Source organism: Mobula birostris, chromosome 3 (genome assembly GCF_030028105.1).
Source record: "Mobula birostris isolate sMobBir1 chromosome 3, sMobBir1.hap1, whole genome shotgun sequence".
NCBI classification, from domain to species: Eukaryota; Metazoa; Chordata; class Chondrichthyes; order Myliobatiformes; family Myliobatidae; genus Mobula; species Mobula birostris.
The window spans coordinates 116,864,218-116,936,306 of NC_092372.1; the positions used below are offsets into that span (position 1 = coordinate 116,864,218).

At 43.7% G+C, this 72,089-nt stretch overlaps 4 non-coding genes across 4 annotated transcripts; 1 reads left to right on the forward strand and 3 right to left on the reverse strand.

Moving 5' to 3' along the window:
• Window positions 1–5,995: 5,995 nt before the first annotated feature.
• trnah-gug (transfer RNA histidin (anticodon GUG)) lies at window positions 5,996–6,067 on the reverse strand. Its single transcript has one exon. It is a non-coding gene; the product is annotated as a tRNA-His (tRNA).
• A 17,084-nt stretch (window positions 6,068–23,151) lies between these two features.
• Window positions 23,152–23,223, reverse strand: trnah-gug (transfer RNA histidin (anticodon GUG)). Its single transcript has one exon. It is a non-coding gene; the product is annotated as a tRNA-His (tRNA).
• Window positions 23,224–26,487: 3,264 nt separating this feature from the next.
• trnah-gug (transfer RNA histidin (anticodon GUG)) lies at window positions 26,488–26,559 on the reverse strand. Its single transcript has one exon. It is a non-coding gene; the product is annotated as a tRNA-His (tRNA).
• A 16,247-nt stretch (window positions 26,560–42,806) lies between these two features.
• trnah-gug (transfer RNA histidin (anticodon GUG)) lies at window positions 42,807–42,878 on the forward strand. Its single transcript has one exon. It is a non-coding gene; the product is annotated as a tRNA-His (tRNA).
• Window positions 42,879–72,089: the final 29,211 nt, after the last annotated feature.

Sequence of the window (72,089 nt, forward strand, 5' to 3'; positions counted from 1 at the left end):
AGTGGGCAAATTCATGGCAGATGCAATTTAATGTGGATAAATGTGAGGTTATCCACTTTGGTGGCAAAAACAGGAAAACAGACTATTATCCGAATGGTGGCCGATTGGGAAAAGGGGAGGTGCAACGAGACCTGGGTGTCATTATACACCAGTCATTGAAAGTGGGCATGTAGATACAGCAGGCTCTGAAAAAGGCGAATGGTATGCTGGCATTTGTAGCAAGAGGATTCGAGTACAGGAGCAGGGAGGTACTACTGCAGTTGTACAAGGCCTTGGTGAGACCATACCTGGAGTATTGTGTACAGGCTTGGTCACCCAATCTGAGGAAAGACATCCTTGCCATAGAGGGAGTACAAAGAAGGTTCACCAGATTGATTCCTGGGATGGCAGGACTTTCATATGATGAAAGACTGGATGAACTAGGCTTATACTCGTTGGAATTTAGAAGATTGAGGGGGGATCTGATTGAAACGTATAAAATCCTAAAGGGATTGGACAGGCTAGATGCAGGAAGATTGTTCCCGATGTTGGGGAAGTCCAGAACGAGGGATCACAGTTTGAGGATAAAGGGGAAGCCTTTTAGGACCGAGATTAGGAAAAACTTCTTCACACAGAGAGTGGTGCATCTGTGGAATTCTCTGCCACAGGAAACAGTTGAGGCCAGCTCATTGGCTATATTTAAGAGGGAGTTAGATATGGCCCTTGTGGCTAAAGGGATCGGGGGTATGGAGGGAAGGCTGGTGCAGGGTTCTGAGTTAGATGATCAGCCATGATCATACTGAATGGCGGTGCAGGCTCGAAGGGCCGAATGGCCTGCCCCTGCACCTATTTTCTATGTTTCTATGTTACACAAATTAGAGAAATCAATAAGTAAAAAAATCACCAAATATATGCTGAATGAGAAGAGGAAAGTGAAAGACTTTGGAACGTGAATCGGGTATACATTATAATTTCTGTCACTGGGATCATTCCACAACACTATACAGTAGCATGAAATAATTAGGGCTATACCGCAATATCTAGGTAAATCTTCAGAATGCCACAATAGTAAACGCTACTAGAAATATCTGAAACTTCCTAGCAATTGAGAAATAAACATGCTTGTTTATGCCCGCATCTCGGGTTCTGCCAGCTTGAACTGAAGTATAAAGAAATAACAACAAGAAGAGGTAAAACAGAGATAATGAACTTTTGACTAATACCTGGTCAAGCAAGGTGAGCCACAAACTGGATTAGGGAGGCATGGGAATACACACACACACACACTTGAGGAAATGCAAATACATGCAGTTACAATGGATATGCTAAAAGTGAAATTCAGAAACACATGAAGCTGGGAAAGTACCAGCATTGATAATACTAATCTGTACCCTTTAATACCTGTCAACATTTTTTAATCCTAAAAAAGAAGTTGCCTGAATTTTTGACAGTAGATAACACAAGTCTCTTACCTAAAGGAGAAATCACAAATGAACCATTAAAACATTGTCCTATTATTTGTTCACAAGCAACATATAAATTTATAACCATCTGCACCTCGCAAATCATAACTACTCATTTAGATAAGCACAGCATGCTCACAGAAGAACAGAAGAACGGAAGGGTGGTGGATGGGTATGAAATGACGTAAAGCACAAGTGGCAATAGATTCTGTAATTCCGGAGGAAAAGAAGACACCTTTCATGTTGTCAAATTGACCACCAAAAATCACTTGTTTCTGTCCCACACTCATGGTTAATTGAAGTTGTTAATATATAACACTACGCCCAAGACAGGTGAAAGTTCTACAACATTTGATGAAGCATTAACGTACCATAATTACCCTATCTATTAACCACCTAAATGAGAAAAAAACAGTTATCAAAATAAATCTCGGCATTTTCCAGGGCGACACTTTGAGCCCTCTACAGTTCTGTCTGTCTTTAAATGCGCTCTCTAACTCATTGAATCGGGCGGAAAGTGAGCATTTTATCGGAAGCAACAAAATGACTTACACCTTGACACACATTCTATACATAGACACTTTGAAAATTTACCCTCTTCCACCAATTAATCCAAATAGTAGAACTGGTTTCTGAAGATATAAACATGAATTTTGATCTAGGTTACTGCAAAACATTAAATATACAGAAAGGTGCAGTAGAGCTATTAGAATATAAAACAGAGCAGCGGGACATAATACGACCGGTGGATAAATATGAAACATAAGCATCTGGGATATCATCAAGTAAACAAAGCACATCATTGTGAGATAAAGGAAAAACTAGCGACAGAATTTTATTCGGGGCAAAAATAACAAAGACAATCAAAAGTTTTGTACGCCCATATTAAGGTATTCTTTTGGCATAATATATTGCTCCGAAACCATCACAACATATTGAGCTGGAAATTTTACAAAGAAAAGTAAGAACTGAAATGATAATTTTTCGACAGCACTATGTACACTTGGATGCATTTAGATTAACAGCACCTAGGTCGGAAGAAGGAAGAGACAGTAAAAATTTACGCATAGTCAGATAAAACTTCTACGGGCATACATTCATCAACGAAAACAGGATTCAGCGCTCCACGCGCGCATGTGCAATTCAGATAAAGAGGTACACATCACTAAACTTAAATTAAAGCACAGCCCAGAAAAACTAAGGTATTTTTGCTGTTGAAGAAAAAGTTAACCAATGTAAGAGCATGACTCTCAATGGAAGACGTCTGCACTATCTGAGCTGACTAGATGTCGGCAAGGAATTGTCAAAAGCTTGGCTCAGAGTTGGAGACCTTCTTCCTACAAGCAGAAGTATTCTTTGTGACAATATAGAAACAGGTGGTTTATCACAAAAAATCAATAATGCATAACGAAACGATTAAAAATTTCCACATTGTAAATGCAAAAAAAAAAATGTCCAGAGGAACCAGAAACAATCGAACACATTACAATATCCTGCAGCAGCTTAACCTAATTTGATTACTTGCGCAGACACGGTCAAGTGGCAAATATCATTCCTCAATATCTTACTTTAAAATTACGAACTCATAAAAGATATCATACCTTACTATAAATGCACGCCTGACCAAGTTATAGAGTCCTAGTCCTACGCCTTCAACTATGATAATCACACTCTCCATTAACAATCAAAAAAGAATAACCACCATTATTAAAAAAAAAACGATGCAATTTCCAGGGCGACTCTTGAAGCCCAGTACCGTTTTGACTAGATTTAAATCCGCAACTTTACTGAATCATTCGAAAATAAGATATCAAATCAGCGACAATCAAACAAATTATACCTTCACTCAACTTCTATGCATGACCAATTTGAAATTGTACCCTGCTTCATCAGTAAAGCTGAAGCGATTAATTCAAATACAACTATTTTCTGGAGATATCAACAGGATCTTTGCACTCAATTATTGCAGGATATTAAACCTAAAGAAAGACTCAATAAAACTAGCAGGACATAATACAGATCAGCGAGATACAATACAATTGATGAATGAATATGAACATATCTGGGATATTAAGAAGCAAAGGAAATTGATTACAATGCGATAAAGGGAAAACAATCGGTAGAATTTACTTCAAGGCATCGGAAAGTCTGCCAAATAGAGTTCAATAATAAAAATAAAACAAAGACAATAAACGTTTTTGCTATACCAATATTAACGCCTTTTGGGCATCATTTATTGCTTTGAAGCTAACATAAGATATTGATCTGGATAATTTGCAAAGAAATATAAGAACTGAAATGACAGATTCAGTTAGATTAACAGTACCTAGGCCTGAAGGAGGAAGAGGGATAACAAGACACGGAAAATTTACACAACAGTGTGATAAAACTTGAAAGGGTATATTTTCATCAACGAACACAAGATTTAGCACTCTACGCGAGCATATGCAATTCTGATAAGAAGTACAGACCAATTAACTTAAAAGAAGCACTGCCCAGAAAAATGAAGCAATTATCATTACAGAAGGTAAGGTTAACCAATCAAAGAGAATAACCCTTAATGGCAGATATTCCTACCACGTTAGTAGGCTAGATTTCGACAAGGAAGCGTCGAATGCCCGTCTTAGAGTTGGAGAATTAAAGCAGAAACAGAAGGATTGCTTGTGACAATTCAGGATTAAAATACAATATTTAAGATATATAATTAAAAACAAACCAACAAATTCAAGGTGATAAATGCAGAAAATGGAACGAGAAACAAGAAACCAACTCACATATTAGAGGATCCTGCACAGGTTTTGCTCAATCTGATTGCTTAGACAAGCAGAACCAAATGGCAAAAATTATTCACCAAGATCTTGGTTAAAAATGCAAACTCATAAAATGCACAATACCTTACTCTAGATACAAACTTCTTCCAGTTTTAGAGTCAGAGTACAACAAATTAAACTATGTCCGATCAATCATTACAGGTAGGATAATCAATAACTATGCAGATGTAATAGTACAAGATAATCAAGCAAGGAAAATTTTCTGAATAGATATAGTCATTTTAAGAGCACATTACATACAGAAAACAATAAGTAAAGCATAACAACAATACACTGTATTGAAGAAGGAAATTGAAAGACCTTGAAACATGAACAGGATGATAAACACATGCAACAAGCCTTAAGGACATGAGATGAATTGTTCTTAAAGTGACTCATAAGCTGTGGGAATAGTCCAGTGTTGGGGCGACTGAACGCAAGTGTCCGATGATGTAGGGGGTATGACAATTCCTAAACTTGGTGGGGTGGATGCTGAGACTCCTGGACTCTCTTCATGAAAGCAGCAGTGAGAACGGAGCATAGCCTGTGTGGTGGATCCTTGATGATGAGATGCTCTTCTCCCGCGATATCTCTCCGTGTGGATGTGCTCAATTGTGGGAAGTTCTTTACCTGTGATGGACTGCGGTGTATCCGTTACTTTTTGCAGGACTCTCCGTTCAGTGGCATTGGTGTTTCCATACCAGATCGTGATACACCAGTCAATAAATTCTCCACTACACATCTATAGAAGTTTATCAAAGTTTTGGATAACATGCTCAATCTCGGAAAATTTTAAAGCAGAGGCGGTGCCGTGCTTTTATTGAAAGGCCCTTACGTGTTGGTATCAGGACAGAGCATCTGAAATGGTAATACTGAGGAATTGCTTTGATCCCCTGATCAGGACTGGGTCATCGACTGCCCCTCCTCCTGAAGTCAATAAGGAGTAACTCCTGAAGTCTTTAGCCTTGCCGATATTTAGTGAGAGTTTTGTTCTTGTGGCACCGTTCAGCTAGATTTGCAATCTCCCACCAACAGGCTGGTATAACACCACTTTTTATTCGGTTAACGGCAGCAGTGGTTTCAACAAACTAGTTATTAGTGTATATCCTTTAACTCCAAACTGCAATTATAAATGTAATTATTTTACTGGTTCGGCCCCGATCTTTGATCTTACACAGCTCTTTGTCATCCACACCGATGCTCTATTGGCCCCGACAAATCTGAGCTGATTTTCCGTCCGCAAGTCTGATCACTTCACATCGGTAATGGATTACGATTTGGAAGAGAATGAATAAAGCTTTATCAGTCAGTGACGCCTGGTCCCCCATATAGCATTAAGCAAGCGTGTCAGCGAAGTAGCGTGTCCTCAGCCAGTGTTGCAGTAGCACTGATGCGTTCAATGAGAGGAGTCAATGGCAGTCGACTCATAGCCGCACTAGGTGCAGGAAATGGCAGCTCACCTCCGGCAATGCCAAGACCAAAGAGTGGAGATTCTCCGCTGTTGCTGAGGCAATGCGACTCTTTCTCCCTTTGTATTCTGCGATATCGGGTGTTGAGCACTGCCCGTTTATTCTGCCAGCTTGCTAATTTATCGAGAACTTTCGGGTCCAAATGAACCGACTGGTTCCACGGGCATTTGGGCGAGTAGCAACGTGTTCAAGAGAGAGCTACTGTTGACAGAGCAGATATAACATTGTGGGGGAGGCGAAAGAAGGAAATTCAATAAAAGAAGACCGCTAAATCTGCCGTGACTCGGATTCGAACCGAGGTTGCTGCGGCCACAACGCAAAGTACTAACCACTATACGATCACGGCTACACACTTCAGCTGTGCGGTTTCTGCTGTCAAAACCTCTGATACCGGTGTGACTCAATCAATGGCCGTCAATGCCTCACGGTGTTTCCGCAGAGATTCATGCATAAAGTCCTACAAATACTCAGCTGAGCAATTGCTGCTACGACAGGAGAAGCAGATTCTAAGCCTCGTGCAAGAAGCACATTTTCAGAACTGAAAGGGTGACAAAACAATTTTGTGTACCTGTTGAAGTTGGGGGGACGGGGGGTAGTGAGATGTCTCTGGCTGGGAAAAACCAGGATGACCAACTTGAAAAACAGCAGCTGCTGGACCACCTCAGAGGGCCTGTGCAGACAATGACTGCAGAGACTAAAATTTTGATCACCATCTTCTAGTTGCAGCATTATCAAACTGGATAGGAGTACTTGGAATGCGAGTTTAACATTGGTCACCCTTCTATCAGGAATATAAAACCATAAAACTATGTATAGGAGCAGATTTAGGCTGATCCAATTTTGTTGTCAGCCCGAATCTCCTGCTTTCCCCATATTCTTACCTGACCTAGCCAATCAAGAATCTATCAACCTCTGCCTTAGATATACATAAGGACTTCATCTCCACAGCTGTCTGTGGCAAAGAATTCCACAGATTCAGCACTCTCTGGCTAAAGAAATTCCTCCTCATTTCCGTTCTAAAAGGACGCCTCTCTATTTTCACGCCGTGCCCTCTGGTCTTAGGGTCCAGTGCTTTATTAACTCTCAACAATACAACTTTGCTTTATATTGTAGTCCTCCAAAAATGAGTGCTAACATTGCATTTGCCTTCCTCACCGCAGGCTCAACCTGTAAATTAACGTTTACGGAATCCTACACAGGGACTCCCAAATCCCTTTGCGCCTCGAACGTTTGCATTTTCTGTCCATTTAGAAAATAGCCAACCCTATCGTTTCTTCTAATACAGCGTATGACCAGACACTTTCCGACTCTGTTTTCCATCTGCCACTTATTTGACCATTCATTTAATCTGTGTAAGCCCCCCTGTAGACTTCCTATTTCCTCAAGCTTCAGATTCTGCTCCAACTCCTTAATGTGGATTGTAAGAAGCTGCAGCTGGATGCACTTCTCACAGTGGTAGTCATCAGGGCACTGGAGGTCTCCCTGCCTTCCCACAATCCAGCAGAGGAGCATTCAACTGACATCTCAACGTCATACCTGAGCAGATATAAAAACAAGAACGAAAAAAACAACAAACAACACAAACAACAGGATTTCTGCAGATGCTGGAAATTCAAGCAACCAGTCCTGACGAAGGGTCTCGCCCTAAAACGTCGACTGTACCTCTTCCTAGAGATGCTGCCTGGCCTGCTGCATTCATGAAAAGAAACAACAACTTGTCCTTGAGTTTTTCTGTCCTTCGGTTTTTCTGTCAAAAGCCTCTTTGCACGGAAGCCTCGAAAAGCTAAAGCCTCAAAATCACCAGACAGTGGTCAGTATATTGAACCACTATACTGAAAGCAGATATGATCAGAAAGTGTATTAAGAATTTCGACAAACATGTGGACATCGGGGAGTACAGTGAGAAATATATTTCATATATAGGTCATCCGGAGTTGGGTAAGGTCACAATCAGATGCGCCGTTATCTTAATAAGTGGAAAATCAGAGTGCACCGGCCACTTTATTCTCAAACTGCCTATTAAACTGATTTTTCAATCTGTGGAAAAGATTGCACAATCCGTCTTCAAACTGGAAAGACAGGCGCCGCGTGGCAGCACTGGCACTTGGGATTGTCTTGCTGGGGGAGAAAAGGCTGATATTCAACTATCACAGCGCATGAGGTGGAGCGTTGTGTCTGCTCGTGTTTGATTCAATATCCTGTACTGGAAGAAGTGCCGCTTCCATTTTACATCCTTCTGTGCCGATTCCATTTCTTGCAGCTCATCAATTAATTCGCTGAATTACTCATATCTGTGACAGATTACACTTCACTTCACTGACGTAATCGGTGAGTAAATATTTTAATTCTTTAGTTTTAGCTGTTCCCATTGGGAATCGTTAAATAGCTTAAAGGCCCGGGGCTGGTCTGCCTCAACATTTTATTCCGCGAAAACACCTGTAGCACATGGAGACACAGAGCGGGGCAGAGGAAATGCTGGATAAGTACTACAGAGTGGAGAAAATATTTTACGTGATTTTTGCCGCCATTGGAGTTCTTGGTGAGTGAGCAGAGCAATTCTGGCTTCGTGCCTCGGTTTGTTAACCGGTATGGACTCTTTAGGATCATGTTGCAAGATTCCAAATTGATCATAGTTGTACAAATTTAGAACCGGCATTGATCCTGGTAACTTAACATTCTGATATTGCTCAGTTTCCGAAAATCGAAACTAAAGTTATGTTTTCCCTCTGTCGCAAGGGATGCTTTGCATTTTGTTTTTGACTTTATTGGCACCTTGCCCAGAGTTGTACTCGGGCTTGGTCCAGGCAGCTCTCCGGTACGCTGTGAATGTGGGGGGGGGGGGGGCGGGATTTAAATTGTGACGTTAACTGTTTCTCAGTTATTGATCTAAGAGAACACTTGGACCTGTTTCCATGTATCACTGTCGGGTCAGGCTGGATTCCGTCACCCTCGGATTCCTCCGCTCCGTTCGTCAATAATTGGGCACAAACATATGAACCAGCAATCCGTTGCCGTGTGTTATTATCAAACTGAACTCACAGAGGACTTAATCTATTAAACAATGCACTCTATGTTGTCCCTGCTTATTCATGAACACTGCTCGGCACCATCAGATGGTGAGTTTCCAGTTCTTGCTTAAACACGGCAAGTCACAGCACATCCGTGACGCTGGCTCCGTCGGAGAGAAGAAGCAGGATCATTATTGAAGGGGCTCTCTGTGGTAGCGGACGGCGGCTGGTTTCCACTTGCCGTTTACTCTCCATTATTTTATCTCTTCTCCCCATAAGTCGACTGGCTGGAGACAGATGGACCTCTCTATCTGCGCTTGTTACTTCGAACAGTCTTGATGTTCGCTGAGTCCGTCCTGAAACACAAGAAATATGTTCAGTAATGTTCCATGTTCGTTCTCTGCTCTCTCTTCAGTGAATTTATTGGCGATTGTGATCCTGTCCCAAGGAAGGTGCGGCCTCTCCAACTGCACCGCACGCTACCTAGTAGCCATGGCAGCGGCGGGTCTGCTGGTCATTGTCACGGAGGGAATTTTGTTTCAGATCTGTTATTATTTTCCAATCAGTTTCCTAGACATCACCCCTGTTTGCAGCTTCATTTTGGTGCTGAGGTTCACCGCCACCGACTGTTCTGTATGGTTCACAGTCGCTTTCACCTTTGATCGCTTTGTCGCCATTTGCGGCCGGAAGCTGAAAACAAAATATTGCACCGGGAAAACTGCGGCTGTGGTTCTAACAGCAACCGGCATTCTGTTTTTCCTAAAAAAAAAGTTCCACGGTACTTCACGCGGGAACCAAGAGAAATCATTGACAAGATGCCGTTTTTCTGCCTACTGATGCACAGTTATTTCACTGACCCTGGTTGGGTGGGATATGACTGGTCTGATGCCATTTTAACTCCGCTGCTCCCTTTCGCTGTGATTCTGCTGCTCATCGCTCTGACAGTCAAGCACATTTTAGTGGCCAATATAGTCCGGAAGGGTTTGTTGGGTCCGAGAAAAGGGGAGAACCAATGTGACTCGGAAATGAAGAACAGGAAGAAGTCCGTCATTTTACTTTTCACCATCTCAGGCAGTTTCATCCTCCTGTGGCTGACGTTGGTTTTAGAATTCGTCTATTATCAGGTCACGGGAACAGGAGCCGGTCGGAATGTTTCAGAAATCATCTTCAGTGATGTCGGGTACTTGCTCAGAAATTTCAGCTGCTGCACCAATACGTTTATTTACGCGGTTACTCAATCCAAGTTCCGGGAGGAGGTGAGGAGCGCGGTGAAATACGCGGTCATCTCAGTGCTTCCATTTATTAGTAATTCCGCGCCCTAAGTACAACCCAGAGGCAGCCGGGGTCTCTCCTCACATTTATCGCCTGAGCAAGGTTTTATTCCCGGCCAATTTGTCCCATCAAGTGTCCGTCCTGGGACAGTAGACGCATCACAGAGACTCCTGTCATATTCTCCCAAAAGCTCCATCTCCCTCTGATGGAGTGCAGGGATAGGTAAATAGGGGTATATGCTAAGAGCAATGATTAACTTATGATCAATCACCTTGTGTGCGCCTTAGCTCAATGTTTTGAACAGTCAAAAAGAAACTTTACCCAGCAACCGGTGACGTACTAGTCATTATTCTCTGAAGATAGGCAGAAGTTCAATAAGGAACTATCTGATCTTGCAGAAGCATCTCAAGGTATAGCTAAATATGGGAAGAATAGAGTCAGAGCTAGAATGTTCTGGAAAAAGGGGAAGAGTCCGAATGAGGAATTGATGGGCTAGCTTTGGCTTAAAATAATTATAACTAACTAACCAAAGATTATTTTACATCTAATTGTATCTTAGCACGTGATTGAAATGATTCTAATATTATCTAAACTTGGAATCGTAAGATTTCCTGCTACCTGATCAATGTTATAAGTTGTGGAGAATTGTGTAATTCAGGGGCAGTGTCTGGACTGGCTCTTGTGGGAGATCAGTCTGTACCTTCCCCCATAGCATGCTATGAGTAAAGAATAAAGGTTTGAAAAGAATTACGTGTGTTAGCGTATTTGTGGTACTGTTGTTTTTGCATCGGTCTGTCCAGTACGACAATTTGGCGAGGCATCCAAGAGTCCAAGACGAGGGTCTCGTGAGGCGGTGACATCGGTCGATTCGGTGGCGGTGACCTGAGACAGGTGGGCCCGCAAGGTAAGATTTACCTTGACCTCTGTCATTACTTGCCCACCTTGATGATCCCCTCGTCTGGCATATATCCTCTATGGACTCCTTTCGAAACCTGAGTTGAGGATCGTCCGAGTACCACAGGCTAAAAGAGGAGTTAGAGTCCCCGACGAAGTATAAGGTAAGGTAAGGGGTTACAGTCCCCGACGAAGTATTGGGAGTATTAAAGCCTGCCAGTGCTAACAAATTGGGCAGCAGATCATTGGTAGTGATCTATTACATTTTCTTTGAGTGTGATACAGTAAATCGGACAGCTGGTTAGCGGTAGTAGCCTATTACATTTTGGAACTGGTAAATTGATTAGTACAGGGCAGAGCAGACGTTTGGCCAAACACAGGGGAAGTGGCTCTTCTCTGCAATCTATCCGGATGCTGTAAATACGTTTTGGGGGTATGCTTGTGAACAATTTTCCTGTCTCAACACTCTGCCTTAGACCGGTTGTTAAGAGGGGAAATCCCCCCACGCGAAGGTCAGGACCCGGAGGTGGGAGTGAGAAAAGGAGGCGGCTGACTCATCCGATTAGGGAGCATGGGGCAAACATTAGATAAGTCAGTAAATAACGCGCCATTGTTTAAACTTTGTAAGGATGACCAAGAGCGAGAGAGGATGATTACCGAAGGTTATCAGCATGGAAAATAAGAAATTGGGGAGTGAAATTTGGCCTCTGGGTGGGACCTGGAATTTAGATAAATGACTAAAGGCAGAATAAGCAATTTGGAAGCGTAACACCGAAAAAAAATGGAAGGATTTAATGTCCAATTGAAGAAAAACGGCAGAAGAATTAAAATAACAGATCTAAGCAAAGTAGTTGGGAACATAACGCACGTCGCAGCGGGATTAGTGTATGTGACAATGAAGGAAATTCGAAACCCTGAGAGATATTAAAAGGACTGTGTGAGCAACACGATAAGAATAAGGAAAAACAGGATAGGGAAAAAAAGAGATAGGTGGTCTAAGGATAGGCGGAAGGATGATGATGAAGCCGGCAAAAGTAAAACTGAGGCACCTCTTGATCTGTTTGGACTGCCCATACTCTTTAATAAAAATGAGACTGAGGAGGAGGAGGAGGCATGGCACATTCCCGTTGCCCGCATTCGAACCCAACCCACGGTGCTGCCACCCCCATATAACGTTACTGCTGCCCAACCCCAGGCACCTCCGAATGCACCGTCCCCAAGCCGAATAGCCTCCTGAACCAGGGGACAACTTCGGCGACGGGGCAGTAATAGGCGGCAGACTAGTAGACGACGAAACCTTTTGGTGGGAGTTTGCGCCCTGAGACGGATAGGCCAGGCGGCTACTGTGCAGAATTATACTCCTCGGAAGCCCTAAGAAATGTGTATGATCATGAATCAGGCCCGAACAGATGATCCCGAGCGATTATTTGATTACAGTATATGATTGGTACAATCCAAATTTTTCAGGTGACTCCCCAGGATCTGTTTAGCTTGTGCTGCGTGGCTCTTGAGACCTGTGAACAGGAGAAATGGAAAGAAGCTACAGAGGATCATGCCAATTAGGAGTCCTTTTCCACCGCAACCCCGCCCGCAGAACAAGTGAATAAAATAAAGAAAGCTCTAAAGAAGGCTTTGTAGCGCCCCGTAGACATCGCTAAGGTCCTCTAAGGTCTCCCACAGACGGGATTTTTGGGAACGCTCCTGCTCCCTTTATGCAACCTACGCTGGTGATGCCGCTTATAATGCCGGCAATAATGTCGCCCCAGTTTAATTCGACGATATTGCAGTGTCTCCCCGAGGAAGTGTTCAAGGCTATTAGAACTGATATGGACTGGCCCGATAGGAACAAGCAGGCTATGAATAGGGCAGTTGAGCATTTTTGGAGTCACGGCAGGGATTCCAAGCCAACCAGAGTAAAGCATGAAATAGTGCAGCCTATACATCTGGTCGTCCCTAATCCCACTACGATTTTAAGCAACATTCCAGCGTACTCCCAAGTTTTTACTATAGTAGATTTGCAGCATGCGTTTTTTGCAATACCCCTTGCTCCTGAGTCACAGTAACTTTTTGCATTTACCTTTCAAGATCAGCATTACACTTGGACTAGGATACCCCAAGAATTTGTGCACTGCCCCACCATTTTCTCGTAGATATTACAGAGGCAGTTTAGAGATTTACAATTTCCCGGGGGCTCTATGGTAATAGAGTAGGTAGATGACCTCCTACTGGCAAACCCGTCATAAATCTCAAACGTGCAGGACACCAATAAGCTTCTGAATGCTCTGCATTCATGGAGATACGTGATCCCGCCCCCCAAAAGTAAAGTGAGCCCAAAGGCAAGTGAGATTTCTGGGAACCATTTTGAGTGCATGCGAAAGGCTGCTCACCCCAGAAAGGGTAACCATGATCCTTGAGACCCCACTGCCAACTACGCCGAAGGTCATGCATGCTTTCCTTGGTCTGGTAAACTTTGCAGACAGTGGATTCCCAATATTGCTCTGTATACATAACGTTTGAGTCCTCTTGTCACATGGGGTGCTGGAAACGGACCCAAGTGCAAGACACAGACACTGAAGTACAAGGAACAGGACTTGACAAGAGAAGGGACGTGAAGGGTTCAGCCAAGGAGCAGGGACAAGAACGCAGAGTTGGGCTAGGGAAAGCGGGACTAGGACTATGAACCATGGACTAGGAGAGAAGGCTTGGACTCTGAGCTCGAGACTGGCCAAGGACCCAGAACCTGGGTCTTGCCTCGTGCTCGGACCCCGGAACCAGGCAAGGACATGACATAGCTTCAGGTCAGGACGTGGCTGGGTTCTAAAGGCCTGAGCTTGGATACAAGGCAAGGCTCGGATTCCGAGCCCGAGACTGGTCAAGGACGCAGAAACTGGGTTTTGCCTCAGTTCGGACGCCAGAACCAGGCAAGGACATGACATGGCTTGAGGCTGGAGTCTTGGGTCTTGAGCTTGGCTTGGGATCCTCGAGACTTGTGGTCTTGGGTCTTGAGCTTGGCTTGGGATACTCAAGGCTTGGGTTCTTGGAGCTTAGCTTGGGATCGTCGAGCCTTGGGTTCTTGGAGCTTGCCTTGGGATCCTCGAGGCTTGGGGTCTTGGGTCTTGAGCTTGGCTTGGGATCCTCGAGGCTTGTGGTCTTGGGTACTGAGCATGGCTTGGGATCCTCAAGGCTTGAGGTCTTGGGTCTTGAGCTTGGCTTGGGGTCTTGGGTCTTGAGCATGGCTGGGGATGCTCGAGGCTTGTGGTCTTGGGTCTTGGGTTTGGCTTGGAATCCTCGAGGTTTGGGGTCTTGGGTCTTGAGCTTGGCTTAGGATTCTTGAGGCTTGTGTTCTTGGGTCGAGCTTGGCTGCAGGCGGGGGTCTTGGGTCTTCAGCTTGACTAGGGATCCTCGAGACGTGTTCTTGAAGCTTGGCTTAGGATTCTCGAGGCTTGGGTTCTTGGAGCTTGGCTTGGGATCCTCAAGGCTTGGGGTCTTGGGTCTTGAGCTTGGCTGGTCCTCGAGGCTTGGGGTCTTGGGTCTTGAGCTTGGCTGGGGATCCTCGAGGCTTGGGGTCTTGAGTCTTGAGTTTGGCTTGGGATCCTCGAGGCTTGGATTCTTGAAGTTTAGCTAGGGATCCTCGAGGCTTGGGTTCTTGGGGCTTGGCTTGGGATCCTCGAGTCCTGGTTTCTTGGAGCTTGGCTTGGGATCCTCGAGGCCTGGGTTCTTGGAGCTTGGCTGGGAAATGGTCGAGGCTCGGGCTCTTGAAGCTTGGCTACGGGATCTTTGTCTTGAAATGCGGAAGCTAATAACTCAGAGACTGGAGCTGAGAGACAGACTGGGAACTGACCATCAACATAGAGATGGGACTTATCCTTCGAGAAGCCAGGACTCATCTTTAACACAACACTAAGATGAGCCAGGACAGAACGTAGACGTAGAGCCGGGACTTATCCTAAGACAAGCTGGGACGCAACTTCATCTCTACACCAAGGTGAGACAGGACCATCTGTTTGGTAACGGCAGGACGGCCAGACTTACCCAACAGAGGCAAAAACAAGACAAGACATGTTCCCCCGCAGGGCAACGGCAAGATGGCCTGACTTATCCCACGGTTACCGCAGTTACCGTGTATTCGTCCCATACCATTGTAGCCCTGCTGACCACCCACCAAACCTAACACCTTACTCAGGCCAGAATAAGCCGTTACGAAATAGCATTACTTAATAATCCATTCCTCACCTTTGCCTACTGTGATACCGTCAACTCTGCTACATTTCCTGCTACATTTTCAGAGACGGCACCTGTTGAGTTGACTGAGCCTCCTCATGACAGTCTGCTACGGAACCATTTCCTCACCTCCTACGGAACCCCCATCCAGAATGCCATGTATGTAAGGTACGTCCTTCAGGCCATACTCCTCCCCGAAAAATTAGCCATTATTAAATGTTCGGCTCATCTAGAAGACGAATCTGCAGTGACTGAAGGCAATAACAGAGCCGATTTGGCTGCCAAGCAGGCTGCGCAGGAGGCAACTGCTATAGTTTTATCCTGCAGAGCGATTGGCCTTCACCCTGACTAAAACACCACGAGCGCCGGGCACTCCAGATAGGGCTACAGTTCAAAAACTACAGGGTGACGCCCCTAATTCAGAAAAACAACTTTGGAAGACACACGGATGTGCGCATTTTGTGTCTACAGGCCTCTGGCGTACCACAGTTGGCCAAGTTTGTAATACTGATGCATTGCTGCCTATGTGGCTCGATTGGTAGCATACGGACACCCACCTTGGCAAGGGGGAAATGAATAACACTTTGCTCCGTGCATGGTGAACCCCAGGCTGGAGGAAGGTGCTGCAGCAAAAATACAAGCCTGTTTGCTTTGCCAAAAGACAAACGCGGGAAAGGGAGTAAAGGGTGCCGCAGGGAAAACCCCCTTGCCAAGTGGCCCTTTTGAATGTATTCAGCTTGATATTATCGATCTACCGAGTGTGCACTGTTATAAGCATTGTTTAGTGATTGTAGATGTGTTCAGTAAATGGATTGAAGCCTTTACGACCACTAATAATAAAGCTTCTACGGTGGTAAGGTTGTTGCTTACAGAATTATACCGAGATTCGGAGTACCCAGACAAATAAGTTCGGATAGTGGCCCTCACTTTGTAGGAAATATAAATAAAGAGCTATGTGAGGTGCTGCGTATCGAACAGCGGTTTCATTGCGCTTACCACCCGAATGCTGCAGGAATTGTGAAGCGGGCCAACGGCACCCTGAAAAACAAGCTGTCTAAGATAATGTCTGAAACCGGACTGAGTTGGCTGAAGGTCCTTCCACTGGCTTTATACCATATGAGAATTACCTCACATTCCACAACAGGGGTATGTGCAGCTGAAATTGCTTATGGGCGTCCTGGGAAGACCCCATTGGACGCTAACATGCAACCTCCAACCCAAATTGATCTAAATGTCATGGGGGACGAATTGCAGAAGCGCTTTCGCCAACTAACATCCTCTCTAAAGTTTCTTCACTCCCAGGTACAGAATACCCTTAAGGAGCCTGGAGCTCAGGGAACGGAATGGCCGGAGTTGAAAATTGGAGATTCGGTGAACCCCGGTGGAAAGGGCCATTCTAGATATAACTGCAAACCCAAATGGCCGTTAAGTTTCGAGGGCACAGCCGCTGGATACACCTAAGTGATTGCAAACGATGGGCTCCGCAGGTGGACTAAAGGCTATTATTGGACTTTTCACTGTTACAACTACCTCCACGGTATTAAGCCTGGAGGACAATTTATTTTGTAAGAATCATATGCGTCTACATGGTAACCGTACTGCATTTTATCCTTTGGTACAATCTGTAGAAGCAGTGTTTGTTGCTAACCCATCAGGGCTAAATTGGGCCGAACATGACTTAATAGTGGAGGAGAAATCAGGGGCAGAGTGTAAGGGGATAAGGGGAAAATATCTGAAGAGAGTGGGTGGTGAGACTACTGGCGAGGGCATCGGGGATTATCCCTTCTGTTTTGCAGGAGAAAGGGGAGGGGTGCGTCCTTGCCAGGGTTCTCCCTGAGATAACTTGTTGAAGAAACATTGTCCGGACCAGGGAATATTCTCTTGCAAATGGATCCACGAACAATGCTTGCCCCTCTTTAAGGGAATTCAGCATGTATGTGGATATTGCAATGGGACTCATGTGTCGGCAGGTTCAGGGACTTTTGAATACTCCTCCCTATTTCCACAGTAGCACTTGCAGTATGATAAAATAGTGAGTTACAAAAATACCTGTTACCGGGCCAAGGGAGGGTATGTGTTACTGTTCAACGTACCTATACTACAGCTACCACCACTGTGCCTAACCTCCTTGCAGTAGGAACGATTGAACCACTTTCTGTTCCCTGCCCTCAGGTTGCCCACGTTCGACGGCGACTGACAACTCGAGCCGTGAGAAAGGAATTCTGTGCTGACTGGAGGAATCCTGGTACTCTGGGCTCTTCTCTGGGCTAGAGTTTCTGAGCACTGTCTCCCTAGGGGGTTCAGCAGGAACCATAGCTGCGAAAAACCGCAACTACCTCATTTGTGGGCTGGCGGCATTGGAAAACAGTACGATGGAAGGTCTGGAGGCTGTTAACAGAGAATTAGTGGAGTTGCGACTCTACGCACAGCAGACCAGGTATGCTGTGGATTATCAGTTGGCCCAACAGGGAGGGGTATGCTCCATAGTCGGAGACAAATGTATCACCCATGTTCCTGACGAATCATGCAACGCGACCCATGCCATTCATTCTATTAAGAAACAATTGGATGATTTCAGGCTAGGTTCGGGGAAGGGGGATGGCTGGTTAGGATGGTTGCAGGGAGGATCATGGGGGTCTTATTTACTGCTTCGTCTGACATAAGTGCCAGTAGGATATTATCTTGAAAAGGGAGTATTAACAAGGAAGTGGAATTTACCTACAATTCTTGCCAGTGAGGAATGGGAGGTTAAACACCAGGTAGTAGTTCCTAAAGTTTATCGAAACGGGATTTTAACTATGGCTCATAGTATTCCTTTGCGTGGTCATCTAAGTGTAAAGAAAACTATGAACAATGTTTTTAAACATTTTTTAAAACTATGAACAATGTTTTTAAACATTTTTACAGGCTTAGTTTAAGAAAAAATGTTGCTACATTTTGCAGAACGTGCCATACGTGTCAAATTGTGAATAAAGCTAACCAAATTACTCCAGTGGCCCCATTACAACCAATTCCAGCATTTGGTGAGCCGTTTTCAAAGATCATTGCAGACTGTGTAGGCTCATTGCCAAAAACTAAAACTGGACATCAACATTTGTTGACCATTATGTGTACAGCATCTAGGTTTCCAGAGGCAGTACCTCTCAGGAATATAACAGCCAACAGTGTGACAAAGGCTCTTAACAAATTCTTTACTTATTTTGGGTTGCCTAAGGAAATACAATCGGATCAAGGTAGTAATTTTACGTGTGGATTGTTTCAGCAGACAGTTTATAAACTGGGAGCAAAACAGATTATTTCATCTGCATATTATCCAGAATCACAAGGAGTCTTGGAGAGATTCCATTCTGCCCTCAAAGCTATGATTAGGATGTATTGTGTGGAAAATGAAAAGGACTGGGATGAAGGAGTACATTCACTACTTTTTGCAGTAAGGGAGGCAGTACAGGATTCATTAAGATTAAGTTCTTTTGAATTTCAGTTTGGGCAGAGAGTTCGAGGACGTTTGGCCTTGTTGAAAGAACAGTGGGCTAATACAGAGGTACACACTAATTTGTTGGATTATGTTTTGAAATTTAAAGAAACATTACATAAAGTCTCGTTGCTTGGCCAAGGAAAATTTAAAATTGGTTCAGAAGAAGATGAAAACTTGTTATGATAAGGAAGCTAGAATGAAACCATTTAAGCCTGGAAATAAGGTGTTGGTACTTTACCCGGTGCAGACGAACCCACTACAAGCTTAATTTCATGGTCCTTATGAGATTTAATCTAAAGTAAATGATGCAGATTACGTGATTAAAAAAAACCCAGATCGAAGAAGGCCAACATAGCTGTGTCATATAAATATGATAAAACCGCATTATGAGAAGAGGCTGCTACTATGACTGTTGTGGTCAATAAGGAGTCTGATCTTTGTGGTGTACATACATCCATGAGTCCGATCTTTATAAAAACTTCATGGAGGATTCATCTGGAACTCGTTTTAAAACCAACGTTATTTCTGACAGGTTACCGAACTCAACAATTCTGAAAAATATTGATGGGAAATTAACTCATTTACAGCCAGAGCAGAGAGAACAGATGAAACGGTTAATTTTTAAATATAGGGATTTGTTTCCAGACCTTCCTAGAAGAACCATCGTGGCTTCACATGATGTAGATGTTGGAGATACAAGACCCATAAAACAATATCCATATGGGATGAATAGGGAAAATGTGAACTTGCTGAACAAGAAATTAAGTATATGTTAGAGAATAATATTATTAGACCTTCTAGTTCGAATTGGAGTTCAGCGTGCATTATGGTGCCTAAGCCAGACAATAGTATTAGGTATTATACAGATTACAGGAAGGTGAATTCTATGACAAAAATTGATGTATATCCAATTCCTAGGGTAGATGATTGTGTGAATAAAGTTGGACAAGCAAAGTTCCTTACAGGAATTGATTTGTTAAAGAAGTATTGGTATGTTCCATTGACGAAGAGAAGTAGAGAGATTTTTGCATTTGTAACCCCACCTTGGTGATATGAATATAATGCTCTTCCATTTGCGATGAATAATGCACCAGGTACTTTCCAAAGGATGATTAATAGTGTGATTCATGGGTTAAAAGATACAGATGCCTATATTGATGGTTTAGTTACAGGAAATAATACGTGGAAAGCATATATTGACCGCGGTGCAGAAAGTACTTGAGAGACTTCCAAAAGCAAACTTAACTAGTAACTTAGCTAAAAGTGAATTTCGTCATGCCACGGTAACCTACCTTGGTTATGTTGTGGGTCAAGGAAAATTAGCTCCTGTTCAAGCAAAAGTTCAGGCAATTTTAGAAGTACCCATTCCAACTGGTAGGAAAATTCTCAGAAGATACTTGGGCATGGTAGGATATTACAGAAAATTTTGTAAGAATTTTGCCATCATCGCTCTTCCATTAACTAATCTCTTGAAGAAAAATGAAAAGTTTGTTTGGACAGAGTCTTGTCAGGAAGCATTTGATAAATTGAAAACTATGCTGCTTAGTCAACCTGTGCTCAAATCTCCTGACTTTGAAAATCCATTTTCACTCGTTGTAGATGCTAGTGATGAAGCTGCAGGAGCAGTGTTACTTCAAAGGGATGAGGGTGATGAAATTGATCGTATGGTAGCTTACTTTTCTAAGAAATTTAATAGCCATCAAAGAAATTATTCAATAATAGAAAATGAATTATTATCTCTCGTTTTGGCTTTACAGCATTTTGATGTATATATTGATACTACTCAGAAACCAGTCATAGTTTAGACCGATCATAATCCGTTTGTGCTTTTGAGTAAGATGAAATGGACAAATAGAAGATTACTAAATTGGAGTTTAATGTTACAGGAGTATAATATTTTGATCGCTTAAATTAAAGGGAAAGATAATGTGATCGTTGATTGTCTATCTAGATGATAAATGTGTAATGTATTTTTTATGGAGTGATATTTTAACATTTCTAACACACCTTCTGTGTATTAGTTTGTATGGTGCTGTATGATGATACTGTGTATATTGTGTATGTCGTAAATTTTATACATTTGCATTTTTTGGTATATATTTAATTGTTCACATTTTGTTCCTAAAAAGACGAGATTTTTTTCTGGAGAGAAGTGCTACATACCTCATGGATATCTTGTGACTGTCTTATGAGGATGATGCAACGGTCTTTTGGAGGTCACCTGATGTAATTTTCCCGCCAATGTGAGGTCACGTGATGACATGTTGTCATCAGGTATATAAGAGTAGACCCCGGTGACGCAATTAGTTTTCCAGTTAGAACGTCAGCCAGATACTCATCTCCGCCGCGTATTTGCCTTATTTTGATTTCGATTTAGATTATGAGAACACTCGGTCCTCTTTTATTGTCATTTAGAAATGCATAGATGCATTAAGAAAAGATACAATATTTCTCCAGATCGATATCACAGAAAAACCGAGCAAAGCAAAGACTAACACTGACAGAACCACATAATTATAACTTATAGTTACAGCAGAAGAAAGCAATACCATAATTTGGTGAAGAACAAACCATGGGCAGGGTAAAAACAAGTCTCAAAGTCCCCGAGTCGATCGACATCCGAGTCCCCGATAGCAGGCGGCAAAACGGAGAAATTCCCTGCCATAAATCTCCACGCGCCGTCAACTTGCCGATAACTTGGAAGCACCCGATACAGCTGACACTGAGTCCATCCATCTGAAAACTTCGAGCTTCCGACCAGCACCTCCGATACAGCCTCCCGAGAGCCATCCTCCGCCGAGCGCTTTCGACCTTGCCCCGGCCGCTGAAATAAGCAAAGCCGAAGATTCGGGATTTTCTGCTCCGGAGATTCTGGTTACCACACAGTAGCAGCGGCAGCGAAGCGGGCATTTCAGAATTTTTTCCAGATGTTCCTCAGTACTCTCCCGTCTGTCTCCATCAAATCAGAATTGTGCACGGTACCCTACTTGACAGATTACGGATATCATTCACCAGAGAGGCCGCGGGCACTGCTGTCGCGCCGCCATCTTCGCCTCTCTGGAGTTTTACGTTCTATTGTAAGGTACAAATGCGTTGGGCCGGCAGTTTAACCAATAGTTGCCAGATTTGTTGATGTACCGTTTTCAATAGTACTGGAGAGTGAAGATAGGAACCTGAAGGAGTCGTTCGACGGTTGAAAGGGTTGACCATTATTGAATTCCTTCATGAAAGAGTGATCTGCATGAGATAGCCTCTGCTAAAAGCAGCAGAAAAGGCTGTGCAGTATCTAATATCCAGAGGGAAAGGTCAATGCCTTTAAACCGTTTTATTTCCGTCGTCGTGAATCCTGCGGAGAAGGCAGGTCCTGGCTGGGATTGGCCATGACGTCGTGTCTTTGAGGAATTCTTTACTTCAGGAAAGTTTCTCCTAATTGACTGTATAAATCTCTTGGACTTTCAAATTTACCATTCTGAGAACTGTTTTTGAATTTACCGCTTTAAGAACTGTTCCCGCATATCTCGCTTTAAGAACTAGAACTGAGTGGCGGTTTGTAAAATGGCCGCATAGCAGTTTACTTCAGGTTAAGATTTTTGTTTGTTTATTTTTTATATATTGAGCAGAGTTTAATAAATGTTTAATTATTTATTTGTTTATAAAACCTGACTCAATTCTATATTTATTGTTGCCGATCACGTGACAAGAGGAATTTAAAGATAGTGACCATTTCCACCTTTGATACTCGGATAAGGACAGGTTCTTAGACCGTTTCTCCTGGCTGAAGTAAATAATAATCTCGCAATTCTTGCCGACATTGAGTAAGATTTGGCACCAGTCAGCCAGATTTTCCATTACCATCTTTGATTCGGCTAACGATAGTGTGTCCTCAGCAAACTTAAACATGACGGACTATGGACAACTTCACTTAAAAAAGGATGAGACATATGGATAAATAAATATCATTTCATTTCCTTTCTTCCGAAGTACAAATATAAATGCAGTAACTTTCGTGGATCGGCCCCGTACGTTGATCATGCACGCCTCTTTGACCTGCAATTTGAGACTATTTGGGCCCAGCCCAATTTGAGTTTGGTTTCAGTCTCAAGTCTGAGCATTTTAATTCAGTGATAGCGAGAAAGGAAATGAGTTATACTTTCGAAGAGTATCAAAATGTCTTTATCAGTCAGTGTTAACTCATCCGCTCCCCCTCCCCCCAATAAAACAATCAATAAGTTGGCGAACAAGCGCGTCCTGCATCAATGCCGCATCAGAACGGTGCCGTTTAATAAAACAAGTCAGCGGCAGGCGACTCAAAGACACAGCGGCTGGGGGAAATGGCATCTCTCCTCTGCCTGAGCTTGCAGATCTATCGAGACGTTTCAGCTGAAAATTCACTAAATAGTTTCAGGTGTAATCGTACGAGCGGCAATGTGTCCAGGGAAAAACGCCGGGTAATAGAGAAGACACAACTTCCTGACGGAAGCGACGGACGGAAATTTTGCAAAAAGAAGAGCGCTGGAAATTTGCAGGCGCTGCAGAAACCTAAATGTATAAACGTCCGCCTGCCGTGACTCGGAATCGAACCGAGGTTACTGCGGCCACAACGCAGAGTACTAACCACTATACGATCACGGCCACACACATCAGCGGTGCCGAATCTGCTGTCTTAACCTTTGATACCGGTGTGACTCCGTCAATGGCTGTTACTGCTTTTGCAGCTTTTCCACCGAGCACAAGCATACAGTACTGGAAATATTCAGCAGAAGCGACAGGAGAAACCGAGCAACGCACCTAAACTGCTGGAGGAACTCAGTACGCCAGGCAGAATCTATGGAAAAGAGTAAATAGTCGACGTTTCGGCTAGAGACCCTTCATCAGGCCCGAAATGTCCACTGTCTACCCATTCTTATGTGTTCCTGGTCATCTCGCTTTAGAGGATAAACAAATGCTGACGTGTGTACTGCGCAAGCTCCACCCAAAAAAGGTTGTCACCTCAGGTGGTAATGTGCCCCGTTTCCAGCCATATGACCGTTTTCCCTAGGTCCTGTTTCATCTTCTCCGTTTGTGTATTGGTTTGCTTAAGCAGCAGGTACGACAGAGTGTCACGGGCCCCAATGAGATCAGAAAAAAACCTTCCAAAAGCTACGAGCAAACGGGTGGCTTCAATCGGAGACAACGTGTTAGGGGAATCTGTGAATCCATAGGAGACAACGTCCTGCTGAAACTGTGAAGATGTGCTGTTATGTGAGCTTGGCGGTCTCTAAAGCTGACGGTAGTTTGTGAAGTAGTACAAAGCGGCAGACCTTGGAGTATCGGTCTATGATCATCGTTGTTACTGCATTATCCCGAGATACAAGAACAGCAGTGAAAATTATTTATAGAACTGTGGGACCAAAGGCAAGTAAGAAACAGGAGGGGTTGAGACAGACGTTGAGGGTGTGCTCGGGGTGCTATATTTCCTGCGCAGACGTCACACGCTAAGACATATTCCCGGACGTCTGTAGAATGCCTGGCCAACGGTAACGTCTCCTGAACATCTCTACGGTGCGAGCCACCCCTGGATGCCCAGCCAGGTTCGATGCGTTTCCGAAATTGAACACCACCGAACCAACCAGTTCGGAAACAAAGATACAACCTGGAGGGACCCGAGTCTTCCTTATTTTGCCCTTGGTCTCTGCGCATGTAGTTTACATCGGATGGGCGCCACCCCTCTCAAGCTGGGAATTTTAGATGAAGGATTCTCATCACCGTTAAGTGTTTGAACTGCAGAGACAGGGCGTCTGGTATTTGCTTTTTTAAAAATCCTGGGCGGTAAGTAGACTCGGAAGTAAATACCAGGAGGTAGTTTGGGAGGTAACTATGAAGATTTGTTCTCTTTTGGGGCCATTTCTTTTTATATTTCTTAGACCAGCCCACAATTACGGCAGTGTCTTCTTGACTGGTTGTTGAATAACAGCCAGTGATGACCCAGATCAGCCACATCCTGTCGACCCTGTTCCGCAGCTTTACCATCCGCTGTGTAAAATCTGCCCCTCAGGGTTTATTCAGCACTCACTTCTTGCGTTAACAAGGGTGACGTCTAGTATTCGATATTCCAGTCGGATAACATGCAGTCACCATTCTCTGTACCCCTTATGATTTAATATGCCTTTATTTGCATCTGCTCAGCCTTCCCTGTTTTCTGCACCGCCAGAATTTTTTGTCTTCTCTCTTTAGCTTTTGTCCTTCCCACTAACTGCTCCCATTCACACAATAAGCATTAAACATTTGTTTACAGATGATATCACTAGCCATAGACCTGTTACAGGAAATATCCATCGCATTCTCTGCACAAGTCCATGAGTTCGTCCAGCTGCTAACAAAGTATAACTTATTCAATTGCTTACTGTCACTGATGGACTGAAAAACAGCTCAGATTGGACTGGATTCATCTAGCCTCAGTGTGATTGTCAAAGGGCTGTGCAAGATCAAAGACAGAGACCGAACTGGAGAAAGAATTGCATTTATAATTGTAGTTTGGACTAAAGGGAATAAAATAGCATCTATTTATAGATCCACTGGTACGTAGTACTATGAGAGGCATAGATGCATTGACAATCATAATTATTTCGCTGGCGTGGAAATGGCAAATATAAGAGGGAAAATGGCAGCACAATAGCGTGACTTTAAGCACATCTGCTAACAGCGCCAGGGATCACCGATCGGTGTTGAATTCCATGACAGTTTTTAAGGTGTTCGTCCGTTCTTCTCGGGACTGTCTGGGTTTGCTCTGATTATTCGGGTTTCCTCCCGCATTCCAAAGACTTGCGGGTTAGGGTTGTGGGCATACTATATTGTAGCCGAATTCAAGGGAATAATTGAGGGTGCCCCGGACTTCCTCGGCGTGTGTTAGTCGCTGTTGCAATGGACTCATTTCACTATATGTTTCGTTGTCGCACCTTATATGTGGAAAATAATATTTGGAAAATCTCACCTAGAACATAAGCTTAATTCTACTATTTAAGGTGAGAGGTGACAAATGTTCAAGAAGAAGCGCAAAACAAATGTCATTCACACAGAGAGTAGCAGATGACTGGCGCACGCTGACAGGAGAGATGCTGGTTAGAGCCCGAGGATCGTTTAAGATAGGCGGATGAATATATAGGTAGTGGAAGAATGTGCATTTCGGACAGGCAGGGGTGATCAGTTTCATTTCGCATTATGTACGGCAGATACGAGTGTCGAGAACCCTGTTACTGTGCTGTCTGTAGTGCTCATTGTTCTTTCTCACCCCTCACCCTGCTTTGCTACAGAGATAGCATTCACAAAATATGCAGTCTCTCTTGTTCCGCCGCGCTGCTAAGAATCGTGCCATAAGTCTGAATGTAACCCTGAAGTAGGTAGCCTGGTAAAGAAGGTATAACGCAAACCTGTCTTCAACGGTCCGGACTGCGTGATAAATTTGGCAAGTCACGTTGCACATGCACAGGGTTTCGGTTAGGCCCTAAATGGAGCGTTGTGTGCAGTTCTGGTCACTATTAGGGACGCAGGAGAGCGTCACTAGGATGTTGCAGCAGGCGACTCACAGACACAGCGGCTGGGGGAAATGGCACCTCTCCTCTGCCAGTGCCTGGATCAGAGAGCGGAGATCCTCTGCTGCTGCTGAGGTAATGCGGTTCTTTCTGCTCCTTTGCATTCCGTGGTCCCAGGGGTCGATCATAGTCCGTTTAGATTCTGAGCTTGCTGATCTATCGAGAACGTTCAGATGAAGTCGTGCGAGTGGCAATGTGTCCAGCGTAAAACTACTGGTAACAGAGGAAACTCAACTTTCTGAGGGAAGCTTCGGACAGAAATTTTGCAAAAAGAGGAGGGTTTATAATTTGCATGCGCTGCTGAAACCTAAATGTATATACATCCACCTGCCGTGACTCGGATTCGAACCGAGGTTGCTGCGGCCACAACGCAGAGTACTAACCACTATACGATCACGGCTACACACTTCAGCTGTGTGCTTTCTGCTGTCTAAATCTCTGACTCCGGTGTGACTCAGTCGATGGTTGTTACTGCTTTTGCGGCGTTTCCGCAGAGACACAAGCATACAGTATTGGAAACACTCTGCAGGTGCGACAGAAGAAACCGAGCAACGCACACGAAAACAACAGGACTTCTGCAGATGCTGGAAATTCAAGCAACACACATCAACGTTGCTGGTCAACGGAGCAGGCCAGGCAGCATCTCTAGGAAGAGGTACAGTCGACGTTTTAGGCCGAGACCCTCCGTCAGGACTAACTGAAGGAAGAGTTAGTAAGAGATTTGAAAGTGGGAGGGGGAGGGGGAGATTCAAAATGATAGGAGAAGACAGGAGGGGGAGGAATGGAGCCAAGAGCTGGACAGGTGATTGGCAAAAGGGGATATGAGAGGATCATGGGACAGGAGGTCCGGGGAGAAAGACAAGGGCGTGGGGGGGGGGGGAACCCAGAGGATGGGCAAGGCGTATATTCAGAGGGACAGAGGGAGAAAACGGAGAGTGAGAGAAAGAATGTGTGTATAAAAATAAATAACGGATTGGGTACGAGGGGGAGGTGGGGCATTAGCGGACGTGAGAGAAGTCAATGTTCATGCCATCAAGTTGGAGGCTACCCAGACGGAATATAATGTGTTGTTCCTCCAATCTTTGGGAGATAATAAAATGAGAGCTGCTCCCTAGTGAAAGGGTGAATGTATAAGAGCTGCAAAGGGGAGGAAACTTCGGCAGTGTTACTCCTATCCATCTGTCACACAATATAAAAGAGCTCAAGCTGTAGTTAGAAAAGTGGTGGGAAAGCATGGAACCATAGAAACTACAGCACAGATACAGGGCTTTTGGCCCTTCTTGGCTGTGCCGAAACATTTTCTGCCTAGTGCCACTGACCTGCACACGGACCATATCCCTCCATACACCTCCCATCCATGTATCTGTCCAAGTTATTCTTAAATGTTAAAAAAGAGCCCACATTTACCACCTCGTCTGGCAGCTCATTCCATACTCCCACCACTCTCTGAGTGAAGAAGCCCCCCCCCCCAATGTTCCGTTTAAACTTTCCTCCCCGCACCCCTAATCCATCTCCTCTTTTTTTTTCTCCCCTTGCCTCAGTGGAAAAAGCCTGCTTGCATTAACTCTATCCATACCCATCATAATTTTATATACCTCTATCAAATCTCCCCTCAATCTTCTACGCTCCAGGGAATAAAGTCCTAACCTGTTCAACCTTTCTCTGTAACTGAGTTTCTCAAGTCACGGCAACATCCTTTTAAACCTTCTCTGCACTCTTTCAACCTTATTTATAGCCTTCCTGTAATTTGGTGACCAAAACTAAACACAATACTCCAGATTCGGCCTCACCAATGCCTTATATAACCTCATAATAACATTCCTGCTCTTATACTCAATACTTTGATTAATAAAGGCCAATGTACCAAAAGCTCTCTTTACGACCCTATCTACCTGTGACGCCACTTTGAGGGAATTTTGTATCTGTATTCCCAGATCCCTCTGTTCCACTGCACTCCTCAGTGCCTTACCATTAACCCTGTATGTTCTACCTTGATTCCTTCCAACGTGCATACCTCACACTTGTCTGTATTAATCTCCATCTGCCATTTTTCAGCCCATTTTTCCAGCTGGTCTAAGTCCCTCTGCAGGCTCTGAAAGCCTTCCTCACTGTCTACTACACCTCCAATCTTTGTATCATCAGCAAATTTGCTGATCCAATTTATCATATTATCATCCAGATCATTGATATAGATGACAAATTACAATGGACCCAGCACTGATCCCTGTGGCACACCACTAGTCACAGGCCTCCACTCGGAGAAGCAATTCTCTACCATCACTCTTTAGCTTCTTCCATTGAGCTAATGTCTAATCCAATTTCCCACCTCTCCATGTATACCTAGCAACTGATTTTTTCTAACTAATCTCCCATGAGGGACCTTGTCAAAGGCCTTACTGAAGTCCATGTAGACAATATCCACTGCCTTTCCATCATCCACTTTCCTAGTAACCTCCTCGAAAAACTCCAATAGATTGGTCAAACATGACCTACTGCGTCCAAAGCCACGTTGATTCTCCCTAATAAGTCCCTGTCTATCCAAATTCTTGTAGATTCTGTCTCTTAGTACTCCCTCTAATAACTTACCTACCACCGACGTTACACTCACTGGCCTATAATTTCCCGGATTAATTTTCGATCCTTTTTTAAACAACGCAACAACATGAGCCACTCTCCAATCCTCCGGCACCTCACCAGTAGACAGCGACTACTTAAATATTTCTGCCAGGACCCCTGCAATTTCAACACTAGTCTCCTTCAAGGTCCGAGGGCACACCCTGTTAGGTCCCGGGCATTTATCCACGTTAATTTTCCTCAAGACAGCAAGGTCCTCCTCCGTTTCGATCTGTACAGTTTCCATGATCTCACTACTTGTTTCCCTTAATTCCACAGACTTCATGCAAGTTTCCTTAGTAAATACAGACGCAAAAAATCTATTTAAGATCTCCCCCTTTTCCTTTGGTTCCGCACATAGCCGACCACGCTGATCTTCAAGAGGACCAATTTTATTCCTTACATCCTTTTGCTCTTCGTATACCTGTAAAAGCCTTTTGGATTATCCTTCACTTTGACTGCCAAGGCAACCGCATGTCTTCTTTTAGCCGTCCTGATTTCTTTCTTAAGTATTTTCTTGCACTTCTTATACCCCTCAAGCACCTTATTTACTCCCTGCTTCCTATACATGTCATACAACTCCCTTTTCTTCTTTATCAGAGTTGCAATATCCCTTGAGAACCAAGGTTCCTTATGGCTATTCACTTTGCCTTTAATCCTGACAGGAACATACAAGCTCTGCACTCTCAAAATTTCTCCTTTGAAGGCTTCCCACCTACCGATCTCATCCTTGCCAGAGAACAACCTGTCCCAATCCACGCCTTTTAGATCCCTTCTCATTTCTTCAAATTTGCCCTTCTTCCAGTTCATGCCCTCAACCCTAGGACCAGGACTATCCTTGTCCATGATGAAGTTGAAGCTAATGGTGTTATGATCACTGGAACCAAACTGCTCCACTACACAGACTTCTGTCATTTGTCCTAACTCATTTGCTAACAGGAGATCCAATATTGCATCCCCTCTAGTTGGTTCCTCTATGTATTGATTTAGAAAACTTTCCTGAACACATTTTACAAACTCTGAACCGTCTAGACCCATAACAGTATGGGAGTCCCAATCAATATATGGAAATTTAAAATCCCCTACCACCACAATTTCATGATTCCTGCAGTTGCCTGCTATCTCTCTGCAGATTTGCTCTTCCAATTCTCGTTGACTATTGGGTGGTCTGTAATACAATCCCACTAATGTGGTCATACCTTCCCTGTTTCTCAGCACCACCCATAAGGACTCAGTAGACAATCCCTCTAATCTGTCCTGCCTGAGCACTGCTGTAATATTTTCACTAACAAGCAGTGCTACTCCCCGACCTTTCATTCCTCTGCCTCGATCACATCTGAAACATCAGAACCCTGGAATATTAAGCTGCCAGTCCTGCCCCTCCTGTACCCAAGTTTCACTAATTGCTATAACGTCATAATTTCACGTGTCAATGACCGCCCTCAACTCAACCGCCTTCCCCGCAATATTCCTAGGATTGAAATATATACACCTCAGAAGATTTTTACCACCTCTCACAACCTTTCCATTAGTGGATTTGCTTGAACTTTTAACATCATTTATTTTCACCCCAGCCGCACTGTCAGCTCTGGCACTCTGGTTCCAATCCTCCTTGCAAATCTAGTTTGAAGCCTCCCCAATAGCACTAACAAACCTCCCTGAACGGATATTGATACCCCTGTAGTTCAAGTGTAACCTGTCTCTCTTGTACAGGTCCCATCTGCCCCAGAAAAGGTCCCAATGTTCCTGAAATCTGAAACCCTGCCCCCTACACCAGTTCCTCAGCCACTTGTTCATCCTCCAGAGCATCCTATTCCTACCCTCACTGGCACGTAGCACAGGTAGCTATCCTGAGATTACCACCCTCGAGATCCTGCTTTTCAACTTCCTACCAAGCTCTCTATACTCACTCTCCAGGACCTCCTCACTCTTCCTTGCTATGTTATTGGTACTGATGTGCACCACGACATCTGGCTGATCATCCTCCCACTTCAGAATGCCATGCAATCGATCAGAGACATCCTTGACCCTGGCATCGGGGAGGCAACAAACCATCCTGGATTCTCTGTCACGACCACAGAACCTCCTATCTGTATCTCTAACTATCGAGTCCCCTATAACTACCGCTCTCCTCTTATTTCACCCTCCCTTCTGCACTGCAGAGCCAGACTCAGTGCCAGAGATCCGGCTACTGCAGCTTGTCCCAGGTAAGTCATCAACCCCCAACAGCATCCAATGCGGTATACTTGTTGTTGAGGGGAATGGCCACAGCGGAACCCTGTTCTGCCTGCCCTTTCCTCTTCCCTCGCCTGACAGTGACCCAATTTCCTGTGCTCTGCTCCTTTGGCGTAACTGCCTCCCTGCAGCTACTATCTATAATCTCCTCATTCTCTCGAATGATCCGGAGGTCATCCAGCTCCTGCTCAGTTCCCTAACGCGGGAGGCGCAAGAAACATGTGCCACGGAACATACCGTGGATGCACTGCGAAAGAGAGCCAGGTGTGGGATGTTTGGGGTGATACAGAAAATAGGGTGCGTTAGAAACTTGCTACATTACCGGGTTTGTATGTTGCAGCGAAGTTTGCAGTTACTGATTCTGAAAAAGCTAAACTATTAGCAAAATGATATGTCGGTGTACGGCATACTTTCCTAAAATCTCTATTCCACTCTCTCACAACCCTTATATTCGTCTCTCCAAATAAGTTACATTCACGTAAATTTCATATTATTATGCACGCCCAAGTTAAACACTCCTTATATCCTCAAATAGCAGCGTACGTTCCGTAGCAGAAGAAGTTATTTAATTGATTTATCTCTGCACTTCAACCATCATTCAAGCGCACCAAGCACATTTCTCCCAAGAAGACTTCACCACCGTCCCATTCGTATCACTAATGGAGAGGGAGGAGCCGGGGCTGGAAATCAAAATTGCAATACGGCATAATCTACCGCGTTCGGTGTACAGCAGCTCCTGTGATGGGGGTCATTATGCCGGGAACTGTATAGCAAACAGTTCATTTAATCTGAATCCTAACATAGATCAGAGATTAGAGTTACGGGAAGGACACAATATGTTTGAATATTTGTAATCGTGGGTGTATTGTGCATTAAACGTGTTGAATATTGCTTACCTGCGCACGATGAATACATTCCAGCATTTCTTTGTTTTAAAATATTATAGTAAAACAGTTCGTCAATTTAGTCAATGATAACTTCATATTTAAGAGAAAGGTATTTTCTGAAATAGTTTCTGAAGAGTGAACAGGTCATAGCTTTGAAACACTGCGTGAGGTGTGGCCACATACGAGTGACTGTATGTAAATAGGTTTGATCAATCGCTATTTAGAGGAGGTTTGAATGAATTCTATCTTCAGAGGAAAGGATGATCAGTTTCAATATACTGTTACTCTGAAGTGACTTTCCAGGTGCTTCTGTCTTTTTGGCCGTTAAAAGTTATAACCCCAAGGTCGCCCACAGCTACCCTCCCACCAATCGAGTCAGGTTATATAAAAACAACCAAACATTTATCAAACACGGATAAACAGTAAAAAAAAATAACGAAAATCGTAACCTGAAGTTATCCGCTATGCGGCCGTTCAACAAATCGTCACTCGCTTCTATTGGTTCTTAAAACAATAAATGCAAAAACTATTCTTAAAGGGGTAAAGTCACATGCAGTTCTTAAAATGGTAAATTCGAATGTCCAACAGATTTATACAGTCATTTGGGAGAGACTTCTCTGGAGAAGGATTTCTTCATAGACGAGACTTTCCTGTTGCTTCTGCCCGAATGATTCACGATGAAGAAAATAAATGGTTTCAAACAACTGACCTTAATTTCTTCTAGAGAGCAAATCTTGCATGAACTTCCGTGTACTTTCGGCAAGAGGCATCTCGACGCAGGTCGCTACTTCGTCAACGAAGACTCAATAAGGTCGATCCTTTATTAAACTGCGAAATATTCCCTACTTCTCTTAATCCTTCATATTCTGTATTTCGATGAAGTCTTCACTCTCCAATACTACTAAAAATGTACATCAACAAATCTAGCGGAAATTGCCAGTCCAGCACTATTGTACCTTGCAACAGAACGTAACACTCCATATTAAAAATTAAACTGCATCATAAAACAAATACGCAACGGACCGTAGACAATGACGAACGTTCTAGCTGGAAAACTAACTGCGTCACCAGAGGTCTTCGCTTTTATACCCGTGGTGAACATGTCATCACGTGACCTCACAGCGGCGGGAAAAGTACATCAGGTGACCTCCAAAAGACCATCACATCATTCTCAGAAGAAAGTCACAAGATCTGCTTGATGTATGCAGGCTGGTCCTGGACTTATTTTCATTTGGCATAATTTACATATTATTATTTAATTATTTATGGTTTTATATTGCTATATTTATACTCTATTCTTCGTTGGTGCAACTATAAGGATACCCAATTTCCCTGCGGATCAATAAAGTATGTCTATCTATCTATCTATCTATGTAACGCCTCCCACCAAAAAAAAAATGGTCTCTTAAGGAACAAAATTTTAACAATTAATAATTTACACGCAGAAATAGTAAGGTGCAAAATTTACAACATACACAATATACACAGTATTATCTTTCAGCACTTTACAAACGAATATACAATAGGAGTGTTACAAATGTTAAAATACCAGTCCATTAAAAAATTTTCATTGTACATTTAACATCTCGTTAGACAATTAGCGATCACATTATCTTTGCCCTTGAGATGAGTGATCAATATATTGTACTCCTGTAACATTAAACTCCAATGTAATAATCTTCTATTATTGTTTTTCATCTTACTCAAAAACACTAACGGATTATGATCGGTATAAACTGTGAGTGGGTTTATGAGTAGTACTAACATACACTTCAAAATGTTGTAAAGCCAAAGCAAGAGATAATAATTTATTTTCTATTGTTGAATAATTTATTTGATAAGCATTTAATTTCTTAGAAAAAAAAGCTACCGGATGATCAACTTCATCACCATCATCTCTTTGAAGTAACACTGCTCCTGCAGCTTCATCACTAGCATCTACAGCTAACAAAAATGTATTTTTCAAAGTCAGGAGATTTGAGTAGATGTTGACTATATATTATAGTCTTCAATTTATCAAATGTCTCCTGACAAGACTCTGTCCAAACAAACTTTTCATTTTTCTTCAAGAGATCAGTTATTGGAAGAGCAATACTCGCAAAATTCTTAGAAAATTTTCTGTAATATCCTACCATATCCAATAATCTTCTAAGAGTTTCCTTACCAGTTAGACTGGGTACTACTAAAATTGCCTGAACTTTTGCTTGAACAGGAGCTAATTTTCTTTGACCCACAACATAACCAAGATAAGTCACTGTGGCATGGCCAAATTCACTTTTAGCTCAGTTAATAGTTAAGTTAGATTTTGAAAGTCTCTCAAATAGTTTCTCCATCGCAGTAATATGTGCTTTCCACGTATTACTTCCTGTAATTAAATCATCAATATAGGCATCTGTATCTTTTAATCCATGAATTACACTATTAATTATCCTCTGAAAAGTACCTGGTGCATTCTTCATCCCAAATGGAAGAACATTATATTCATATAATCCAGATGGGGTTACAAATGCTGAAATCTCTCGTCCTCTATCCGTCCATGGAACACACCAATAACCTTTTAACAAATCAATCTTTGTAAGGAATTTAGCTTGTGCAACTTTATCCACACAATCATCTACCCTAGGGATTGGACATGCATCAGTTTTTCTCACAGCATTCACCTTCCTGTAACCTGTACAAAACCTAATGCTATTGTCAGGATTAGGCAACATAACACACGGTGAACTCCAATTCGAATTAGAATGTCTAATAATATCATTCTCTAACATATACTTAATTTCTTGTTCAGCAAGTTACAGATACAGATGTTGTTTTATGTGTTTTGCATCTTCAACATCTACATCATGGGAAGCTACGGCGGTTCTTCTAGGAACGTCTGGAAATAAAGCTCTATATTTAAAAATTAACTATTTCATCTGCTCTCTCTCCTCTGGCTGTAAATGAACTAATTTTTCATTAATATTTTGTAGAATTTGTGAATTTGTTAACCTGGCTGAAACAATGTTGGGTTTAAAATGAGTTTCAGATGAATCATCCATTAAGTTTTTATAAAGATCAGACTCATTATTGATCACAACAGTCATAGTAGCAGCTTCTCTCTCATAATAGGGTTTTATCATATTTATGTGACACAGCTATGTTGTCTTTCTTCGATCTGGGGTTTTTACCACGTAATCCACATCATTTACTTTTCAGTCAATCTCATAAGGATCATGAAATTTAGCTTGTAGTAGGTTTGTTTGCACTGGGAAAAGAACCAACACCTTATCTCCAGGCTTAATTAACCTCAATTTAGCTTCCTTATCATATCATGTCTTCATCTTCTCTTGAGAAAATTCTAAATTTTCCATTGCCAAGTTACAAGCTTTATATGATCTTTCTCTAAATTAAAAAACAAATCTAGCAACTTAGTGTGTACCTCTTTATTAATCCACTATTCCTTCAACAAGGCCAAAGGTGCTTGAACTCTAGGCCCAAACACAAGTTCAAAAGGACTACAACCTAATGATCCCTGCACTCCCTCTCTTACTGCAAAAAATAGTAAATGTATACCTTCATTGCAGTCCTTATTATTTTCCACACAATATGCCCTAATCATAGTTTTTAAAATATAATGGAATTTCTCCTGGTGATTCTGGATGATAGGCTGATGAGATAATCTGTTCCGCTCCCAGTTTATAAACTATCTGCTGAATGAATCCTGACATAAAATTACTACCTTGATCCGATTGTGTTTCCTCAGGCAACCCAAAATAAGTAAAGAATTTGTGAAGAGCCTTTCTCACAGTTTTGGCTGTTATATTCCTAAGAGGTACTGCCTCTGGAAACCTACACGCTGTGCACATAGTAGTTAAGAAATATTGATATCCAGTTTTAGTTTTTGCTAACGGACCTACACGGTCTGCAATGATTTTTGAGAACGGCTCACCAAATACTGGTATTGGTTGCAGTGGGGCCACTGGAGTAACCTGATTAGGCTTACCCACGATTTGACATGTATGACACGACATGTCGCCATATCTTTCCTTGAACTAGGTCAATAAATATGCTTAGAAAGCTTGTTCATAGTTTTCTTTACACATAAATGGCCACCCAAAGGTATACCATGAGCCATGGTTAAAATCTCAGTTCGATAAACTTTAGGAACTACTACCTGATGATTAACTTCCCATTGCTCACAAGCAGGAACTATAGGCGATCTCCACTTTCTCATTAATACTCCGTTTTCAAAATAATATCCTACTGGCACTTTTTCAATTTCACTATCTGGAAGAGCTTGCTACTTTAATCTAACTAGCTCAGGATCTCTACCCTGCTCTGCTATCACCTCCTTCCGAGATAAAGACAAATCTTCCTGGTCAGATTTACTACCAAAATCCTGATCAAATAATGTAGGTAAGACAGATTCTGATACGTCCTCAAAATTCACATCCCAAGTTGAACAGCCATGGGTAGCAACCTCATCCTGTACATCAGTCTTTTTAGCCATAGTTCTTGTTACAACACAGGAAGAATCTACGTTAGAATCCCTCTGTGGTTCCTCAGAATTGGGATTTATTGTTAAATGTACTTCAGGAGAATCTTGTCCACCTGCTAAGTCATTCCCGAAAAAAAGAGAAACATCATTCACAGATAAACTGGATTGTAGTCCTACTTTAACAACCCCTGTAACTAATCCTGACCTTAAATTTATTCTATGTAAATGTACTGGCATAAGGGCACTCCAAACTCCTCTTATATAGTTTACCTCACCGATGTCAGGCTCATTAGTAAACTTTGGCACACTGTCTAATATCAGTGATTGAGAAGCTCCGGTATCTCTAAGTATTCTTATTGGTACCGAATTGATCCTTCTTTCAAGGATACAAATCCTTCTGTTATAAAAGCTTCATATCCCGTCTTAACTTGGTCAGACTCTGACAAATCTTCATTAGTATTTATCAAACTCTGTGGAATTACAGATTTTTCAAGCTACACACAAGCATCTGCGACTGCTTCTTTCTCTTTATTTTTCAATCGAATGCAGTTAGCTACTACATGTATAGGTTTCTTACAATAATTACAAATAACACCAAAATGTCTTTCCTTCACATGTCTCGCTTCATCCCTAGTTTTCTCACCAAACTTCAGATTAAATTTCTGGTTTACCTTGACTCTCTGCTAGTTTTCCTTTTAAAAGTTCTACCTGGAGAAACTTTATTCTTATGAATAAAAACATACTCATCAGCTAATTTAGCATTATCCTGCAACGTAGCAGCGTCCCTTTCATTTAAGTATGTTCTCACTTCAACAGGAATGCTTCTTTTAACTTCCTCCAGTAAAATCAACTTTTTTAAATTTATTATAATCCTCATTCACATTTTTGGAGGAAACCCATCTCTCAAAACACAGAGATTTCTCATAGGCAAATTCCACAAACGTTTTTTCCATCGATTTCTTCAAATTTCTGAATCTTTCTCTCTATACGATTCCGGAACCAACTCATATGCCTTTAATATAGGCTGCTTCACAGTATCATAATCCAGTGCTTGATCAGCATTTAAAGCTGTATAAACTTGTTGTGCCTTGCCTTTATTACACGTTGTAACATCACTGGCCATTACTCTTCCGGCCACTCTAAACTCAGAGCACAGTTTCGAAATGCTGGAAGTATTTGTCCACGTCAGCTTCATTAAATGGAGGAGACAAAATAATTTCACGACTACCAATAAACTGTTTCTTAGAACCAGAAAACTGATTTCCCATCCTTAATTTCTCCATCTCTAACTCAAATTTCCTTTAGCTTTCAGCTTCTCTTTCTTTAAATTTCCTTAATTTTTGCCCTCCTTTCAGCCTTTTCCGCTTTAAATCTTTCAAACTTTATTTGTTCAAGATATAACTGCATTTCCAGATTACTCATTGGAAAGCTATCTAACACCTCATCAACAAACATTTTCAAACTAATATAATGCTGAGCGATTTTTCTTTGAATTAAGGCCTTTGTGGTACACTTTGTAATCCCCTTAATATCCAACCTCCTAGCAATCTCCGATAAAACAGGTTTTATCTCATTCTCTAAAAACTCCGGGTCAGGCAAATCCATAAAGATGTCAGTATTCATTGCTGCCGAATACCACTCACACATCAATCAAACCAAAAAAAAAAAAAAAAAAATCTGTTATTTCCCTTTTCCAAATCAGAATGGCAATTAAACCAGCACTTAAACTCAAAAATTTGGAGGAAAATCCCGCGAGCCCCCACAATATATGTTAGGTAACCGGCAACAATGAATATCAGTCGAGTCAGGTTATATAAAAACAACCGAACATCTATTAATCACCGATAAACAATAAAAAACAAACGAAAACATTAACCTGAATTTAACCGCTATGCGACCGTTCAACAAATCGTCACTCGCTACTGGCTCTTAAAACGATAAATGCGAAAACAGTTCTTAAAGCGGTAAAGTCAAATACAGTTCTTAAAATTGTAAATTCTAAAGTCCAACAGATTTATACATTCATTTGGGAGAGATTTCGCTGGAGAAGGATTTCTTCATAGACGAGACTTTCCTGTTGCTTCTGTCCAAAGGATTCACGATAAAGGAAATACATGGCTTCAAACAACTGACCTTAATTTCTTCTAGAGAGCAAACCTTGCATGAACTTCCGACACTTTCGGCACGAGGTATCTAGATGCAGGTCGCTGCTTCGTCAACGAAGACTCGATAAGGTCGATCCTTCATTAAACTGCCGAACATTCCTGAATTCTCTTAATCCTTCATATTCTGTACTTCGATGAAGCCTTCACTCTCCAATACTACTGAAAAGGTACATCAACAAATCTAGCAGAAATTGCCAGTCCAGCACTATTGTACCTTGCAACAGAACATAACACTCCATTTTAAAAATGCAACCGCATCATAAAACAAATACGCAACGGACTGGAGACAATGACGCACCTTCTAGCTGGAAAACCAAGTGCGTCACCAGAGGTCTTCCCTTCTATACCCGCGGTGAACATGTCATCACGTACCCTCACATCGGCGGGAGAGTTACATCAGATGACCTCCAAAAGTCCATTACATCATTCTCAGAAGAGAGTCACAAGATCTGCTTGAGGTATGTAACACTCTGTCTGTTGGAGTTCCCATGTCTCTCAAGTTCCCCAGGTACCTCGAGTTTTCAGGTCCTCCTGGGCAATCAGCTGCCAGCTGTAGAGAGGGGAGGTCCTGTAATGATTTCTTCAGGCCTGTGCAGGGCATCAGAGTATTGAGCTCTGAACTGATTAATTGTTAACAACAGTTATTAATGGTTTAATAGTCCCTTGTGTTTCTCTCAAGCGACTCCCTCTTTGTAACGTGGTTTCCTGGTGCTTTCTGTTTAAGTTTATTCAGTTTATTTTGATAGGCTCAGAGATTATGTATTAGTTTTATTCTTGATGCAGATGCCCGATTAATCCAAACAGAGTGTCCTCATTTTGAGAATGATTCATCTCACGGTATCACTTAATCGAGCTACCTGTGTATAAGCACTTGTTTCTTTCTCTTCATGGAAGTCTTTGGCTCCGATATTGGCTGTGAGCACCATGGCACGATCTACCAGCATCAGTGATGGACATCTTGGACAAGTCCGTCATTCGGGATTTCCAGTGGACACAGGTCATGCCGCCCCATGGGCTGCGGCTGGGGTGGGTGATCGCTGTCACATCCACGGATTCGGCAGCGCAGCGGTTACGGCAACTGCGCTCGTAAAAATGCACAGGTCAGCTAATTATTATTTAATTGTGATAGCATTTAACTCCATTCATTGTGTCGAGTTACTTGTCAAGACTTGGACACAGCAAAGCTTTGCTGCCTGCATTCCGCCTTGCCTGAGAAATTGAACTGACGAGTCAAGTGAAGCTGAAGACTAGCGGTACTGTATTTTTATTCTTCGTTGTTTAGCTGTAATGCAGGCTTCGTTTTCCATTTGAGTTTTAGTTAACGGCCCCGTTTGGCCTGGCGTTTGTTGTTTGCTTTTCCCTTTAACACTGTTCGCATTGAACTCCGTGAACTATCGACCAGCTTCAGTGTCTCTCACTCTGCTCTTGGGCCCATATCAGGACCAGGTGACAAATCCACACTCGCCAGATCATTTCTGATGCCATCAAAATTTGCCGCCCTTAAAGTTAGAATCTCAACGCACGGAACGGATCTATCTTTTCCCATAATTATTTGAATCGAATGGCTTTGTGATCATCAGATACTAAGTACTCTCTTACTCAAACTTCTGTCACCTACACTGTCCCATTCCCTAATAATATATCAATATTGCACACGCTCTCCTTGGGACATCTTCGTACTGATTAAGAAAACTTTTCTGAACACATTTGACAAACTATTTAGACCTTTTAAAGTATGGTAGACCCAGTCAATATGTAGAAATTTAAAAATCACCAACTGCAACAACCTTTTAGTTTTTTGCAACAGAAAGAGAATTTCCTGAAAATTTATTTCTCTAAATCCCTCGGAGTGTTGAGTGATCTGTAATATAGTTCCATTAACCTGGTCATACCTGTCTTTTTTCTCAGTTCCACTCATAACGCCTCACCAGACGAGTTCTCCAGTCTGTTCTGACTGAGCAGTGCCGTGACATTTTACCTGCCCAGTAACGCCACCCCTCTTCCTTTAATCCCTCCCGCTCGGTGGCTTCTAAAACAAAGTAAACCTGTAGAGTTGAACAGCCATTCCTGCTCCGCTAATATATGAGTTAGGGCGACGCTATTCAGATTCCGAATATTTGAAAGCAAATCCGGCGAGGTCTGGTAAAAGTTTCTCTCGGTGGAATGCGTGGATTTTCTCTGGTATTAGTTATCGACTACAGCTCGGGATTCGATGCTATCCATGCATGAGAACTAATCAATAAGTTTCAAGACTTTGGCCTCAATAAATTCTTGTGCAAGTAGATTCTCGATTTCTTTCCTTCCAGAGCCCGGTCAGCTGGAATTGGCAACAACATTCCCTGCACAATCTGCATCAGAAAAGATGCATCACATGGCTGAACGGTTAGACTTGCTGGTCCCTGTCTTTTCCGGCAATTTATCTGACCTTGTTATTGAGGCGAATTGGCCAACAACGTGTCTCTCGCCTTAACCCTTACTGCCGTCATTCCGAAACTAGTTGGTCTGCTGACAGAACCGCCACCTCCGCTTGTTGCTCCGGGAACAGCGGAGGGCGGTACGCAAAGTGGTATTTGTAATGACAGATCCGAATAAACAAACGGAAGCCAGCCCAGAACAGGTTGTCACCTCAGGCGGTAAGATATCCCGAGCCCAGCCATGAGAGTGTCCTCCGTAGGTCCTGTTTCAATCTGTCCGTTTGCGTATTGGTTTGCAGATGTAACCCGGACGGCAGACTGTCAGGGGCCATAATGAGCTCAGAGAGAAAAAAAAACTTCCAACACCTACGAGCAAACAAGTGGCTTCAATCGGAGACAACATCCTGGGGGAATCTGTGCATCCTGAAGATGTGCTGTTACGTGAGCGTGACCGTCTCTAAAGCTGATAGTAGAGTCTGAAGTAGTACAAAGCGACAGCCCTTCGAGTATCGGCTACGACCATCATTATTACGGCATTACCAAGAGATACCAGAACTCCAGTGAAAATTATCCATAGAACTGTGGGAACAAAGACAAGTAGGAAACACGAGGGGCTGAAGAAGACGTTGAGGGTGTGCTCGGGGTGCTATATTTTGTGCGCAGATGTAACATGCTGAGACATATTCCCGGACATCTGTAGAGTACCTGGCCACCCGTACCATCACCTGACAATCTCTACGGTGCGAGCCATGCCCTGGATGCCCAACCAGGTTCGAAGCGTGTCCCAAATTGAACACCGCCGAACGAAAAAGTTCGGAAACAAAGATAAAACCTTGAGGGACCCGACTCTGCCACATTTTTCTCTTGGGCTCTGCACATGTATTTTAGATCGGATGGGCGCCCGCACTCTCGTGCTGGGAATTATAGATGAAGGATTCTCATCACCGTTAAGTGTTTGAACTGCAGAGACACTTAAAAGAAAACCGGACATTCTGTTTTCCCATTTTTAGACATTTTGGTAAGTAGACTCGGAAGTAAACACTCGAGTTCGTTTGGTAGGTAACTGGGAATTGATTCGTTCCCTTTTGGGGGCATTACTCTTTGCATTAATTAGACCAGCCCAAAACGACACCAGTAATTCACCTGTCTGGCTGTTGGATTACAGCTAGTGATGACCCAGAATTCACCTGCATCAGCCACGTCCTCTGGAAGCTGTTCGATAGCGTTAGCATCCGCTGTGTAAAATACCCCTCAGGTTCTTATTCAGCTCTCAGTTCTAGCGTTAACACGTGTGCCCTCTAGTATTCGATTCTCCAATCGGATAACATACAGTCCCCACTCTCTGTGCCCATTATAATTTAACACGCCTTTATTTGCAACTGTACAGCCTTCCCTGTTCTCTGCACGGTCAACATTTTTTGTCTTCGTTCTTTAGCCTTTGTCTTTCCCTCTAACTGCTCCCATTCACTCAATAAGCTTTGTACATTTGTTTACAGATGATGTCAATGGCCACAGACCTGATACAAGAAATGTCCATTCCATTGTCTGCACAAGGCCGCTGAGTTCGTCCAGCTGCTTGTTATTTTTCCGCAATGGTCATTCCGATTCTTCCTTGTCAGAGACATTTCACTACACCTTCAGCAATTTCTTCTGTCACCTTTTCAGTTTTGCGGACGGAGCTCGTACATGAAACGTAGATTCTGCTTTTCCAGACGCAGCTACGGGTGATCTGCGGATTATTTCCAGTACTTTATGCTTGTGTCGCCGCAGAAACACAGCCAAGGCAGTGGCAGTCGTTGATTGAGTCGCACCGGAATCAGAGGATTTGACAGCAGAAACCGCACAGCTGATGTGTGGCCGTGATCGTATAGTGGTTAGTACTCTGCGTTGTGGCCGCAGTAACCTCGGTTCGAATCCGAGTCACGGCAGAAGAGTGTTTACACATATAGCTTTCAGCAGCGCCTGTAAATTAAACGCTCTTCTTTTGCTGATTCTCCATCCGCCGATTCGCCAGGAATCTAAGTAATCTCTGTCACCAGCAGCTTTCCCCTGGACACATTGTTACTCGAACTAATACACGCGGAACCACTCGGTTCATTTGAAACTGAACGTTCGCGATAGATCAGCAAGCTCTTCATGGAAACGGGCTCTGAGGATCCCCGAGATCGCGGGATGCAAGAGATAGGAAGACGCGTATTGCCTCAGGCGCAGCGGAGAATCTCAACTCTCTGATCCAGGCATTGCCGGAAGAGAAGTGCATTTCACCGCAGCCGTTGCGGCTATGAGTCGCCTGTCGCTGATTCATTTCATTTAAACCGACAATGCGATGCCGTGCTGATTCAGCATTCGCTTCTTCGTAATCACACTTGGCAAATGATACATGGGCGACGAGTTAACACTGACTGATAACGCCCTTTTCATTGTCTTCCAAATTGTAAGTCATTAAGTCCTCACGAGCACTGATGTGAAGCTCTCTGAGTTGTGGACTGAAAACCAGCTCAAATTGGGCTCAGCTATCCTCAGAGTGAATGTCAAAGGGCTGTGCAAGGTCAAAGAAAGAAGTCGAACCAGGGAAAGAATTGCACTTATAATTGCAGTTTGGAGTAAAGGAAATAAAATAGCATCTTTTATATATCCACTAGTGTTTAGTATTATGTGAGGCATAGATGCATGGACAATCATAATTATTTCGCTGGTGTGGAAATGGCAAATATAAGAGGGAAAATGGCAGCACACCAGTGTGACTTTAAACACAACTGCTTACAGCACCAGAGATCACCGATTGGTGTTGAATTCCACGGTAGTTTGTAACGTGTTCGTCCGTTCTCCCAGGGACTGTCAGGGTTTGCTCTGATTGCTCTGGTTTCCTCCCGCATTCCAATGACATGCGGGTTAGGGTTAGTAAGTTATGGGCATACTATATTGCAGCCGAAAGGGAGGAACAATTGCGGTTGCGCTGCATGTCCTTGGCTTGCGTTAGTCGCTGATGCAAAGTACTCATTTCTCCAAATGTTTCAATGTCGCGCCATATATGTGGAAAACAATATATGGAAAAGCTAATCTAGAAAACAAACTTAACTCTAATATTTAAGGTGAGAGGAGACAAATGAAGAGGGGAAGCGCGAAGCAAATGTCATTCACACAGAGAGTAGCAGATGTCTGGCGCACATTGTCAGGAGAGATGCTGGTTGGAACCCTATAATCCGTTAAGATAGTCACATGAATACACAGGTAATGGAAGAATGTGCATTTCGGACAGGCAGGGATGATCAGTTTCATTTCGCAATATGTATGGCAGATACGAGTGCCGAGAAGCCTCTTACTGTGCTGCCTGTAGTGCTCATTGTTCTTTCTTATCTCTCCTCCTGCTTTACTGCAGGATTGGCATTCACAAACTATGCAGTCTCTCTTGTTTCACCGCGCTGCCAACAATCTTGCCATAAGCCTGAAGGTAACCCTGAGGAAGATTTGCCGGTAAACAACGCACACCTTATACCTGCCTTCAACGGTGTGGACTGCGTGATAAAGTTGGCAGGTCATGTTGCACATGCACAGGGTTTTGGGTAGGGCACAAATGGAGCGTTGTATGCAGTTCTGGTCACAACTAAGGAGCAAAGAAGAGCGTCACCAGGGTGTGGCATCTATCTACTATAACCAACAGTTGGACAAACCTGTGTTTTTGTGCTCTGCAGCGTCGAAGGCACGAGGGTTGACCTGAGAAAATTCGATAAATTACGATCGGATTAGTCAGGTTAATAGTTAGATGGCGTTCTCTCCGGAAATGTGTGGAGCAATTTCCTTTCGATGGTCCAAATGAGGGCAGAATACAATCTTTATGGCAGAATTCTTAGCAGTGTTGAGAAACAGAAGGTACTTGGTTTCCAAATCCATACATCATTGAAAGTTGTCGCGTGAGTTGGCCGGTTGCTCTAGAGGCGTTGAGTTGATCTTCATTAGAAGGGATTGCGTACAGGAGCCATGAGGTAAGATACGGCTCTATTAAACTCTGTTAGACTATGCTTGGAGTATTATGTTTAGGTCTATTTTCCTCAATGCACGAAGGATGAAGAAATTTTCTTGAAGGTGAGGAGGATATTTGCCAGGATGCTATTTAGATGTCAGATCATGTCTATAAAGAAAGCGTAATTTTACGTGACCTAGGAGTTTCCACTTTAATGTGACGGAGTAACAAATATGGGTGCCCGGATGTGTTTGAACCGGAGATGTTTCGATGAAGCACCGTATCTTTGGTCAGTAGACTACCGGGAGAGACGTTGGTCAGGTGGACACAAGCGTAGAGGAGACCAGAGTCGATGTTAGAAGTGAACCAGAACATAGGTACACATGCTCAAGACTAAGCAAAGTCGAACAGAACAAAGCGAATTTAAACAGAGAAAGAAGATACAGGCGCAGTGATAACTACTACAGTACACAGGTAAAATAATTACACTCACAACACCCTGGAGGAACTCAGTAGGTCGGGCAGCATCCGTGGAAACGATGAGTTTGCACGGATGCTCCACGAGCTGCTAAGTTCCTCCAGCTTGTTGTGAGTGTTGCTTTGACCCCATAATCTGCAGATTATTTTGTGTTTCAAATAATCACACACTATTCAGGTGAAGAGGATCATCGCAGTGCAGAGGATTCTGGCGCTCCAGGTGGCCAGACCAAGGCATGACATAACCTCCAGATTGTACGGCCGGAAGCTGAGGGCCCAAGTCAACCCGAGTGGCGATAGTGGAAAAGTCTGATCATATCCATGTCTATGATGCCACGAAATGAAGCCGCGATCTTTCCTCTCAGACTGCTGGCTGAGGGGTACTAATTGTTCCTGAACTTGGTGATGTGGGTTATATGATCCTGTACTTTCTTCCTGTTCTCAGCAGCGACCACAAAGCGTGGTCTGGGTGGTGGCTCATTTGATGATAAATGCTGCTTTCCTAGAACAGCGCTCGGTGTAGATAAGCTGAATGGTGGGAAGACCTTAAGCATGATGTACTGGGCCGTATCCATTACTTTCGGTAGGATTTTCCGTTCAAGGGTGCAAGTGTTTCCTCACCAGGCAGTGAAGCAACCGCACATCTATAAATATTTCTGAAAGTTTTAGATGGCATGCCGTCTCTTCGGAAACTTCTAAGGAAGTAGAGGCGCTGCCGTGCTTTCGCGGTAATGATATTTACATGCTGGGCCCGGAAAGTCGTCTCCAATGGTAACACCGAGGAATTTGAAGATAGTGACATTCTCCACCTTTGATACTCGGATAAGGACAGGTTCTTAGATCTCCGTGGTTTCTCTTGACTGAAGTAATTAATCATTTCCCAGTTCCTGCTGACATTGAGTAGGATTTGGCACTAGTCAGCCAGATTTTCAAAAAAACACTGTCCGATATTAGATTACATTATGGGGACACGCAGTCCTCTTTTATTGTCATTTGGTAATGCATGCATTAAGAAATCATACAATGTTTCTGCAGAATGATATCACAAAAACGCATGAAAAACCGACTGAAAAACAAACAAAAACACATAATTATAACGTATAGTTACAGCAGTGCAGAGCAATATCGTAATTTGATAAAGAACAGACCACGGCACAGTAAAAAGTCTCAAAATAACTCGGAAGCCCCATCTCACGCAGACGGTGAACCTCTAGCGCCACAAACTTGCCGATACTGCATCCTAGAAGCCTCCGACCACAGTCCGACACCGAGCACCGAGCACCATCTCTGCCGGGCACTTCGACCCCGGCCCCGGCAACAGGCAACAGGCAAACCCAAGGAGTTTGGGCCCTCCCCCTCCGGATATTCTCGATCGCACAGTAGTAGCGGCAGCGAAGCAGGCATTTCAGAAGTTTCTCCAGGTGTTCCTCCGTGCTTCACACGGCTGTCTCCATCAAATCAGGATCGTGCGCGGACGCCTGGTTAACGCATACGATATCATTCGGAATGGCCGCGCGCACTGCGTCGCGCCGCCATCTTCTCCTCCCTTCTCCCAAATGCTGATTCACCACCGTCTTTGATTCGGCTAACAATAGTGTGTCCTGAGCAAACTTAAATATGCCGGGCTATGAACAACTTCACTTCGAAAGGATGAGACATGTGGATAACTAACTATGATTTCATTTCCTTTCTTCAGAAGTAAGATATAAATACCATAACAGGACAAACCGAGGAACACACACAAAATGCTGGAGGAACTCAGCAGGCCAGGCAGGATCTATGGAAATGAGTAAACAGTCGACGTTTCGGCCCGAGACCCTTCATCAGGCCCAAAACGTCCATTGTCTCCTGTTTTCCATAGATGCTGCCTTGCATGCACTTTTTTTCCAGCATTATATGTGTGTTCCTGGTCATCTTGCTTTGGAGGATAAGAGTTAGGTAGTAATACTTTGGGCTCGGTACAGAACTCAATTACTAAGAGATGAATTTCCAGATGATATAAGGAAAGCTGCTCCCTGTTAGACGGTTGAATGTAGAACAGCTGTAAAGGGGAGGAAAGTTCGGCAGTGTTACTCCTATTCATCTTTCATAAAATATGAAAGTTCTCAAGCTTTCAATAGAAAAGTCGTGGTAGGTGCACAGAACATACTATGACTGCACTGGGAAAGAGAACCTGGTATGAAAAGTCTGGGGTGATACAGAAAATAGGGGGCATTAGAAATTTGATACATAATCGGTTTTGTATGGTGGAGAGTGGTTTACAGCTATTGATTCTGAAAAAGCTGAACTATTAGCAAAATCTTATGTCGGTGTACGGCCTAAGTATCCGAAAATCTCTATTGCGCTCATTCATAACTTTTGCATTCATCTCCAAATAATTCACCTAAGTTTCATATTATTATGCACGTCCCATTTACACACACTTCCTATATCCTCAAATAGCAGCGTAAGATCTGTAGCAGAAGGTGTCACTTAATTGATTTATCTCTGTGCTTCAACCATCATTCAAGCACATAATCATTTTTCTGCCAAGAAGACATCACCACCGTAACATTCGTAATACTAATAGAGAGGGAGGAGCCGGGGCAGGAAATCAAAATCGGAATACGATATCCTCTACCGCGTTCTGTGTACGGTAGCTCCTCTGATGGGGGTAATTATGTCCGGAAATGTATAGCAAGAAGTTCATTTAATCTGAATCCTAACATAGGTCAGAGTTTGGAGTTACGGAAAGGATACAATATGTTCGAATATTTGTTACTGTAGGTATACCGTGCATTAAACGTGTTAAATGTTGTTTACCTGTGCACGATAAATAACTTCCAGCATTTCTTTGTTTTAAGATATTATAGTAACACAGTCCGTCAATTTGGTCTGATAGTAACTTAATGTTTAAGACCACGAGATTTTCTGAAATAATTTCTAAAGTGTGAATGCCTTGTAGCTTTGAAATGTTGAATGAGGTGTGGCCACATCTGAGTGACTGTATCCAAATATGTTTTATCAATCGCTAATGGGAGGAAGTTTCAATTAGTACTATATTCAGAGAAAGAATGCTCAGTTTAAATATGTTCCTACTCTGAAGTCTTTTTTTCAGGAGCTTCTGTCTTTTTGGACGTTGTATCTATTTTTAAGAGGTTGTGTGACTGCATATGGGGCACCACCCAGCAGTCATTTTTATTAATATTCATTTGTTCTTTGAAGATGTGGTAACGTTTTTCAATGTGAGGTTTGTCTGTTTATTTTACGTTTTGCGGTTAATTAGGAAGGCTTTGAAAACAGAAATGTACTCTGCAATTTTGGTTTACTGTTTTATCTATTTTCCATGGGAAATGGTTTTAGAGTGACACCCGGATTTCACTCTGGTCAAGTGGAATCCAGCTTGAAATAATGGAAATCCGTGCCCCTTTATTTCGGCTATAATAATCCCAGATTTCAGAGGGAAATGGACATTTGTGAAAATTACTCATTGATGGATAGGTAAATCGGAAAGCTGGAATTCATATTTTAGAAGACTGGAAAATTTGGCGAGCAATGCAAAAAGATTGTTGCTTTTGATAACAAGTCTCTTTCATGTTTAAGTACCCAACAATTAACCGGGACAGAGGAATGTGTTTGTCTCCCTACATTACAGAATGAAAAATTGGTGGATGCCGGCGGCAGTTATGATGCGCTGATATGTGGTGGGAAGTCCTAAACCACGTTGCTGTAGATGGCGAATGGAGATGTAAAGGGATCACCGTTATAAATTGCTCGGTATGTAAACATGGCACAGAAGGGTTACCATTGTTGCCGATTTCCGTCAATGACAAGTAAGAGTTCTTAGGGGGAATTTGTCCATCTTTCAGGGTTTTGGCATTCTGTTTTGGGCAAGCTAGGACGAAGCGGTATATTCCAACCAACCTCGCCCCATAGGTTTCAAAGTTTTCTAGGGTACAGTTAATGTCAGAAAAATGTATAAAATAAACACCCAGAAATACGTTGGCTTCGCAGCCATTCAGGAAAATAGAGTGCCGCAAAGGATGAACGACAGTTAAATGTTCGAACCCCAAAGCGTACCCCAGCTCCCCTCCCTCCCATGGATAAGCGGCAGCAAGCAACAACACCCCTCCGCCCACCAGCAAAAAAACAAGCATCGGCACCCGCCACTTAGCAGAAAATCACAGACTTGTATTACCCTTTGGACTACTTGTTTATGCGCCAATTGATATACTACAGGCTCTCTCTCTCGTTAATAACGGGGAATGAGATGTCTCCTTTTGAAAGCGATAGGGGAGACATAACAAACAACTCGCTGGTTTAAGATGTTAAAAGTCCGTTGATTCGCTTTTTCCGAGCTCTATGCCCAAAGATCTCGGGTCACGGGCACACAGCCAAAGACCTTCCGTCTCCCACAACACACCGATCTCCTGCCCGGATGCCGATCTCCAATCCATCCATATTTAGAGCCACGAAAACTCGGTACCCCTAAAGTGAGCTAAGATCTTCGGCCGGGCCCTTGGCGTACCAAACAACGGCCAGTTGTGAATCCCCGAGACTCGGTTTCATTCCCGCAATGAACCGTAGTCAGCGTGCAATTCCAGATCAAGGTCTTCAAAGGAACCATAAAAGGGAAAATAGAGATATTAAAGATGGAAATGGATCTGCTTCCGAAGATGCAAGCAAAGGAATCGCCATTTATCCTCCTAAGCTCCGCCAAATGCCTTAGGGAACCTCAACCTGTGACACCGACCAACCGCCGGTGATGTAAGTGTTTGAAATGCTGGTATTTCCATACATACAATCTGTTGAATTCAAAGGTCTCCACTGTGAAAGTGATTCCCCATTCGACAGGGAAGAGAAAAAGTGGTGAAGACGGAACGAGAGGTCAAACAAGTTAATGGGACACAGCGGATGTGAGGAGGATCTGTATCCTGGGAAGACTGTGTCTACTCCGAATGGTGCTATGAAAGTGGGTATTCCCTGCACACAGAATGGAACTTTCAATTTTTCAATCTCTTCGCCATCTTGGACTCCCAAATCTCCTCTCGGCCCAGACAGAGGTTTCTCGATCTGATTCTGTTGGGGTTCCCAGCTGTCTCACTATCCCGGGTCTGTCAGTCTGTTGGGGTTCCCAGACCTCTCTGGATTCCCCGGTCTCTCAGTCTGTTGGGGTTTGCATGCCTCTCACTCAAGTTCCCCAGGTCTCTTGAGTTTTCCTGTATTCCTAGACCATCAACTGTCAGCTATAGGGAGATGGGTCCTGTAGTGAATTCTTCAGGGAATCAGTTCATTGACCTCTGAAGTTCTTAGAACACCTAAATTGGTGAATTGTTAACAACAGTTATTCATCGTTTAAGTATTCCTTGTGTTTTTTTTTCTCGAGCGACTGCCTCCTTGTAATTCGGTTTCCATGTGCTTTCTGTTTAAGTTTGTTAAGTTTATTTTGATAGGCTCAGAGATTCTGTTTTAGTTTTATTCTTGAAGCAGATGTGCGGTTATCTCCCATCGGTGGGTCCTCATTCTGAGCTTGATTCGTCTCACAGTGTCACTTGATCGAGTTACCTGTGTATAAACTCTTGTTTCTGTCTCTTCTTGGAAATCTTTGGCTCCGATTTTAGCATTGCGCACGATGGCACTTACCCACCTGACTCACTGACGGACATCTTGGACAAGTCCCCCAAACGGACTTCCAGCGGACACAAGTCTGTGGGGCCTCACGGGCTGCGCCTGGGTGGGGGGCGTGGTGTTGGTGGCCTGACACAACCAAGGATACGGCAGCGCAGCAAATATGGCAAATGCGCTCTTAAAAATGCACGTGTCAGCTAATTATTATTTCATTGTGATATCATTTAACTCCATTTATTCCGTCGTGTTATCTGTCAAGACTTGGACACAGCAACGCTTTGCTGACTGCATTCCGCCTTGCCTCAGAAATCGGACTGTCGAGTCAAATGACTCTGAACACTAGCGGTATTAGTTTTATTCTGAGTTGTTCAGATGCAGTGTAGGTTTCGTTCTCCATATGAATATTAGTTAATGGCCCTGCTTGGCCTGGCGTTTGTTGTTTTCTTTTCCCTTTTACGCTGTTCACATTAAAGTCTGTGAACTATCGACTTGCTTCAGTCCCTCTCACTCCGCACTTGGTGACAAATCCACACTTGCCAGATACTTTCTGATACCATCAAAATTTGCCACCCTGAAATTTGGAATCTCAATCCACGGATAGGATCTATCTTTCTCCATAGTTACTTTGAATCGAATTGCTTTGTGATCATCAGACGCAAGTACTTCCCTACTCAAATTTGTGTCATCTCCTCTGTCGTATTCCCTGATAGCAGATCAAGTATTGCACATTGTTTCCTGGCACCTCTACGTACTGATTAAGAAAACTTTCCTGAGCACATTTGACGAACCATTTAGTCCTATTATAGTATGGTAGCCCGGTCTATATTTGGAAATTTAAAATCACCTAGTACAACAATCTTTCAGTTTCTTACAAACTTGTTTCTCTAAATCCCTCTGCATGTTGTGTGGTCTGTAATATAGCCCTTTTAAAGTGGTTATCATCATCAGCAACATCAGGTGCCGTGCCTAGTTTGAGCTTTGACTGCCATGGCCCACACACTCCTGTTTCGGGTCAAGTTGATCAATTCATTGGTATTCATTTCCAGTTCTCTGGTTGCTGTCTCCATCATCATTTGTCTTTGTCTTCCTCTTGCTTACTTCCCTTCAATCTTTCCCATAATTACCGTGCCTTCTAACCCCTCTTTCCAAATCACATATCCAATGGCCTTACGTTACCTTTTCATGATCTCATGCATTATTTCTCTTTTTGTGTTTGCTCTGTTCATGACATCTTCGTTCGATATTCGTTTCATCCATGATATTCTCTTCATCCTCCTCAAAAACCACATCTCTGCTGCTTCAATTCGATTCCCCATGTTACTAGATTTTGTCCAACAATCTGAGCCACATAACATAAGTGGATAAACGTAACATTTCAGAATTCTGAGGCGGATTGTCATGCCTGGTTTAGTGTTGGTCAGTATACTCTTCATTCTCGTAAAGATGTCTTTTACAAATCCCTATTCTTCTTTCTCTGTCCATGTCGCACCTGCCATCTGATGTCACCCAGATGCCCAAATGGCAAAAGTTCTGTACTTGTTTTATTTCTTCCCCGTTTATTCTCAACCTGCAGATAGGGTTCTCTTTCTTTTTGAATATCACCATGTACTCTGCCTTTTTGCAATTGATAGATTGACACATTTTTGCACTTTCTTCAACAGTTATATCAAGTAAGTTTTGTAATTCTTCCTCCGTACTTGCAATTAATACAGTGGCATCTGCATACCTAAAATTATTGATGTTTTCACCGCCAACTTTGATTCCAAATATGTCTCTTATTTTTTGTAATATTCTTTCACTGTACACATTAAATATTTCGGGGAAAAACACACTCTTGTCTAACGCTTCTCTTGATTTTCGTAACTGAATCACTTCTCCATCTATTCTTATAGCGTCAGTTTCTTCCCAGTATAGAATTCTGATTAGGCGGAGGGCTTCCAAATCTAGATCTAGAGTTTGCTGTAATATTTCAATTAACTTATTGTGCTTCACTTTATCAAATGCTTCTGTGTAGTCGATAAAACAAACAAAGAAATCTTTTTGCACTTGAAGAGCTCGTTCTGATAGTATCCTTAACATTAATATTGCGTTTCTTGTACCTTTGTCTTTCACAAAATCACATTGTTCTTTGCCTATTTCAGCTTGTATCTTACTTTTAGCTCTTGTCATCAAAATTCTTAAAAAGTATCTTGGTGATATGACTCATTAAACCTGTGGTCTTGTGTAATTCACATTCTATTGCTAAAGGTTTCTTCGGAAGAGTGATAAATGCTGATTTTTCATCTCTTCTGGTATTATTTTAGTCTCATAAATGTCATTGATTAAATCAGTAAGCTTTTCAATTCCATAATCTTCAAGGGCGATAATGTGTTCTGTTACCAATTCATCAGGACCTGCTGCCTTTCCTTTCTTCATCTTATTTATTGCATTACGAACGTCAGTTTTTAAATTACTTGGACCTTCAATGTTTTTTCTTAATTTCCGATTTTCACCTCGAACATCTTCAAACAATTCCTGAATATTCTCAGTCCATCTGTTCATAATCTCATCTTTTTCCATGATAATGGTACCGTCCTTTGCTTTCAATCATCCACCTGAAGAATAGAGTAGCTTTTAGATTAGATTAGATTACGAGAACACCAGTCCTCTTTTATTGTCATTTAGAAATGCATACATGCATTAAGAACTGATACAATGTTTCTCCGGAGTGATATCACAGAAAACAAGACAGAACGAAGACTAACACTGACAGAACCACATAATTATAACATATAGTTACAGCACTGCAAAGCAATACCATAATTTGATAAAGAACAGACCATAGACACAGTAAAAAAAAATGACTCAAGGGCCCTAGTCGATCGACTCCCGAGTCCCCGATAGCAGGCGGCAAAGGGAAGAAACTCCCTGCCATAAACCTCCAGGCACAGTCAACTTGCCGGTACCTTGGGAACAGCCGACCACAGCCGAACCTGAGTCCATCCGTCCGAAAACTCCAAGCTTCCGACCAGCCTCTCCGACAGAGCCTCCCGAGCGCCATTCTCTGCCGAGTGCCTTCGACCTAGCCCTGGCCTCTGAAACACGCAAAGCCGAGGATTTCGGGGCCTTCAGCTCGGTAGATTACGGTTACCACACAGTAGCAGCGCTAGCAAAGCAGGCATTTCGGAAGTTTTCCAGATGTTCCGCTGTGCTCTCACGTCTGTCTCCATCAAATCAGGATTGTGCACGGTCCCCTACTTGACAGATAACAGATATTCATCACCGAAGTAGCCGCGGCGCTGAATGGATAGGTAAATAAGGGGAAAAAACAAAGGACAATGACAATGTAATCAATCACCTTGTAAGCGCCTTAGCTTACTGCTTTGGACAAGTTTGGACAAGTCAGAAAGAAGCTTCACTTTGCATCGGGTGGCGTACTGGCCATTATAGTCTAAAGATAGGCATAGGGTTAAATAAGGAACTAAGTGATCCTGCAGAAGCATCTCAAGGTATAGCTAAATATGGGAGGGATAAGGTAACGGCTAGAGTGTTCTTGAGAAAAGGGGAAGGGGTCCGGATGGGGAACTGATGGGCTAGCTTTAGCTTAAAATAATTATAACTAACTGACCAATAATTATCTTGCATCTAATTGTATCTTAGTATGCGATTGAAATGATTCTAATATTGTCTAAACTTGTAATTGTAAGATTCCCTGCTACTTGATCAATGGTATAAATTGTGGAGAATTGTGCAATTCGGGGACAGTGTCTGGACTGGTTCTTTTGGGAGACAGTCTGTAACTTCCCCATAGCAAGCTATGAGTAGAGAATAAAGTTTTGAAAAGAATTACGTGTGTCAGTGTATTGTGGTACAATTGCTCTTGCGTCGGGTCCGATCGATTACGACACCCCCTCCGGTGGTATTCTTGATTTTTTGACGTAAACTTTTTGGATCAGTAGCAGTAATACTTTCTATTTGCTCACATTCCCGGTTTAACCATTCTTCTTTGTTTTTTGATATAAGCTTTTAACTTATTGATCTAAGGGTTTATATTCTATAGGATTTACTTCCTTCCGTCTCCTTTCTTCCATTAGATTTTTAATTTAATCTGGCATCCATTTATTCTCTGTGCTTTTTTCTTTTTGAGGAATCACTGACTTTGCTGATTCTACCAAGGCATCCTTTAGGGAGTTAAATTTCATTTCTACATGATTGTTATCATCTTCAACAGATTCTATTTCTAGACTACTCCAAATTTTCCTATGATATTTCCATCAGCACCTTATCCTACTTTAGCATTTAAATCTCCCGTTACAATGACAATATCTTGAGATTTGCATTCATTCTTTGCTTGTTCAAACTCTTCATAGTATTAATCTATATTCTCATTTGCTCCATCTGTTGTTGGTGCATATACCTGTATAATTTCTAATTCAAATGGTTATCCTCTGAATCTAACAAGGAGCACTCTTTCTGATATTGCCCAATGTCCTAACACACATTTTGCCATATTTTCATCCATAAGATTTCCTACTCCATTAGTATGGGATGTTCCACAAGAATAAATTTGTCATGGTCCTGTCCGTGAAGTCCGCATTCTGGTTCACGGTCCGGTCCATAGTTCCTTATTCCAGGTTTTCCGATTTTCACTTGTTCTGGTGGTTGTTCTGATTGAGGCACCTTTTTCTCATTTTGGGCTGGCTACATAAATAGCTCCTGGGTACAGCTTCATTTGCTGGACTGTTCTTTTCCCTTTCCTTCACCTTCGCCTGAGATCTCGCCTGCATCGCTGTCAAGTTCTACTGCCAGAGCAAGACCGGAGCCTTGCTATGTCTTGATAAGGAACTGTCCATCGTTGTTTGGAACTGTTTCTGTGTCCACTCCTTCGCTAGGTAGGTCCGGCCGTTTGCCGTTAACTTGCTTTGAGAACCGTCTCTGCGTCCACTCTTTCGTTAGGTTGGTCCGGCCGTTTACCACCATCAATGCCCCACTTATGACAGAACTGCCCAGCCAAGCATAGATCCAGCGACACAAATACTGTCGTGTTACTCTCCCGTTGAATGCCCACCCCCCCCCACCCACCCGCCCGTGAAGTCCTGGATTCTCTCCTGTTGAATGCCCCCCCCCACCCACCCGCCCGTGAAGTCCATAGTCTGGGGAAGCCTTTTGGGTCGCCAGGAGGCTCCCATAGCGGATGCGAGGGTGGGGGAGGGGTGGTACTTCATAGTCCGGTCGGTGAATTCCGCATTCCAATTCACGGTCCGGTCCGTCATTCCTTATTCTAAGTTTTGCGGTTTTCTCTTGTTCTGTTGGGTGCTCTAATCGAGGCACCTGATTCTCATATTAGGCTGGCTACATAAATAGCTCTTGTGTTCAGCTTCATTTGCTGGACTGTTCCCTACCCTTGCCTATGCCTGAAGCCTTTGCCTGAGACCTCGTCTCAGTCCTCGCCTGTAGCGCGGTCAAGTTTTACCGCCGGAGCAAGACCAGAGTCTTGTTGTATCTAGATAAGGAACTGTCTATCGTTGTTTGGAACCCACTCTGCGTCCACAACTTCGCTAAGTAGGTCGGCCGTTTGCCATTACCTTGTGTTGGGAACCGTCTCTGTGTCAACGCCTTCGCTAGGTTGGTCCAGCCGTTTGCCGCCATCAATGCCCCCCTTATGACAGAACGACCCAGCCGAGCATAGACCCAGCTACACAGACACAGTCGTGCTACTCTCGCCATCCTGGGTTCTCTCCTGTTGAATGTCACCCCACTCGCCCGTGAAGTCCATAGTCTGGGGAAGCCGGTTGGATCGTCAGGAGGCTCCCATACGGGGAGGGGGCGGTACTTCATGGTCCGGTCCGTGATGTCCGCATTCCGGTTCACAGTCCGGTCCATTGTTCCTTATACCACGTTTTCCGGTTTTCCCTTTTTCTGTTAGGTGCTCTAGTCAAGGCACCTGAATCTCATTTTCGGCTGGCTACATAAATAGCTCTTGGGTTCCGCTTCATTTGCTGGACTGTTCCCTTCGCTTGCCTTTGCCTGAAGTCTTTACCTGAAACCTCGCCTGCGTTTTCGCCTGTATCGCTGTCATGTTCTTCCGCCAGAGCAAGACCGGAGCCTTGCTATGTCTAGATAAGGAACTGTCTATGGTTGCTTGAAACTTTCTCTGTGTCCACGTCTTCGTTATTTAGGTCCGACCGTTTGCCGCTACCTTGTGTTGGGAACTGTCTCTCCTTGTTCTGTCTACGAGTCCGGACCCTCTGTCCTGCTCCCTAGGAGAAGTCCTGACTTTGCATAGATTCCCGGCCGCTTGTCCTTTTCCCAAGAAGGGGACCTGGCTCTGTGTTCCATGTTCCTGTTCTGTCAAGACCAAGTCTCTGAGTTCCTGTTCTCCCAAGATCAAGGCTCTGTGTTCCTGTTCTTCCAAGACCAAGGCTCTGTGTTTTATGTTCCTGTCTCACGAGTCCAAGACTCCAAGTTACCAAGCTCTAGACCAAGGCTCCGAGCGTCAAGTCCTTGTCCAAGGCTATGAGCGTCCAGTCCTCGTACAATGCTCCGAGGTTTCTGTCTCCCAAGACCACGGCTCTGTGTTCCTGTGCTACCAGGACTAAGTCTCTGTGTTCCTGTGCTGCCAGGACCATGTCTCTGAGTTGCTATTCTGCCAAGACCAAGACTCTTAGTTCCTGTTCTGCCAAGACCAAGCCTCTGTGTTCCTGTTCTCCCAAGGCCAAGTCAATACTTCGTGTTCTCGCCCAGCCCAGGAGTACCTCGTCCTGCCAGGAATGTCTCGATGAACCCAAGTCATATCCAGTCCTGTAGCCACGTTTCAAAGAACTCAAGCTATGTCCAGTTTTGTAACCACGTCATGTCCCCACGTAGTTCCGGGGTCCGGTCCACGTCAAGACCCACGTTCTGGGTCCTTGTCCAGTCTCTGGCTCGGATTCCAAGCCAAGTCTCCTAGTTCCCTGTTCCTTGTCCTGGTCCCGCTTTCCTATGCAAGTCCTAGCCCAAGTCTGTGTCCTGTTATGTCCCTAACTCAAGTCCTAGTCCTACATCTAGCACTTCAGTGTTTGTGTCTTGTATTTGCGTCCGCCACGAGTGCCCCCCGTATGACAAAATTAGTGTTTTATTTCTATTCTGACGTGTTCCATCACGTATCCAACGAACTTCGATAATTCCCATGATGTTATTCTTTAGTCTTTCCATATCATTTATGACATTGTCCAATCGTCCTGCTTGATATAGGGTACTTAGATTCTAAGTGACAATAATTCTCCTTTGTGTTACTTGAATTTTATGAGCAGTAGGTTCATGATGGGCAGGTTCCCCTGCTGACCAGAATCAAACCTACCGAGCGAAGCATCTTCAGAATTGACGTGAAAATCCTCTTAACGCTGTTGTTGTGTGATACATTTTGTGAGTTTTACCATGGTTTTCTTAGCAAGTAGATTCTTGGAAACCTAGTATCTAGCAACTGTGGTTTCCTATTGCCTACCGTTAGGCGAACTAAAGAAATTGACATTTCTCTTCCCAAATGTTCATCCGCCTGTACGATAGCCATTTGACATTTGCGGTCCTAGTTCATCCTCCTTCTCCGTCATAAGTTCAGTTATCGAACCTGCCTGATCTGCCATTGGCCTTCGCAGGAACCCTTGCAGGTGCTATCATTCCGGGTCAGAGCGGCCCCGGGGAAATGAATGACTAAGGGGCAACTCCACTTTCCCCAAAGCTCTGAAAGTCCCCAATTAGAGCCTCACCACGGTCTGCAGTTTACAGTCATACCCAGGACAAAGCGGTCATACCTTTCTTTTTTCTCAGTTCCACACGAAACGCCTCACCAGGCGAGTTCTTCAGTCTGTTCTGACTGAGCAGTGCCGTGACATCTTCCCTGCCTAGTAATGCCACCCCTCTTCCTTTAATTCCTCCCGCTCGCTCGCGTCTAAAACCACGGAAAAACTGGGAGGTTGAGCTGCATTCTTCACCCAGTAGTGCATCAGTTACAGCGACGCTATCAAGTTCGGTGTGTTCCGAATCTTTGAGTTCAATTCCAGAGAGGTTCGCATTGAATGCGTGCATTTTGCACCGATTTCCTTCCAATCCAAACACGTACCAGGTAGGCTGATGGGCGATTATAAATGCTACATGCTGTAAGGTTTCAGTGATAATGTGATGGTTTCTCTGTAGCAGCAATGTTTGCGTTATGACGAGAGATAACGGGGTTTGGAATGCTGTGCTTCTTTCTTATTAGTCTGGAAGAGAGTTTTTCGCAGTCTTTTGCCTGGGAGAGATGAGAATTGAAGACGCGAATGGAGAGAGCTGGTAGACCGCCGAAAGGAGTGGACTTGGAGCGAGGGTCCGTAGGGCAGCGAAGATCGCAGAAGTTCAATAGTGGACGATGTCTTCCAGTGAGTTCCAACATTAGGAAATAAAACTTTTCATATGATTGGGGCTTTTTTCTAGTTTTTCTATCTGGTCCGCTGATAGAACCCCCACCTCCACTTGTTGTTCGGGGAAAAGCGGAGGACGGTACACAAAGTGACATTTGTAAGGAGAGATCCGAATAAACAAATGCTGACTTGTGTTGTGCGCAAGCTCCGCCCAGATCAGGTTGTCACTTCAGGTGGTAAGGTACACCCAGCCCCGCCATAGGAGTGTTCTCCGTAGCTTCTGTTTCATTCTCTCCGTTTGCGTGTTGGTTTGCGAACGCAACCCGGACGATAGGCTGTCACGGGACCCAATGAGCTACGAAAAAATATCTTCCAAAACCTACGAACAAACTGGAGGCCTCCATCAGAGACAACGTCCTGGGGGACATCGTGAATCCTGAAGATGTGCTGTTAGGTGAGTTTGGCGATCTCTAAAGCTAATGGTAGTTGTTCAAGTAGTACAAAGCGGCGGGCCTTGGAGCATCGGTCCATGACCATCATTATTACTGCATTACCCCGAGATACCAGAAGACAACTGAAAATTATCCATAGAACTGTGGTACCAAAGGCGAGTGGGAAACAGGAGGGGCTAAAGCAGACGTTGAGGGTGTGTTCGGGGTGCTATACGTCGTGCTCCAACGTCACACGGTAAACCATATTCCCGGACATCTGTAGAATGCCTGGCCAACGGTAAGGTCTCCTGACCATCTCTACGGTACGAGTCACCCCTGGATGCCCAGTCAGGTGCGAAGCGTGTCCCTAATTGAACACCACCGAGCGAACAGTTTCGGAAACAAAGATACAACCTGGAGGGACCCGAGTCTGCCCCCATTTTGCTCTTGGGCTCTGCGCATGTAGTTTACATCCCACTGGGGCCACCGCTTTCGAGGTGGGAATTATAGATGAAGGATTCTCATCATGGTTAAGTGTTTGGACTGCAGAGACAGAGCGTCTGGTTTTCGCTTTTTTTTAAACTGTAGGCGGTAAGTAGACTCGGAAGAAAACACCCTGATAGGTAACTGGGAAGATGCGTAGTTCCCTTTTGAGGGCATTTCTTTTTGCATTTGTTAGACCAGCCTAAAGCGACGCCAGAGGTACACTTGACTGGTTGTTGGATAACAGCCAGTGATGACCCAGATGTTAACTGCCTCAGCCACATCTTCTCGACGCTGCACCGCAGCTTTACCATCCGCTGTGTAAAATCTGCCCCTCAGGATCTTATTCAGCACTCAGTTCTTGCGTAAACACGTGTGCCATCTAGTAATCGATATTCCAGTCGGCTAACATGCAGTCCCCACTGTCGGCGCTCCTTATAATTTAATACGCCTTTATTTGCAACTGTTCAGCCTTCCCTGTTCCCTGCATCGCCAACACTTTTTTGTCTTCGTTCCTTATCTTTTGTCCTTCCCACTAACTGCTCCCATTCACTCAATAAGCTTTGAATATTTACCTACAGATGATTTTAATGGTCACAGTCCCGATCCAGGAAATGTCCATTCCATTGTCTGTACAAGGCCTCTGAGTTCGGCCACTGCTTGTTATTTTTCCGCAACGGTCATCCCGATTCCTCCCCGTCAGAGACACCTCACTCCACTTTAATCAATTTCTTCTGTCACCTTTTCAGTTCTGCGGACGGGTCTCGCACATGAAACGTAGACTCTGTTTTTCCAGCCGTTGCTACGGGTGGTCTGCTGACTATTTCCAGTACTTTATGCTTGTGTCCCCGCGGAAACGCCGCAAAGGCAGCGGCAGTCGTTGATTGAGTTTCACCTGTATCAGAGGATTTGACAGCAGAAACCGCAGAGCTGATGTGTGTCCGTGATCGTATAGTGGTTAGTACTCTGCGTTGTGGCCGCAGCAACATCGGTTCGAATCCGAGTCACGGCAGAAGAGTGTTTACACATTTAGCTTTCAGCAGCGCCTGTAAATTAAACGCTTTTCTTTTGCTGATTCTCCATCTGTCGATTCCCCAGGAAGATGAGTCATCTCTGTCACCAGGAGCTTTCTCCGGACAGATTGCTACTCGAACTAATACAAAATGAACCAACTCCGTGCGTTTGGAACTGAACATTCGCGATAGATCAGCAAGCTCTGAATATAAACGGGCTCTGATGATCCCCGAGATCGCGGTATGCAAGAGATAGGAAGACCCGCATTGCCTCAGGCGCAGCGGAGAATCTCGACTCGTCGAGCCACTGCGCAAAGAGAAGTGCATTTCACCGCAGTCGTTGTGGCTGTGACTCACCTGTCGCTGATTCATTTCATTTAAACGGTAGTGCGATGCCGTCCTGATTAAGCACTATCTTCTTCGTAATCCCAATTGGTTTATGTTATGTTATGTGGGCGATGAGTTAACACTGACTGATAACGCCTTTTTCATTGTCTTCCAAATTATAACTTATTCAGGTCCTCGACAGCACTGATGTGCAGCTCTCTGAGCTGTGGACTGAAAACCAGCTCAGATTGGGCTCAGCTATTCTCTGAGTGAATGTCAAAGGGCTGTGCAAGGTCAAAGAAAGAAGTCGAACCAGGGAAAGAATTGCATTTATAATTGTAGTTTGGAGTAAAGGAAATAATATAGCATCTTTTATATATACACTAGTGTTTAGCATTATGTGAGGCATAGATGCACAGACAATGTAATTATTTCGTTGGTGTGGAAATGGCAAATACAAAAGTTATAATGGAAGCACAATAGCGTGACTAAAGCACAACTGCTTACAGCGCCAGGGATCACCGATCGATGTTGAATTCTGCAGCAGTTTGTAAGGTATTCATCCATTCTCCCTGGAACTGCCTGGGTTTCCTCTGATTGCTCTGGTTCCTCCTGCATTCCAACGATTTGCAGGTTAGGGTTAGTAAGTTATGGGCATACTATACTGTACCGAAATCAAGGGAATAATTACGGTTGCCCTGCATGTCCTCGGCTTGCGTTACTCGCTGACGCACGTTGATAGGAGAGATGCTGGTTAGAACCCTAGAATTCTATAAAATGGGCGCATGAATATATAGGTAATGGAAGAATGCATTTCGGACAGGCAGGGGTGATCAGTTTCATTTCGCATTATGTACAGCAGATACGAGTGCCCAGAAGCCTGTTACTGTGCTGCCTGTAGTGCTCCTCGTTCTTTCTCACCACTCACCCTGCTTTGCTGCAGGGATAGCATTCACAAGCTGTGCAGTCTCTCTTGTTCCGCCGCACTGTTAAGAATCGTGCCATAAGACTGAATGTAACCCTGAAGTAGATAGCCTGTTAAAGAAGGTATACTGCATACCTGTCTTCAATGGTCCGGACTGCGAGATGAAGTTGGCAAGTCATGTTGCACATGCACAGGGTTTTGGGTAAGGCACCTTAGCGTCACTAAGCTGTTGCATCTATCGGCAATAATCAACAGTTGGACAAACCTGTGCTCTACAGGTTTGACCTGAGAAAATTTGTTAAATTACGATCGGATTAGTCAGGTTAATAGATGGCGTTCTCTTTGGAAATGCGAGGAGCGATTTCCTTTGGATGGTCCAATTGAGGGCAGAATACAATGATTATGGCAGAATTCTTAGCAGTGTTGAGAAACAGAAGGAACTTGGTTTCCAAATCCATATATGATTGAAAGTTGCCGCGTGAGTTGACCGGTTGCTGAGGAGGCATTGAGTTCACCTTCATTAGACGGGATTGCGTTCAGGAGCCATGAGGTAAGACACGGCTCTATTAATCTCTGTTAGACTATGCTTGGAGTATTTTGTTCAGGTCTATTTTCCTCAATGCACGAAGGATGAAGAAATTTTAGTGAAAGTGAAGTGGATATTTGCCAGCATGCTGCTTAGATGTCAGATCATGTCTATGATGAAATCTTGGGTGATCTAGGGGTTTCCATTTTAACGTGACGGTGTAACAAGTATGGTTGCCCGGATGGGTTTGATCCGGAGATGTTTCGGTGAAGTACCGTATCTTTGGCCAGTGGACTACCGGGAGAGACGTTGGCCAGGTGGACAAAAGCGTAGAGGAGACAAGAGTCGAGAATAAAAGTGAACAAGAACCTGGGTACACATGCTCAAGACTGAGCAAAGTCGAACAGAACAAAGCGAATTTAAATAGTGAAAGAAGATACAGGCGCAGTGATAACTACTACAGTACACAGGTAAAATAATCGCACGCTATTCAGGTGAAGAGCAGAGCAGAGGATTCTGCGCTCCAGGTGGCCAAACCGAGGCATGACATGACCACCAGATTGTACAGCTGGCAGCTGAGGGCCCAGGTCAACCCAGGTGGCGGTGGGGGCAGAGTCTGATCATATCCATGTCTAGGATGCCACCGATGAAGCCGCGATCTTTTCTCTCAGACTTATGGCTGAGGGGTAATAATTGTTCCCGAACCTGGTGATGTGGGTTCCATGATCCTGTACTTTCTTCCTGTTCTCAGCAGCGACCAGAAAGCGTGGCTTGGGTGGTGGCTCATTTGATGATAAATGCTGCTTTCCTAGAACAGCGCTCGGTGTAGATAAGCTGAATGGTGGGGAGACTTTAAGCATGATGCACTGGGCCGTATCTACTACTTTAGGTAGGATTTTTAGTTCAAGGGTACGAGTGTTTCCAGACCAGTCAGTGGTGCAACCAAACTTCTATAGATGTTTCTGAAAGTTTTAGATGGCATGCCGTCTCTCCGGAAACTTCTAAGGAAGTAGGGACGCTGCCGTGCTTTCATCGTAATGACATTTACATGCTGAACCCGGAAGGTCCTGTAAAATGGTCATACCGAGGAATTTAAAGATAGTGTTCTTCTCCACCTGCGATACTCGGATAAGGACAGGTTCTTAGACCTCCTTAGTTTCTCTTGACTGAAGTAATTAATCATCTTCCATTTCCTGCCGACATTGAGTAAGATTTGGCACCACTCAGTCAGATTTTCAGAAAACTCGACTATATGCTGATTCACCACCGTCTTTGATTCGGTAACGATAGTGTGTCCTGAGCAAACTTAAATATGCCGGGCTATGAGCAACTTCATTTCGAAAGGATGAGACATGTGGATAACTAACTATGATTTCATTTCCTTTCTTCAGAAGTAAGATATAAATGCTATAACTTTAGTGTGTCGGCCCCGTACTTTGAACATACACACCTCTTTGACCTGCACATAGAGACTATTTGGGCCCAGTCCAATCTGAGTTTGTTTTCAGTCTCAAGTCTGAGCATTTTTAATCAATGAAGGTGAGATACGAAATGAGCTATAATTTCGAAGAGAATCAGAAATTCTTTGTCAGTCAGCTTTAACTCATTTCACCCCCCACCCCCAGAAAACAAGAACAACGCAGAGTACTAACCACTATACGATCAGGGCTATACACATCAGCTGTGCAGAATCTACTGGCTAAACCTTTGATACCGGTTTGACTCAGTCAATGGTTGTTACTGCCTCTGCGGCTTTTCCGCAGGGACACAAGCAGGCAGTACTGGAAATACTGAGCAGATGAGTCATTGCTGCGACAGGACAAACCGCGCAACGCACAGAAAACGCTGGAGGAACTCAGCAGGTCCGGCAGCATCTGTGGAAAAGAGTAAGCAGTCGACGTTTCGGCCTGAGATCCTTCATCACGCCGGAAACGTCCATTGTCTCCTGTTTTCCATAGATGCTGTCAGGTCTGCTGTTTTTTTTTTCCAGCATTATATGTGTGTTCCTGGTCATCTTGCTTTAGAGGATAAGAGTGAGGTAGTAATACCTTGTGCTCGGTACACAACTCAATTGCTAAAAGATAAATTCCCAGATATGAAAAGGAGAGCTGCTCTCTGTTGGACGGGTGAATGTACAACAGCTGTGAAGGGGGGAAAAGTGTCGGCAGTGTTACTCCTATTCAACTTTCATACAATATAAAAGTGCTCAAGCTATAGTTAGAAAAGTCGTGAGGGGGCACGGAACATACCGTCAATACACTAGGATAGAGAGACTGGCATGGAAAGTTTGGGGTGATACAGAAAACAGGGGGAAACTTGATACATAATCGGTTTTGTATGGTGGAGAGTGGTTTACAGCTACTGATTCTGAAAAAGCTGAACTACTAGCAAAATCATATGTCGGTGTACGGCCTCAGTTTCCGAAAATCTCTATTCAGCTCATTCATAACTCTTACATTCATCTCTCCAAATAATTCACTTAAATTTCCTATTATTATGTACGTTCCATTTACACACTTGCTATATCCTCAAATAGCAGCGTGACATCTGTAGCAGAAAGTGTTATTTAATTGATTTATCTCTGTACTTCAACCATCATTCAAGCACACCAATCATCTTTCTGCCAAGAAGACTGCACCACCGTTCCATTGGTATTACTAATGGAGCGGGAGAAGCCGGGGCTGAAAATCAAAATCGGAATACGATATACTCTACCGCGTTCGGTGTACGGCAGCTCTGGTGATGTGAGTAATGTTGGAAAGTGTATGGTTATGTACTTTGGCAGAAGAAATAAACGGACTGACTGTTATTTAAATGGGGAGAGAATTCAAAGTTCAAAGTTCAAAGCAACGGGACTTGGGAGTCCTCCTGCAGGATACACTTAAATTTAACGTCCAGTTTAGTCGGTGGTAAAGAAGGCGAATGCAATGTTGGCATTCATTTCTAAAGGAATAGAGTATAGTAGCAGGGATGTGATGTTGAGGCTCTATAAGCCGCTGGTGAGACCTCACTTGGAGTACTGTGGGAAGTTTTGGTCTCCTTATTTAAGAAAGGATGTGCTGACGTTGGAGAGGGTACAGAGAAGATTCACTAGAATGATTCCGGGAACGAGAGGGTTAACATATGAGGAACGTTTGTCCATTCTTGGACTGTATTCCTTGGAGTTTAGAAGAATGAGGGGGGACCTCATAGAAACACTTCAAATGTTGAAACGCATGGACAGAGTGGATGTGGCAAAGATGTTTCCCATTATGGGGCAGTCTATTACGAGAGGGCTTGACTTAAGGATCGAAGGGCACCCATTCAGAACAGAGATGCGAAGACATTTTTTTTTATCCAGAGGGCGGTGAATCTGTGGATTTTGTTTCCACTGGCGGCAGTGGAGGCCAAGTCATTGGATGTATTTAAGGCAGAGATTGATAGGTATCTGAGTAGCCAGGGCATCAAAGGTTATGGTGAAAAGGCGGGGGAGTGAGACTAAATGGGAAAATGGATCAGCTCATGATAAAATGGCGGAGCAGGCTCGGTGGGCCGATTGACCGACTTCTGCTCCTTTGTCTTATGGTCTTATGGTAATTATGTCCGGAACCGTATAGCTAAAAGTTCACTTAATCTGAATCCTAATATAGATCAGAGGTTAGATTTACAAGAAGGGCACAATATGTTCGGATGTTTGTTACTGTAGGTATACCGTGCAATAAACGTGTTAAATGTTTACTTGTGCACGATAAATAACTTCCAGGATTTCTATGTTTTAAAATATTATAGTAACACAGTTCGTCAATTTGGTCTGATGGTAATTTAATATCTAAGAGCAAGAGATTTTTTGAAATGGTTTCTGAAGTGTGAATGGCTTGTAGCTTTGAAATGTTGCGTGAGGGGTGGCCACATCCGAGTGACTGTATCCAAATATGTTTGATCAATCGCAAATGGAAGGAGGTTTCAATTAATACTATATTCAGAGAAAGGATGCACTGTTTAAATACGTTGCTACTCTGAAGTGATTTTACAGGAGCTTCTCCGTTTTTGAACGTTGTATCTTTTTTTCACGTATGTAAGAGGTTGTGTGACTGCATATGGGGCACCACCCAGCAGTCATTTTTATAATTATTCATTTGTTCTTTGAAGATGTGGCAACGTTTTTCAGTGTGAGATTTCTCTGTTTATTTTACGTTTTGCGGTTATTAGGAAGACTTTGAAGACTCGCAACTTTGGTTTGTTATTTTATCTGTATTCCATGGAAAATGGCTTTACAGTGACACCCACATTTCACTCTGGGCAAGTGGAATCCAGCATAAAATAATGGAAATCCGTGCCTCATTATTCTGGCTATAATAATTGAAGATTTCAGAGGGAAATTGACATTTGTGAGAATTATTCATTGGTGGATAGTTAAATTGGAAAGCTGGAATTAATATTTTAGAAGACTGGAAAAGGGCGAGCAATGCAAAAGGTTGCTGCTTTTGATAACAAGTCTCTTTTATGTCTAAATACCCAACAATTAACCAGGAGAGAAAAATGTGTGTGTCTCCCTGCATTACAGAATGGCAACTTGGTGGATGACGGCGGCAGTTGTGATGCGGTTATATAGAAACATAGAAACATAGAAAATAGGTGCAGGAGTAGGCCATTCGGCCCTTCGAGCCTGCACCGCCATTTATTATGATCATGGCTGATCATCCAACTCAGAACACCGCCCCAGCCTTCCCTCCATACCCCCTGACCCCCGTAGCCACAAGGGCCATATCTAACTCCCTCTTAAATATAGCCAATGAACTGGCCTCAACTGTTTCCTGTGGCAGAGAATTCCACAGATTCACCACTCTCTGTGTGAAGAAGTTTTTCCTAATCTCAGTCCTAAACGGCTTCCCCTCTATCCTCAAACTGTGACCCCTCGTTCTGGACTTCCCCAACATCGGGAACAATCTTCCTGTATCTAGCCTGTCCAATCCCTTTAGGATCTTATACGTTTCAATCAGATCCCCCTTCAATCTTCTAAATTCCAACGAGTACAAACCCAGTTCATCCAGTCTTTCTTCATATGAAAGTCCTGGCATCCCAGGAATCAATCTGGTGAACCTTCTTTGTACTCCCTCTATGGCAAGGATGTCTTTCCTCAGATTAGGCGGCCAAAACTGCACACAATACTCCAGGTGCGGTCTCACCAAGGCCTTGTACAACTGCAGTAGTACCTCCCTGCTCCTGTACTCAAATCCTCTCGCTATAAATGCCAGCATACCATTCGCCTTTTTCACCGCCTGCTGTACCTGCATGCCCACTTTCAATGACTGGTGTATAATGACACCCAGGTCACGTTGCACCTCCCCTTTTCCTAATCGGCCACCATTCAGATAATAATCTGTTTTCCTATTTTTGCCACCAAAGTGGATAACTTCACATTTATCCACATTAAATTGCATCTGCCATGAATTTGCCCACTCACCCAACCTATCCAAGTCACCCTGCATCCTCTTAGCATCCTCCTCACAGCTAACAACGCCACCCAGCTTCGTGTCATCCGCAAACTTGGAGATGCTGCATTTAATTCCCTCATCCAAGTCATTAATATATATTGTAAACAACTGGGGTCCCAGCACTGAGCCTTGCGGTACCCCACTAGTCACCGCCTGCCATTCTGAAAAGGTCCCGTTTATTCCCACTCTTTGCTTCCTGTCTGCTAACCAACTCTCCACCCACACCAATACCTTACCCCCAATACCGTGTGCTTTAAGTTTGCACACTAATCTCCTGTGTGGTACCTTGTCAAAAGCCTTCTGAAAATCCAAATATACCACATCCACTGGTTCTCCCCTATCCACTCTACTAGTTACATCCTCAAAAAATTCTATGAGATTCGTCAGACATGATTTTCCTTTCACAAAACCATGCTGACTTTGTCCGATCATTTCACCACTTTCCAAATGTGCTGTTATCACATCCTTGATAACTGACTCCAGCAGTTTCCCCACCACCGACGTTAGGCTAACCGGTCTATAATTCCCCGGTTTCTCTCTCCCTCCTTTTTTAAAAAGTGGAGTTACATTAGCCACCCTCCAATCCTCAGAAACTAGTCCAGAATCTAACGAGTTTTGAAAAATTATCACTAATGCATCCACTATTTCTTGGGCTACTTCCTTAAGCACCCTGGGATGCAGACCATCTGGCCCTGGGGATTTATCTGCCTTCAATCCCTTCAATTTACCTAACACCACTTCCCTACTAACATGTATTTCGCTCAGTTCCTCCATCTCACTGGACCCTCTGTCCCCTACTATTTCTGGTAGATTATTTATGTCCTCCTTAGTGAAGACAGAACCAAAGTAATTATTCAATTGGTCTGCCATGTCCTTGCTCCCCATAATCAACTCACCTGTTTCTGCCTGCAGGGGACCTACATTTGTCTTTACCAGTCTTTTCCTTTTTACATATCTATAAAAGCTTTTACAGTCAGTTTTTATGTTGCCTGCCAGTTTTCTCTCATAATCTTTTTTCCCCTTCCTAATTAAGCCCTTTGTCCTCCTCTGCTGAACTCTGAATTTCTCCCAGTCCTCAGGTGAGCCACTTTCTTTGGCTAATTTGTATGCTGCTTCTTTGGAATTGATACTATCCCTAATTTCTCTTGTCAGCCACGGGTGCACTACCTTCCTTGATTTATTCTTTTGCCAAACAGGGATGAACATTTGTTGCACCCGTGGTGGGAAGTCCCAAATCACGTTGCTGTAGATGGCAAATGGAGATCTAAAGGGACCACCATTACAGATTGCTTGATATGTTACCATGGCACAGAAGGGCTACCATTGTTACTGATCTCCTTCAATGACAAGGAAACTTTCTTAGGGGGAAATTGTCCAGCTTCCAGTGTTTTGGCATTCTGTTTTGGGCAAAGCTAGGACGAAGCAGTCTATTCCAACCAAATCGCCCCATAGGTTTCAAAGTTTTCAAGGGTACATTTGATGTCAGAGAAATGTATACAATATACAACCAGAAATGCGTTGACTTCGCACTCATTCACGAAAATAGAATGCCCCCAAAGAATGAACGACAGTTAAATGTTAGAAACCCAAAGTCCCAACCCCACCCCCCGCACCAGCTACTCTCTCTCCCATGGGTAAGCGGCAGCAAGCAACAACACCCCTCCGCCCACCGGCAAAAAAAAAGCATCGGCACCCGCCACCTAGAACACCAGCGTGAGCAAACCAACAGCAAAATCACAGACTTGTAGTACCCTAATGACTACGTGATGACGCGGCATTCGATATACTACAGGCTCTCTCTCTCTCTCTGTCTGTCTCTCTCTGTCTCTCTCTCTCTCTCTCTCTCTCTCTCTCTCTCTCTCTCTCTCTCTCTCTTCCTGATAACGGAGATTTGAGATGTCTCCTTGTGAAAGCGAGAGGGGAGACATAACAAACAACTCATTGGTTTACGATGTTAAAAGTCCGTTGCGTCGCTTTTTCCGAGCTCTATGCCCAAAGATCTCGGGTCTCCGGTCACACAGCCTTAGGTCTTCTGTCTCCCACGACACACCGATCTCCTGCCCGGACACCGACCTAAAACTCACTTGTCTACAGAGCAACAAGATAACCCGTTACTCCAAAAGCGAGCTGAGTGCTTAGGCCGGGCACTTGTCGTGCCAAACAAGAGCCAGTTGTGAATGCCCGAGAGGCGGTTTCATTCCCGCAATGAACCGTAGTCAGCGTGTAACTCCAGATCAAGGTCTTCAAAAAAACCATGAAAGGGAAAACAGAGATATTAAAGATGGAAATGGAGCTGCTTTCGAAGATGCAAGCAAAGGAATCGGCATTATCCGTCCTAAGCTCCGCAAAATGCCTTAGGGAACCTCAGCTTGTGACCCCCACCAACCTCCGGTGATGTAAGTGTTTGAAATGCTGGTATTTCCCTACATACAATCTATTAATTCAAAGGTCTCGACTGTGAAAGTGATTCTCCAGCCGATAGGGAAGAGAAAAAAATGGTGCAGTCGGCACGAGAGATCCAACCAGTCAATGGGACGCAGCGAATGTGAGGAGGATCTGTATGCTGGGAAGAATGTGTCTCCTCCGAATGGTGTTATGAAAGTGGGTATTCCCTGGACACAGAATGGAACTTTCAATTTTTCAATCTCCTCGCCATCTCGGATTCCCGTACCTCCTCTCCGCCCAGCCAGAGGTTTCTTGATCTCAGTCTGTTTGGGTTCCCAGCTGTCTCACTATCCCCGATCTGTCAGTCTGTTGGGGTTCCCAGACCTCTCAGGATTCCCCGGTCTCTCAATTTGTTGGTGTTTGCATGCCTCTCACTCAAGTTCCCCATGTCTCTTGAGTTTTCATGTCTTCCTAGGCCATCATCTGCCGGCTATAGAACGAGGGGTCCTGTAGTGACTTCTTCAGGCCTGTGCAGGGAATCAGAGCACTGACGTCTGAAGTTTTTAGAACACTTGAATTAGTGAATTGTTATCAACAGTTATTCATGCTTTAAGTGTTCCTTGCGTTTTTCTCGAGCGACTACCTCTTTGCAATTCGGTTTCCAGGTGCTTTCTGTTTAAGTTTGTTAAGTTTATTTTGATAGGCTCAGAGATTCTGTTTTAGCTTTATTCTAGAAGCAGATGTGCGGTTATCTCCCATCGGTGGTTCTCATTTTGAGAATGATTCGTCTCACAGTGTCACTTGATCGAGCTACCTGTGTATAAACTCTTGTTTCTGTCTCTTCATAGAAGTCTTTGGCTCCGATATTAGCAGTGCACACCATGACACTTATCCACCTGACTCACTCATGGACATCTTGGACCAGTCCCTCATTCGGATTTCCAACCGACACAAGTCTGTGGCGCCCCAGGGGCTGCGCCTAGAGGCGGGGGGGGGGGGGCGTGTGCTGTCAGCAGCGCATCAGATACGGCAGCTGTGTACATACATCTATTGATGCTTCTGGACACATCTTCAGTAATGTTCCTGGAATCATCGGGTGTTTCGGGTCTTTCAACATCATACAACCTCCTCCAGGTGACCCAGCCGGGGCTGATCAGACCCCAGCTTGTGTCCAGA